Source organism: Lactuca serriola, chromosome 7 (genome assembly GCF_051521515.1).
Source record: "Lactuca serriola cultivar US96UC23 chromosome 7, Lser_US96UC23_V15, whole genome shotgun sequence".
Classification (NCBI taxonomy): domain Eukaryota; kingdom Viridiplantae; phylum Streptophyta; class Magnoliopsida; order Asterales; family Asteraceae; genus Lactuca; species Lactuca serriola.
The window spans coordinates 55,328,297-55,400,385 of record NC_136414.1 but is presented as its reverse complement, the minus strand read 5'-3'; the positions used below and the strand labels follow the sequence as shown (position 1 = coordinate 55,400,385).

At 34.0% G+C, this 72,089-nt stretch overlaps 2 protein-coding genes across 2 annotated transcripts; one reads left to right on the top strand and one right to left on the bottom strand.

Moving 5' to 3' along the window:
* Window positions 1-28,709: 28,709 nt before the first annotated feature.
* LOC145062494 (uncharacterized) lies at window positions 28,710-31,218 on the bottom strand. Its single transcript, XM_079010092.1, has 3 exons — window positions 31,061-31,218; window positions 30,277-30,463; window positions 28,710-29,044 (listed from the first exon to the last, which is right to left on the bottom strand). Exons 2-3 carry the CDS (start codon window positions 30,456-30,458, stop codon window positions 28,858-28,860), a joined length of 369 nt encoding a protein of 122 aa, XP_078866218.1. The 5' UTR covers window positions 30,459-30,463; window positions 31,061-31,218; the 3' UTR covers window positions 28,710-28,857.
* A 5,170-nt stretch (window positions 31,219-36,388) lies between these two features.
* Window positions 36,389-39,280, top strand: LOC145062198 (protein arginine N-methyltransferase 1.1-like). Its single transcript, XM_079009836.1, has 8 exons — window positions 36,389-36,738; window positions 37,033-37,199; window positions 37,294-37,357; window positions 37,443-37,585; window positions 37,689-37,776; window positions 37,878-37,993; window positions 38,080-38,230; window positions 38,892-39,280. The coding sequence occupies exons 1-8, from the start codon at window positions 36,552-36,554 to the stop codon at window positions 39,095-39,097; spliced, it is 1,122 nt and encodes a 373-aa protein (XP_078865962.1). The 5' UTR covers window positions 36,389-36,551; the 3' UTR covers window positions 39,098-39,280.
* The last annotated feature ends 32,809 nt before the right edge of the window (window positions 39,281-72,089 follow it).

Genomic DNA, 72,089 nt, shown 5'->3' with positions numbered 1-72,089 from the left:
TAAGGGTTTTTGATAAAAATCACATGCAGGGTCGTTCCCGAGATTTTGGAGACCCCGTGCGATTTAACAAAAAATAGGCCCTAAAATTTGAGGATCCTAAAATTTGAGCAAAAAATTATAAACTTTAATTTTCCATTGTATATACATAAAACTAAAATTACATTCAAAATTATACACAAAAAAATGGCTCCTAATATTTATTCTTGTGATCTTGGTTCGATATGTTGAGACTCAAGCAATAAAAGGTATGAAAACTGTAAAGAAAACAACAGAAACTTATTAGATAGAAAATCAGAAATTTATCAGCAACATATTAGAAATTTATCGGATAGCAAATCAGAAATAGATAAAAAATAGATCGGAACGAATAAATGGTACATTATGATTTACGACACTTTAAATCAGCAAGAAAGAGTATCAAACTGTTAAAATAAATAAATAAATAAATAAAAACTAGAAATCAAATCAAAACTTGAACAGAAATACAGTAATGAAACAAAAACTGATTTACATCTTAAAACTTAATCAGAAACCAAACACAAACTGGTGTGCTCATTCAAAACTTATCAGAAACTTACTAGAAACGAAAAAAAAATATAACTTGATTTGCTTGTACCTTCAAAACCCAAAATTCGACTTCCTGAATGCCTTTCCCTCTGATTTTCAAAACTGATGTGCTCAATGTTCTTGTTCCTCTGATTTTCAAAACTTAATTTCTGTTCTTTCAGAAATTAGAAATAAAAATATCAAGCAGAATAAAAAGAAAGAGTGCATGAAGAGAGGAGTGAAGAATAAGAAACGAAAGTCCACAAGTTCAGAAATTAGAAATGCCTTAATCCCTATCTTTTGGTCTTCTCCTTCTGATTTTGAAACCACAAGTCCACAACACGAAATCTGATTTTCGAGTAGAAGGAGGTGAAGAATGAGTTTTCTGATTTTTGAGAAAAATTGTAGGATCGTTTGTATTTTGAAACTTTGTTTCAAAAATCAGAATTTCGTGAAGAAGATGAAAGAAGATTGTTCATAGCTTTGCAGAAATTGAAGCGTATTTCTCTTCCCAAGATTTTCTCTTTTTTCCCGCTCCTTCTCGCGTGATTACTAATGCGTAGGTGGTGATAAATTAACCTAATCTTTATTTGTTTTTGGCCCAACTGAACCTAGGTTAACATAAAAGCTATAAAAATTGTGGGCCCTTCGAATTTTTGGGCCCTGTTCTTCAGCACCTTTTGAACTTGGCAAGGGCTGGCCCTGATCACATGCATGGCTCAAAAACTCAACTATACTTCAGATCCAAAACCATAATCATACCAAAAGATCCAAAGATTCATAAAGTTGCAAACTTTATGAGATCTCGCCACTCCAAATAACTAGAATATGAAGATTAAGAGACAAAACTCAAGATCTAGCAACCTATCATGATAAAAATCGAGTCTTGGACACTTACAAAGGCTCAAAAGAGTGCCAGGACAAAGAATGATGACTTGCTTGTTGAATCTTGGTCATTTCCTCTTCCTTCTTCCTTCAAAAGACTTCCAAGAGAACAAAAAGGGCTTCAACAATGGAGGAAGGTGATTAACGTTTTTTTAGAACTTTAGGAGGTTGTTGGAGGCTGAGGGTGAGCAAACCATAGCCTCCTCATTCCTTTAAATAGGGAGCAAAGCCCACAAATGTAGTCAATCTATTCGTGCCCTTCTCTTTGCTACCAGAAAACCTAAAATAGTTTAAACTTAAAACCGTAAGCATAAAACTTAGTGAGTTCCCCCAAGATACCACAAACATCATAGAATATTAGGCCCCGCCCTGAGTATCGGACCATGTACTGAATAATGGGACCCACCCAACAAAGCATATCAACAGGCCCCATGCATGAAGCACATAAGCAGGTCTCTCCCAAAAAGCACATAAACAGGCATCGCCCAACAAGCACATAAACATACTAGCAAGAGTCACAAATACAACAAGCATACATTAACATCTCGTGCCCCACACAACATAATGAGAACACTCACCTCAAGGATAATCGGATATCACCAAAGCTCGTAGGAAATGTGAAGGTTGGTACTACAAACCACCTAAACATTAAATAAAAGGTCAAACCTCACTCTATGACCTAAAACCTTAAAGTTTGACCTGGAGTCAAACTTAGTCAAAAAGTCGAAAAATCAACTTCTTGTCAAACAGGCGCTTCGCACCCACTACCGACAAAGTAGTCTAGATCTCAAGCTAAAACAAAAGCGCCTCTTGAAACCCTAAAAAGTGTGTCGCGCCAAGGAACGTCGTGTCGCATCCAGACCTTTATCACAAGGTGAAATGACTTGATCCATTAACTTAAGGCTCTAACTCCCAGATCTGATCTTTAATAAGGTATTGATGAATAAAGTTTCCATCTTTATCCATTAAGACATCCCCAAGCAATCAAGATTTAAACTTTACACTCTAAAATGATCTAAATCTCTTAAAAAACTTACATGGATTTAAGGGGGAGGAAAAGACCTCAACTTTCTTAGTCCAAGAGGTCCAAGGAGCATCCCAAAGTGCTTAAATGGTGTTGGAGTTATTTTAACTCCAAAGCCGCCAACAAAAGGGACCAAAAACAGCATAACAAGAAACATGACAAGATCTAATGATTCAAAGAGAAAGATTGAAGCTTTATATGTACAAAGGTCTATAAAAAGTGCAACCTTGTTGAATCTACACTTGAGCCTTCCTTTAATGCACACAAGAAAACCTTTGATCTCTAAGCTTCATATCAATCCAGGGAAAATGAGATCACAAATGGAAACCAAGCTCAAAATAAGAGGGAGTAGATTAAAGTTTCTGAAAGATCGCTTAAGGGGTGATGGAGGTTGAGAGTGATCTATCCCTAGGGAAACATGGCCTTTAAATACCCCTAAAACCCTAAAAGAATCATTCAGACCATGAGCCAAGCACGTCATTCAGACCATGAGCCAAGCACGTCATTCCAAAAAGAAACATGTCGCGTCCCCCCGCGATTAAATCCAGATCTCAAATTCCAACGAATGCGATTAATGGTTTCCTGATTTGCCTCATCCTTCTCCTTTATTATGAACTGTAAAACCCCTAATTAAAGAGTGGAAAACATAATTGGAACTCAAAGGTTACATTATGGACTGACACCTTAGCTTCATCTTCTTTAGTGTTTCTCCAAACATGTCTCCTTCATTGTCTCCACCGAAAACCATTATAGCTCATCCCACCACTACTGGACATGCACTATATCGTCGGATTGCTTTTGGATCTACATTCTACACTATGTCATCTTCTTCGGTTTTTCTAATGGATGCGACCTCGGACACACCTTTTTAAATCTGACAAACATGCTTTCTCAGAGATGCATAGTTTCCAGTACATGCGTACAGCTATAGACATGTTTTCTGTGACACAACTATCAAGATGCGCTTTCTAAGCATAAGTCTAACATATACGCTTTTCATGACCAGTTTCAATCATCTTTCTTGGGCAATATTTTCTGATGCGCTTTTTATGATAGCAAGAAACATGCATTCTGACAACGATTATGACACATGGTTTCAGTTAACGTGTTTACACAAGTAGCTACAGGTCGTCAGCTTTTCAAAACAACATGATAACCTATACACATTCAAGACATGTTAGATCATCATCAGACTACACAGTTTGGCTATGGTTTGGCCGTGGTTTTACCATGGTGAACGGTGGGAACACCACCCCCACCATGTGGTCTCCATCATGGTTTGGCCGCACTCGGCGAGATTCTGCTGCACACTCACTCTCTCTTCTTTACTCCACTTTCTCTTCTCCCAAGCTTTGAATAGTGAAAGTTTTAATAAATTATATTTTTCTTGTTTACCTATAAATAAAATCTCACAACCTTTATTTTATCAAACCTAAATCCAATTCTTCTATCTTTATATATTTATATATATATATATATATATATATATATATATATATATATATATATTTCTCTCAAAATTACTAGAAAATGTCTTCATCTTCGTCTTCTGAAGAATTTCAACTTATGCTTGAAGTAGTTGTCGGTGCTGCTCAAATAATGCAGCAAACGCAAAACACTTTATGCAATGACGAAGTTGAAAGTTCGCAATGGAGATCACGAACATATACTACGAGAAACTGTGAATCTGCCCACCAACGCTTGATGCAAGACTACTTTGACGAGCATGCCACTTTTCAAGTGTGACATCCCCAAAATCTCGGCCAGAAAAGACCGATTTTCATTTATGCTTTTAAATAATTTCAGAGTAAATCCTTTTGATTTGAAAGAGTTGCGGAATTTGTTCCCAAAACAAAACATGATAAAATAATATTTATCAAAGCATTTCATCAAGAGATGCATTTCATTATATAATCAAAACTCGGGATGTCATGTTCCGATACAGACCATAAAGCATAAACGATAACATTACAAGTCATTCAACAAATATATACATATACAGACTTGTAAACAAAACAACAAGATGATCCATCCATCTTACGCCCTTGTGCCACTTCCTGTAATACAAATAAAACTGAGTGGGTCAGGCTTGGGAGCCTGGTGAGCATATAGGGTTTTCAACCCACAATAAATAAGTTATATTTAATTTCACCAACCAATCACTATCCTGATTACCCATTCCCGTTATCCTCACTTTACGTCCCTAAAATAACATCTATCTCAATGGACCTAATCTAGGATTTTCATCGGGACAGACATTACTGTTAAGGGGTTTCCTCGACAATAGATATCCTAAAGGCAACCATGAGGGGGATAGAGTACACCGGTGAACACATCGTTCACGACACCTACAGGTTATGAGCCTGCTAGCGTTCCACAGGACTGTCTAGAAAGAGTCTGTGGTCGTTATCCATACTCCGCTGAATAACTAGATCAACAACAACAACAACAACGAGGCCTCTCATCTGTTTATTACACACCAACTATCTACCCATGTTCTACCCAACATATTGGTAGATAAAAATATATATTTTCATACTTAGTTTAAAAACCTGAATAGCATTTTCATTCAATACATATTCCACATAACAGATGAGGCACACACACATAACACGTATTTCATAGAAAACAATTCAGATCTATGAGATAGAATAAAGTGAATATCCATTCACGCATACAATCACAAAATATACACATAACAAGTATATCATATAAAATACTTCATAGTTACTCGTTAGAAGAAAGTAGCTATACCCTCACACCTATAAACCACAATTTACTTAATACACTCAAACCGCACTTGTATTATTATCGTGTTTATGAAAGGTAGTATACACTCACTTGATCAGAAGACGGTCGGACAGCACTATGACTTGCAGAAGTAGTAATCCACAGCAGATCTGGAAGATCTCCTCAAAAATCGAACTTCTCGCGGGCAGAGCTTCGGCTCGGGAACCGCACTTCTCGGGATCTTCGGGATCTCGGGACTTGCCTCAGGGCTAGAGTATGATACCGGGGCTTCGGGGTGGCTTCGGGGGTAAAAATGCAGAGCTTCGGCACAAAGATGAGAAGAAATGAGCAAATAAACCCGGAACCCTCGCATCCTATTTATAGTGAAAATATATGATGGACTCGCCGAGTAGGGGGGACCTACTCGCCGAGTTGGTCCATGTGGTGGCTTTCTGGTGGTGCCACGTGTCAAATTCTGGGTGGTGCCACGTCACCCCTATCGCGTATTAGCCTTCGAACTTAGAAAAATCATAACTCTCGCATACGAGCTCCGTTTTTGACGTTCTTTATATCCACGCGTAGGTAAAATCAAGATCTACAACTTTCGTTTAGACTCCGTTGGCTAAATCTTGACCGATCTCAAATTTAACAGTAGGAGGCGTTTAGACTGTTAAATGACCGCGAAGAATTCGTAACTCCTTCATACGAACTCCGTTTTCGTCCATATTTTTACCGTTGAGTTCCTATTAATGAGACCTTCAACTCTCATTTAGGTCGCGTAAGCCAAAAACCGCTCGAACTAAAATTCGAGTTTCGGGTCGTGTACTGCTAAGCCGAATCTTAGAAAAATCATAACTTCCTCATACGAAGTCAGATTTGGGCGTTCTTTTTATTGACGCTCTTATCTTAACATATTCTACAACTTTTGTTTAGATTGATAAGGCTAAATCTCGCTCTATCGTAAATTCACTATTTACGCTTCCCGGTGCCGTGCCGGTTTTGCCGTAAAACTTCGACAGGTCATAACTTCTTCGTTATGACTCGGATTTCGGCATTCTTTATATCTTCGGAATCCTTGTTTCGACCACTACAACTTTATCCAATGATATCAAGTTTATTTTAAACTTAAATTTCGACGCTTATTTTTATTCTTAATTAATCAAATCACATAATTAAGCAATTGAGCACAAAACACATAATACTCAAATAATACATTATTATTATTTCAAATTGGGTTACAAAGGTTAACCTAGACTATTACATTGCTAAAAATGGCAAGCCCAGAAACACAGGCGTTACATCAAGGCTACAATTTTCGAAGGTGGTTCAAAATGTTCAAACATTTATATGAATGTATAGTCGAAGATTTTACGAGGGAGTATAGTTATTTCCAACAATGTTTTGATGCTAGAGGTACACTCGATTTTACTCCCTTAAAAAAATACACAGTCGCAATTCATCAATTAGCATATGGCATCCCTCCTAATGTGTTAGACGAGAGTTATAGGATGTCCGCTAGGATCGCACAAGATAGTTTACACTATTTTTGTAAACATGTGATTGAGATTTAAGGTCCAACATATTTATGTAAGCCAACATGTAATGACCTTTTGCAATTGCAAGCCCATCATGCTAGCATACATGGCTTTTTTTGGAATGATAGGAAGTCTAGATTGTCTCCATTGGGCATGGGAAAATTGCCCTACCTCACACCATGATCAATTTATGTAATGTGATCATGGTCACCCAACGGTCATGCTTGGAGTGGTGGTATCACGGGATCAGTGGATTTGGCATGCCTTTTTGGTTCTGCCAGTTTGATTAACGACATCAATTTTCTTAAGCGTTCACTGATATTCAACAGCATATATGACGGATCTACAACGTATTCTTTTTATCAAGTGCATGGAACATCATATAAGTATGGTTATTATCTTGTTGATGGGATCTATCCTGAGTATGATGTGTTTGTTAAAACATTTTCATGTCCAAATGATTCTAGATGGAAAAAATTCAAGAGGCCCCAGGAGAGATCCAGGAAGGATGTCGAGAGAGCATTTGGATCCCTTAAGAAACATTGGTACATACTCAAAAAATGGCACTTATCGTAACGCTCAAGTTTTCATACTAGGTACACTCCAAAATATACATTTCATTCTTCATTTTATAAATGATATCAGTGTACACTAGAAGTCTGGTATACAAGAAGCTATCACCAGAAATCGTATTAGCCTAAAGTACAGGATCCGAGCTAGGAACTACAATAATTTGGCCTTTAAAAATAGCCACAAGAAACACTATAATCCATATGTAATAGTGAATTACATCTATAATAAGATAACATGTACATTACGATAGATAATAATCGATTTCTCAATAATAACAAACATTTCAATAATTATATCAAAATCAACTGATTATTGTCTTGTGCCTTCCTTTTTACTTAAAATAATAATATTTCTCCATAGTGATGATTGTCTTGGGCTTCGTAAAGTCTATTCAAACAAGATTATTTCTTCATAATAATGATTTCCTTGAGCTTCATAAGGTCAATCTATAATTTCTTCTCCATAACAATGTACATCCTTGGATATACTATGTCAAGGTAAGTATCCCACGTTTGTCATATACCTCCTATATTAACTATCATATGAACTAACTTCCTTCTACTATATTATATATTTATGTGTATGTTACAGAACATAGTAGTTGTATTATATCTCCATGTGTATGTTACACAGCATAGCAATATCACGATGTATCTCAACTATATAATACACAATTTCACATATTCATAACCGTAGGTGTCAGAGTAGTGTTAATCACCGTAGTTTTTCTAAATAGAACAATCATCTCTTCTCCTTAATTTATCTTTTTGGGTGAATAACTCCTTTTACACCTATTAACATACGTATTTCACAGTTTAGAACACTCATGCCCTTTTAAACACACTAGTTATGTATACCCTTTTTAACACACTAGTTATCTGACCCTTCAAAAGTGGTTTATTTTTCTACTGATGGTGTAATCAAGCATATCTTATGCACAAAACTTCCATCCTCACACTTCTGGTCCATTAGAGGTATTTGGGTTTCTTTCAAACCCTAACCCGATATTTGAACGATTAAATCCAAATCAAGCTCAAGAACACGATTAATTACTTTCGTTATGATTCTATTACTCTCAACACATATATCTTTCCAAATCATAAAATCCCTTTCATAAAATCACTTTAGCTATACAAATAAATGATTAGAAGTATCAAGAAGTTACCGAGTCTTCCAATTGTTTGTTTCCTAGTTATCGCACTATGGAACTTTCGGGTGAATATTCGGGCTTAGAACAACTCTACGGAAGCTCTCTAGAATCACCAGCCACATACAAGGATCCCTTATAGATTAAGACATAAATTAAACACTTAAAAAAGTTAATTCAGTCAAGGGGGCACCCCGTGCTCTTTTGATATTTCTGACTTTTCTAGAATAGCAAGGTACTTTCCGAATGGTCGTAACTTCTTCACACAAACTCCGTTTTTAACGAAATTTATATCCACGGAATCGTTTTTGGAAGAACTACAACTTTCTACACAAATATTTTAGCAATTTCTCATTTTATTTATCTTTCTTATTATAGCACATGTTATACTTCTTAAAATTGTACATGTTACGGAAAATCGGTATTACATTTATGGACAAGGGAAACTTTAAGAAGTCATGTATGCATGTATCATATTGCATAATATGATTATTTAAGATGAAAGAAGAGCGATATGTGTGTATTATGAGTATTAAACCATACTCGAGACACAACCAATAGAGATCAGTGGCGGTGAGTACATGGATAGGAGAGCGGAGATACGTAGCACTAAAACACATCACAATCTTCGCATGGACTTGGTGGAACACATTTACGAGATTCAAAACATTGATCTCAATTTAGATTGCCCAAATGATTCGAAAGACGAGTTCTAAATGAAGACTTCATGTAGTATGTGTTAGTTATTTTTATTTTCTAATGTTTAGGACTTTTTTTAATGTCATGTTATGTTTTTTTAAGTAATGAAATTTTATGTGTTGATTATTTTTAAATAATGAAATCTATGTTTTTTATTAAAATTGAAGTTATTATTTAATTTAAATTGTTAAAACAATATGCCACCACACCTAGTGTGTGTGGAAAACAACAACACTTTTGTGGTACAAGATGACAGAGCGCCTATGTGGCGAAGAAAGTGTGGTAAAAGTGGCACCACAACCTCCAAACTCAATCATTAATGTACCTGTTTTTCTTTTTCTAACAACACGTATCATCTTTTTCAGACATACTAACCGGCATACAAGCTTTTTCAGAGATTTGTCACAATCTCCTTTTCCATTTTTGACGCGCTGTCGGGCATGACTAGAAACAAGAAATCAGATTTTTCTGACAGATCATTACTCCACGCGTTTGAGAGACGTTTTTTGAGAATTTTTTGTTCTGACGTGTTGATTCACATGCACTCAACCTTGCATTTTTTTCTATGTTTGAACTAATGGTGTCATTTACATGAACAAATGTCCTTTTAGAGCACACATGGTGACTCTTATCAACCTTGCATTTTTACTGTGTTTGAACTGGTTCAAACCAAATATATCTATATCTTAGGAATATATGCTTAACCTGTCGGAACATCTGATATAAATATATATATATATATATATATATATATATATATATATATATATATATAAGTTATCCAATACTTCCTAGAAGTCAGGAATAATTATTCCTAATATGATGTCAGAAATATCTACATCATCAAAGTGATGCCTTCACCATGTATCATGTCCACGTCTTCTGCTTAGAGCATGTGAATTAGGAATAGGGTCTTTAAAAATGTTATTAGTTCAGAAAGTGAAAGATGCTTCATGTATATGAGATTGGATTTTGTTTTCATCTATAAAATTTTAACAAAATTCATTTAGTATTTTCAATATTTAAATCTTCAATAATTATTACCCTTAAGTTTCTGTTAGATGCTATTTAATGCATCTTTTAGGGTAGTTTTTATTATCATTTTAGCCTAATATTTTATACATTTTCATGTCAATAATTTAAATAATGTCCAGCTCATGTCTTTCGTTAGAATTCCCGTACTGCTCACGTTTTTATGTCAGTTTCAGATAGTTCAAGTGGAGCAGTGCTTTGGGAGCAGCTGGATGCATGTTTGGAGCTTAAAATGGTGCTTGGGACTTATGAAGGATTATGAGGAATGCTTGGAAGATGCTTTGGTCAATAAACATTCGATTGAATTGATCACACGAAGATAGAATCTGCAATATAAAGTTAAAGGATGTTGCTGACAGCTTTGACCCCCAGTCAGTATTTTGACCATATCTCATGAACCGTAACTCTGATTGATGCGATTCAAAATGATCTGAAAAGTAGACGAAATTTCGTATGCTAGGAAAAACACGAGATCACAACTATGGTCCACGCGATTGCATGGGGCCTTTATGCGATCGCAGGTTTACGTCGCAGCTTGTCTTCGAGGTTTTTTTTGTGCCAAAAATTCATCCGCGAGTGAAAATTCAAAACATGCGATCGCAGGTTGGCCAAAATTTCTCAAAATGGTATTGTAGTTCGTTTAAAAGGCCCGTGAAGTGTTTTCTGTAATACATGCGATCGCAAGTTGTCTACATGTGATCGCATGCGCGTTGTTTTTTTTGCTGTTGGACGTATAAATAGACCCTGATAGCATTCCAATAACCTAAGTTGGCGATTCCAGAGGTACCAGACGACAGAAATACGATTTTGGAGGTATTTCTTCTCCGATTTCAATGATTTCTGAAGATCTAAAGACTTTGGATCATCTCCTTCAAGTAAATTAGTAAGATTAGTTGTTTGGTGTCTCTTTTCATTTGTTTTGATCATATTTTAGCCATGTCTGGCTAACCCCTAGTTTTCAGTTCTGCAAAGACAAGTACTATTCATGTGATTGATCATTAGATCTAGTTTTTGATTTGTGTTTCTATCTAGATTCTTCAGTTTTGTTCTTAATGAATGTTTGATTTTGATTCTTGTTAGTCTGATCACCTAGCTAGGGTTTTATCATTCTAGTTAACCAGTTATAGAATATGTAATTGTTCTAATTAATTGGTAATAAGTAACAAGTAATAAATCGGTTCCGTGTTTGGGATTTGACTTTATTATAAACGGTAAAAATTATACCTTTACGCTTGCGAGCTTGTGAGAAGTAGTGGGTATTGTTGGGAATTTTACATAGATCATAAAACTGCTTTTCTGATTTAATTAAGAGCTTGTTTAAATGAACATTAAAAAGTTGTGGTTAATTTAAGAGCTTGTTTTGGTTAACTAAATAAGGTAAAAGAGAAATTACTAGAGCTTGTTAGTTTTTCTCAGTATCAGCTTAAATAGAACGCATCTCAAATAACCGGATTGGGGTTGATTGCATGATTAGAAAAGTCGCAGCAGAGCTGAAACCACTTTTATTATCGATTTTCGTTAAATTTTAATATCTCTGCATTTTTAGTTTTTAGTTTAATTCAAAATCCCCCTTTTATATTCTGTTTCTTGACTAGATGTGTCTGATGCAAAAAGGCATTGACTTTTAGGTTGTGTCCCTAAGGATTCAACCCTACTTCCCTGTGCTATCTTTTTAGTGCATTCCAAGCAGTGAGAAATTTAATTGTTTAATATGTGCACGACAGCGTATTAACAAATTGGCGCCGTTGTCGGGGACACAGTATTGCTAATTGTTTTGTGTCAAAATCTTTACATACAGGTAATCTAGTCTTCAGGCATGGTCAAGCCAATGACCTTAAACAAGGGAGACTTTCCGGGAGGCATCTCGATGAGTAGTTTTTAGTCCTGATGCTTTCAATAAAGAGATGATCGCAGTTCCAAACAAGCTTGGGGAAATCAGAGGATCTTCAAAGTCGCTAAAATTCAGATTTTTCGCCACATTGTCGTCAAATCAGATTTCTACCAACTTATCTGGTACATTCATTCCTAACTGCATCTTTTTGTTTTTATTTTCTTTATTGAGCTGTTCATTCCTCTCTAAGCATTGAAGACAATGCATCATTTTAAGCTTGGGAAGGGGGTTAGTGTAAAAAATTGCATTTTTTGTTAAAAATTTAAAATTTTTCAGTTTTTCATTTAAAATTTAAAATTTTATTTTTCTTTTTGCATTTTATTTTTTTTGCATTTCATTTGCATATAAAAAATTCAAAAATCCAAAAATATTTTCCTTTTTATTTTTCTACATTCAAAAAAACATACAAAACCCAAAAATATTTTATTTCTAGTTATTTTTATTTTTATTTTCTGCATATAAATTTTTTTTAAAAATCAATAAAAATCGAAAAAAAAATGAAAAAATATACATGAGATGAGGATATCTTTTTACATTCGATAGCTTTGTTAAGATGAAATGTGATAGGTACCGAAAATAACGGTCTCATTACAATCAATTTTAAGAATTATATTTTCAAGTGCTTTAACTGTTTTCAATATGAACCAACATATGAATCAGATAATTTTTACAATGGAAGTGTGGGATGGAAACACGAACAGTTTTTTGAAAATAATTTTCTTGAATGCCTTAAAAAGAACCTAGATTGGATAACCCTTATCATTCCTTGAAGTACTGAACCTTATAGTTTCTACGCCTCTTGAGGTTGGGAGGGAACTCTTGTTATACCCACAATTTATTATCATTTTTGAAGTATTGAAGATATGGTGGGCCTCACAGTAAAATTCGTGCCTAGTCAATATATATTTTAGAAATGGCACATCAAGCAACTTGAAGAAATCTGCAAGTCAAAGTCAAATCCAAGTCAAGTTCAAGTCGAAATCAAGAAGCAAGCAAATTAAATCTGAAGAGTTGATCAAGACGAAGTAGATGTGTGGTATATTGAGATTGATCCCTCGATAGTGGAATCATAGGGGTAAGCTTGGATTTTCTGTCCATAATGGAGCTTATCGTGTTTACTGGACGAGTTCGGAAAAAAAGGAGGGGTTGGTCAGCTATGTTTTTATAAACGAATTTTCGTGAAATTATTTTTAAAAATACACTATTTTCACAAATTTAATTCAACGTAAAAATTATTTGCTCAAGCTTGGTTTAACTTATTAAATATGAAATCTGAATCGTTAATACAAAGTATTGAGACTGTTATCTAGGTAGTGATTTCATTAAAGCTTCCTCGTTGTGAAATCTGATCATGTGAACAAAAAAAGAGTGAAGTACTTTAGTTTAAGTTTTATGTTTATTTTATTTTAAATTCTTATTAGGTCATCTACATCTTTCCATTTGTTTATAATGTTTTATCTTTTTATTACTTGAGGGCAAGTAAGGTTTAAGCTTGGGGAGATTTGTTAGATGTTATTTAATACATCTTATAGGGTATCATTTTAGCATCATATTTTGTACATTTGCATGTCATTTATTTAAATAATGTTCAGCTCATGTCTTTCGTTAGAATTCCCGTACTGCTCACGTTTTTATACCAATTTCAGATAGTTCAAGTGGAGCAGTGCTTTGGGAGTAGCTGGATGCATGTTTGGAGCTTAAAATGGAGCTTGGGACTTATGAAGGATTATGGGGAATGCTTGGAAGATGCTTTGGTCAATAAACATTCGATCGAATTGATCACACAAAGATAGAATCTGCAATCTAAAGTTAAAGGATGTTGCTGACAGCTTTGACCCCCAGTCAGTATTTTGACCATATCTCATGAACTGTAACTCCAATTAATGCGATTCAAAATGATCTGAAAAGTAGACGAAATTTCAGACGTCATAGGAAAAAGACGCAATCGCAAATATGGTCCATGCGATCGCATGGGGACTTTATGCGGTCGCAGGTTTAGGTCGCAGCTTGTCTTCGAGGTTTTTTTGTGCCAAAATTCATCCGCGAGTGAAAATTCAAAACATGCAATCGCAGGTTGGCCAAAATTTCATGAAATGGTATTGTACTTCGTTTAAAAGGCTTGTGAAGTGTTTTCGGTAATACATGCGATCGCAGGTTGTCTACATGTGATCGCATGCACGTTGTTTTTGCTGCTGGACGTATAAATAGACCCTGATAGCATTCCAGTAACCTAAGTTGGCGATTCCAGAGGTACCAGACGACGGAAATACGATTTTGGAGGTGTTTCTTCTCCGCATTCAATGATTTCTGAAGATTTGAATACTGTGGATCATCTCCTTCAAGTAGATTAGTAAGATTAGTTGTTTGATGTCTCTTTTCATTTGTTTTGATCATATTTTAGCCATGTCTCGCTAACCCCTAGTTTTCAGTTCTGCAAAGACAAGTACTTTTCATGTGATTGATCATTAGACCTGGTTTTTGATTTGTGTTTCTATCTAGATTCTTCAGTTTTGTTCTTAATGAATGTTTGATTTTGATTCTTGTTAGTCTGATCACCTAGCTAGGGTTTTATCATTCCAGATAATCAGTTATAGAGTACGTAATTGTTCTAATTAATTGGTAATAAGTAATAAGTAATAAATCGGTTTCGTGTTTGGGATTTGACTTTATTATAAACCGTAAAAATCATACCTCTACGCTTGTGAGAAGTATTGGGTATTGTTGGGAATTTTACACGGATCATAAAGCTGCTTTTCTGATTTAATTAAGAGTTTGTTTATTTGAACAGTAAAAATTTAGGGTTTATTTAAGAGCTTGTTTTGGTTAACTAAATAAGGTAAAAGAGAAAGTACTAGAGCTTGTTAGTTTTTCTCAGTACCAGCTTAGATAGAACGCATCTCAAATAACCGGATCTGGGTTGATTGCATGGTTAAACCGCTTTTATTATCGATTTTCGTTAAATTTTAATATCACCGGATTTTTAGTTTTTAGTTTAATTCAAAATCCCCCTTTTATATTCTATTTCTTGACTAGATGTGTCTGATGCAAAAAGGCATTGAATTTTAGGCTGTGTCCCTAAGGATTCGACCCTGCTTCCCTATGCTATCTTTTTAGTGCATTCCAAGCAGTGATAAATTTATTTGTTTAATACGTGCACGACAGCGTGTTAATAGTTTCCAAAAACATTAACTATCCAAGTCTAGGATCCAAGTTGCAAAACAAATTAATAGTTAGGTATCCTTAATCTCATTCATTGAATTCAAGAAGGTATATATCGAGTATCAATTATATTCTATTATATAATTCCTAGTGTTATAGGATCGTTAATAACAAAGTTTAATAGACATTTTTTATCACATTTATTCCTCGGATCTCTATTTCTTAGGTGACCTTTATCACAACAGATTTCCGATCAAATCATCCAGTTTGAGTAACTTGTGTAATCGGCCTATTACTAGGTTATAGAAATCGTGAATACACCCCGACCATAAAAATATAACACTAGTGATTAGGTATCATTCATCCCACTACTTATATAAGAGACAAGTGAGTGTTATTCAAATAGATTGAATATACTTGAGTTTATAAAGGGTCTTTGATGTTTCTATAATTCTAGTTTAAAAACCATATTATATCATGATTATTGCATGCATCCAATAAGTCATGGTATACTTTTATTTAAAATCACATTTAAACAACGTTCTTCTATAAAAATCCAAATTTTATACACTTGACACGATCAAATTTTAAATTTAATAACTAGTATTATGTTTGGACGTGTGAGCACTAAAGAACATTTATTAACCTTTTAATAAAACTTTGTTTATAAAATAAGGTTTGGAGTTTGATAAGTCTCTAAAATCTCAATTTTAAACTCATGTAATTTTAATCTTCTAAATTTTTCTTTAGCTAGTTTTAAACGATAAAGCTTGTTTTATTTTTAAAATCTTTTTACCATCTTATGTTAAATGGCAAATTTCATTACACCCAAATTCCTTGTGATGTTATTTATGTTCAAAGTTTCATTGCATGTGAAAACTAATTTAAACAAACATAACATAATATCAACATAAATATAAACAACACAAGCATGTAAAACATATGTGTATAAACAAACCATTTCTAGTGATATTTTTTGAGTCATCACAAAGAATGTCATGTCCATTTCTAAGGGACATAAGGGACCAAAATCTTCAATTTTTTGAATGTTCTCCTCACACGTACTTTGATAACTCTAAGTAGCAAAAACTTTGTAGCGCCCCAAAAATCATGATAAAGAAATTTGTTTCTCAAGTACTATTTTCATAAACCACAAGTCATATAACACATTGTTTCCAAACATAATCATAAAATCAATGTATCCAATAACATTTCTCAATCATAAATCCCAAGGATTTCGTGTACAATCATGTCTTCGTCTTGCCCCAATCATCTGATGCACCTGAAACCACAAAACCAACAATTGTAAGCCAAACCTTAGTGAGTTCCCCAAAATACCCCAACACAACCATATATATATATATATATATATATATATATATATATATATATATAACGCATGCACAAAAGGCCTATAGAACAAGGATGGACCCCACCTGAGCCTTCAGCAATATGCTGGACCGCTCCCTTTGGCCTACATTATCAACTGGACCACTCAGGTATCTTGGCCTTCAGCATAAAGCAAGTCCGCCTCACCCTAAACACAATATGTCGACATATGCACATAGTAAATAACCAACTAGCACAAGTAATCATATAGATCTACCAATCTAACTGATCACTAAAGCATTGCAACATCCTATACACGAGGATACATAGCACAATCTAGTGGGTCGGAACTAGTGCCTTCGACCCATGAGTATAGTGAGGAAAACTCACCTCAAAGTCTGAAAGATAGTTGAATTGATTACTGCTCCAAATACTGGCTCTACAGGTCACCTATATAACAATCAGGGACCAAGCCTCAATATACTACTCAAAATACCCTAAATGTCCTAAAGACAAACTTGTCAAAATCAACGGTCAACGATCAAAAATTCAAAAGTAAACAATTAGCCAGGTTACTGATGGGTTTTGAGCAATACATCATTCCTATGGTGTACATGCAAACCCTAATAGCTTTTGGATCTAGTTTGTCTAATGAACATGCAATTGAATATCCAAAGCTATAAACCCTAGATCTAACATATAATAAACTGAATTAGGGTTTAGAGAATTACCTTTGATTGTTATATTGCAATAACAATCAATTCCTTGCTTTGATTGGCCTCAGAAAGCTTAGTGCCTCAAGTGTTGCACCTCTAATGGAGTCACAAACACCATATGCAACTTTGATGAAGAGGAGAAGAAAGGAGACTGCCCAAAACGACTAGAAACCCTAGAGAATCAGTTGTCCACGTTTTTGGGGCATAGGGGCCCTTTATATACATGTAGGCTATTAGGGTTTTCAACTAGGAAACCCTAATCTGACTGCTTAATCCCTAAGCAGCCCATGGACTCCTTTAACATATCCCTTGGACGATTTCTAATGGGCTTCCCATAGAATTCGTCCAACCTATATATTATTAGGTAACCCATAGCCCAATTATAATTATCTTATAATTACAACTTTAGTCCCCTAAGTTTAATTAATCTCTTTTAGCCACAAAATTAATTATCAATTAATTATTTGACTAATATTAATTAAACAATATGATTTCTCCTTTAATATATTATTCTCATAAAATATTAATAAATCATAATTAAACCTTTCTCTCCTTAATTCATCCTACATATTGCTAAGGTGAAGGCAACCCAAAAGGACCATGCTCATAATCGGGTCAAGTACATACCAAAATAGTTATGGACTTAGACACTAATCCAACAGTCTCCCACTTGGATAAGTCTAATAACTATTTTCCATATGACTTCAGAACCTGATCGGCAATCATAGCTTTCAAAATCCACTGTCAACTCTGATCTTATCAGATAGCGTGTCCTTTAGATAAGGGATTATATATTTCTCCATTCTCAAGATATCGTACAAACATAAGACATGAATTTTAATCATTCTCTCTATACTGTTTCCCGACTTCCGATTTACGACGACTGACAACAGACTACAATTGAACACATCAACTTAGTCCTGGCTTGGCCAAGCACTTAGGTGTCATCACTAAATCATCGGGAGGCCCACAGATATCGCTTTTATCCCACTTTGGGTAAAAGGAATGGATAAACTTCGACTCATATGCTTGCTTACATTCACTGATCGAATCACACACAACAATAAGTTTTATAACACCAAGTTACTGGTGTGTTTACTTATCATCAATGTGCAACCGACCAACAAATAACAACTTACACGTCTCGGATTCAAGAATATACAATATTATCATCTCAATAATCACTCGTCACAAAACCATGAAGTGATCCAAGTGAGTGTGGGTTTAATCCAATACTCTAATCTTATCAAAGCACTGATGAACTCTGCAGCAAACTTGTGCTATGTCTAAACCTTTCAGACAATCTACAAACTCTTCATGACAGTCTTCCTTCATACTTACTTCCAACGTATGACCGACTGTGGATGTTTGAATAACCTAGTTATTCTGGAAGTCAAAACATGCAAACTGAAACATAACAATAATACTTAATCCTATATGGTCCCAAACTTGTGAGAGTAAATAAAACACTTCTATTTATCCACCATATTGATTACTCATTATTTATCACTTAATGTTTCGGATAATCAACTCGTTACTTGAATTACAACAACAATTGTCCCATGCTCTAAGCATGCACACTTTGTTTCCTATGGTCCATGCTTTGTGAAATAGATCAATTGAAAACTTTTCCAATGATGCTCATTTCACAATTCCTTAATCCTTACTGTTAGTGTAAGAACACAAGGTTCTTGCCACTACTAGAATATGCTAGATTCTAACATTTTATGTAACGATCCTTTTGCAAAATCATAGCATAAAAGTCACGAAGACTTGGCCAATGAAACTACAAAGTACTCTATCGGAAATTGTTACAAGACAATTCTATAAACGTGATGTCTCTCACTCAAAGTACATTCCTTTGAACATCCTTTTGCATAAAATGTTCTAATCTCGACATAGACTCTCAATATCCAACTCCCAATATGGAAACATTTCCACATTTGCCATATGACAACTCATTCTTAATAGAATCTTATATATTCATAATAATGTCAATATGGTCCATCAAATACCATACTTCCAACTACTCAAAAGCAACCAATCCTCAGCGAACTTTGGATCGTCCTTTGATAGTTGTTTAATTATTTTAGTCAAAACCGATTCTAGTCCTTTTTCCCTCTTAATGTGCTAGACATTTGAAAAATTTAAGAATGGTCAAATGTTATAGCATTTGTAATCGATCCTATACCTGAAGCGTATTGGACACGATGCATAATGTCTTACATAAAGATATGATACTTTATCAATCTTCTGCCATAATATTTTATGTGTCACGTTCTTACAATTCGAACTATGAAGAGGGATGCCATAATCATAATCGAAATTTGAGAACACACTATGTATCCTTTGACTAAATTTATTAAAATTTCTTAATCTAATCTTTAGATTTTGAAATGAAGTATAATATTCTCTCCCTTAATTATAGCAAAACAACTTTTCAACCCATGCAACTTTGCAAATTGAATCTTTGTTTTTCTATAATTAATATTGGTAACTTGCAACACTCGCCATAATAATCATACAAGCATAACACTTATGCTCCCACTATCATGATGATTATTATCATATAAGCATAACACTTATGCTCCCACTAGCTTTGACATGTATTCAGAAAACAAATGAACTTCCAGAAAACAATGCCTATTGAATTTCTAAAATTCATATTTCTAATACCAGATGCTTCGATAAGCCTTTATCTAAGCTTCTTAAACTTATACACCTTTGCCTTAGATAGCTCATATGTGTGTTTAAATAATTCAGAACTTATATCAATAAGTCCCAAATGTTAGACTAATTGCCATATCTCACAATTCGAACTATGGAAAGGGATGTCGTAACCATAATCGAATTTGAGAATACAATTTTCACAATTGCTATCTTCTTAAAATCTCTCTTAGTGAAAGCATTTTCTCACAATCATTTTCATGAAGGAGGGAATCTTATGACACTTAGATTTTATGGTGTATGAGTTCCTATCCATGTGAATTTGCCAAAACCAAAGTTTGCGACAAATCCAAACTCATATGGACTGAACTTTCTTAATCTTGATTTCTTGCCTTATGGTGACACGAGTGCCCACCATGTCTTCCAAGTGGTTTAGAAACTTATCCTTACATATCAATGTACTTTCCATCGATCAAGGAACTTTGTCTTTATGCATTCAAATGAGAACCCGTAGAACTCACATGCATAATTAACTCAATTGGAATGGCACAGAAACAAAATAATGTCAACACGATAGGTTGTAAACCTCAAGTCGTGTGCTAGTGATGATCGATAAGGTTTATTCTTGATTTGTTCTTGAAACCTTTCAAGACCATTAAGACTCCCACTGACTCCTTGACATATAAGATTCTCCTGTCAAGAAACATTTCTTGACAAAGCAAATATTCAAGAGTTAGTGTAGTTCTTATCAAGACAAAACACTTCACATAATTGGTCCTAGTTGATCTTTGTCTTATCCAAGACAGCACAACTTACCAATTTCAAATGTGCAATAATAAGAAAACTTTTCCAAATTCCACATTTGATGAGTGTTATAAACCTACTTAAGACTTTTCACTCAATATCACAATCTTGGAGTATGACTCTAAGACTTGATATTGGAACGAAGTATGATTGACTCTTTGATTTAACCATTTCTACAATTCTCGATTCCTCTTCTTAGACATGCAAATGCACTAAGACTCACTTAGAGGAACAATTGAGATATGGTTCTTAATCATTAAGACTTCATCGTAAAACACAATAAAAGGTACTCTCCCTTCTTCTTAGAATGGAGAAACTTTTATCTTTCTGCCTTCTTGATTCTTCTTTTTCGTTCTGCTATTGATTGAAACTCTTTCAGTTAACTCATAATTATACTCAATCTTATAAGTATAACCATATTTACTAAACTTTAGTAAATCATGACGAATATCTTTGTCACTCTTGTGGTAGACTTGATCAACGTACGACCTAGTGTACTTGATCTCCTAGTCCTTCAATTGACACTTTATCAAAGAATTAGTCTAAGTTTCCCAAATGTGAAAGTTTTTCATTCATCATACAATACACGTTGCATGATTCCAAGTTTCTGTCCAATTGAAACTTGGGCGATGAGAAACTCTCCCTATTTGGTAAACTTTTGACATTTCCACAAATAACATAATTAAGAATCAAATCCATTATTACTAATAATAAAAACATTCAAACATCAATTTTTCATACATGCCATCGCAAGGATAAATAAATAAGATAAAATCAAAATTCATTTTATTGCGGAAAAAATTTATCCTTACAATGCAATTCAATTGAAAAACTATGTTATTACATATTTCTTAACAATCTATTCTAACTCCAAGTAGTAGCTCAAGAATCCAATCTTCAAGTAATGCAATCAAAATCCATTTCTTCACGATTAGATTCAGCTCACTTCTTCCCTTAAGCTTCCTCTCTTTTATTCGATCCTACAAAACATCAAAATGTAATCTTGTCACATCATGTATTAAGAATCTAGAATAGGAACTTAAAAGAGTTAGATAATGGATTTTACCTGAAGTAGAGCCATACGTCTTGACTCTCCCATCTCTTAGATCTCTCAGGTAAATAGCGCAGCTTCGTCTCCAATGCCCCTTCTCTTGGAAATAAAAGCAAATGGACTCCTTTGGCACAGCACATCGGACAATCATAGACTTAGTTCTTTTTGGACTTCCAATGTTGCCAGTGTCCATTGAAGTTTGGGAGTTTGATTCACCAGACAAATTTGCTTGACCAGCATGCCAAATCATTGCTGATTCAGCAGCTATAAGCAAATAGGTGAGATCAATGAGGGTCACGTCGTGATCCATCATATAGTACTCTCTCACTATATGATCCAGTAAGTAATTGAAGAACCCAGTCAACAGCCAACTCACTTGAAATCTCGACACCCAACATGCTTAACCTATCAATGTGTGACTTCATCTCTAAGACGTGCACACACACAGGTTTCCCATCCTCGTGTTTACTTGCCAAAAGGGCTTGAGTGAGCTTGAACTTTTCAAGCCTTTGAACTTGTGGGTCAAGGAGAAAAATTGGAGGAGGTGGAGGAAGCGAAGCATGACTCTCATTTCCTTGATCGTATCTCGGAACGTCATCTTCATTTGGAAAGTTTGTTCCAAAGGATTTGGGAAGACCATTGTAAGATGCAGACATCTACAAAATGGGAGAAAATTCAAGTTAAGTTGATTAAGTCCTTAATAAAACACCCAAATGAGTTATTAAGGCTAGGATCCAACACAATATTCTACAACCTAGAAGAGGGATGTCGTAATCTAGTTGCAGAATATTTGAAGGTAGGGAAATGACGATTTACCAATTTCCACCATGAAAAACGAAAAAGAAGTTTAAGTTTTAAATTAATTGAAACTCCTAGATCTTTTGAGATTCATTGAAGTTTTCAATGGCATGTTTAATCTCGATTATGCACTATTATTTGTGACTGGGATGCCGAGGATCACAAACAAGGTTTGAATAACCATACGAATCACGTGGTGCACCCAATGCTACTCTCACCTAATCAATGTGTCAGTTAGCCACACACGCGCCATTGATCTATGATACACATCGAGCCACCCTTCGCCACCAATGTCATCCCCAAATTAGTGTGCCGGTTAACCACACACGCTCCACTAATGTTTGACAAGGGTACGAAGTGTAATTCCATGGGTTAGCATACAATTTCACATTTTGCCTAAAGTAACTATGATTTGGGAATTTGTATAAGCATTTAGTTACTTTGTACTTCATTATACTTATAATGGAAGGTTTCTGTCCTATCCTACCCGTTCGGCTAACGACCCTCTACTAGTCAAGAGTGCGGTGGGTAAGAGTGGATACCCATTCAATCGCCATTTTATAGGCAATTTCCTTAAACACCCCTTATAGACCAGCTTCATGAATGAGTCCTACTAACGGTAAGACTGATGGTTTACTCATACATACATATAATATTAGACTTTTAATGTTATATATAGTATAGGGTGTATTTTACACTTTTAAAATACTAGGTGGTTTAACTTAGTAAATTATACTTTTAATTTAATTAAATGTAAACCAAAACTTTATGGGTTTATTAAATCACTTTTAATTATACACTTTAATTAATTAATAAAACCATAAGGGTGTGATTTGAACTTTTCAAATTACTAGGGTTTTAGAATTTAACATTTCAAAATTAAACTTTTAATCAACTTTTAAATTCCAAAACTTGAGGGCAAGTTTTGAAACATTTCAAAAACATTAGGGTTTAGAATTTAAATATTTAAAAATTAAACTTTTAATCAAAAGATTTAAATTCCAAAACTTGAGGGCAAGTTTTGAAACTTTTTCAAGACATAAGGGTTTAACTATTAAATTTCAAAACCAAAACTTTTAAGTTCAAATTTTAACTATTAAACCTAAAGGATGTAAATTGAAACTTTTTCAAACTTACTAGGTCAAATATTTATCTAATAATAATCATATATTATCCATATTTAACCAAATCCATCAATTTTCATAAGGATAAACATTCCAAACATAAAAAATCGATTTTAGGCAATAAAAACGAGTTATGGTAATTATCCTCATCAAAATCTGGCCAGAAATTCAAAATCCCGGCAACAGAACAGGTAACTCGTCGAGTCCTCTTTGGAACTCGGCGAGTTCATCAACCAGTCAGCCGAAAATTCGATTTTTCAGATCAAACAAGCATCAAATTCACTAACAAACAGCCCTAGGCTCTGATACCACTGATGGGTTTTGAGCAATACATCATTCCTATGGTGTACATGCAAACCCTAATAGCTTTTGGATCTAGTTTGTCTAATGAACATGCAATTGAATATCCAAAGCTATAAACCCTAGATCTAACATATAATAAACTGAATTAGGGTTTAGAGAATTACCTTTGATTGTTATATTGCAATAACAATCAATTCCTTGCTTTGATTGGCCTCAGAAAGCTTAGTGCCTCAAGTGTTGCACCTCTAATGGAGTCACAAACACCATATGCAACTTGGATGAAGAGGAGAAGAAAGGAGACTGCCCAAAACGACTAGAAACCCTAGAGAATCAGTTGTCCACGTTTTTGGGGCATAGGGGCCCTTTATATACATGTAGGCTATTCGGGTTTTCAACTAGGAAACCCTAATCTGACTGCTTAATCCCTAAGCAGCCCATGGACTCCTTTAACATATCCCTTGGACGATTTCTAATGGGCTTCCCATAGAATTCGTCCAACCTATATATTATTAGGTAACCCATAGCCCAATTATAATTATCTTATAATTACAACTTCAGTCCCCTAAATTTAATTAATCTCTTTTAGCCACAAAATTTATTATCAATTAATTATTTGACTAATATTAATTAAACAATATGATTTCTCCTTTAATATATTACTCTCATAAAATATTAATAAATCATAATTAAACCTTTCTCTCCTTAATTCATCCTACATATTGCTAAGGTAAAGGCAACCCAAAAGGACCATGCTCATAATCGGGTCAATTACATACCAAAATAGTTATGGACTTAGATACTAATCCAACAGTTACGCCATGTGTAACTGCTCTACGCCCTTTTTAGAGCCTAAGGCAGCAAAAACGGGCAATTATCGGGCTATGTGTTACGTAGCCTAAGTTACGCCCTACGTAACTATGTTGGTGCTAAAACTTCCCATTAAGTGCTTAATACAGAAAGAGACCACGTCCAACTCTTAGATCTTTTCTAAATAAATTTCCTAAGTAATAAAGTTCCAAACTTTATACATTTGCATGGCTTACCAAGTCTCAAGGACAAACCCTAATCTCATGACAACTTCTAAAGGCCAAAAACTCATGCATGGATGGCTGGAAATGGACAAGATCCCATTTTTATGACTTAATACCCTCAAATACATATGGAAATGCAATCTACGAGATCTAGAGCAGCTTACACTCAAATGGACCAACTAATGGGACAAAAAGGACATAAACTTCAACATCGAAGCTAGGTCTAACAAAGGAAGCATAAAGGTACAAACTTTATACCTTATGGAGATGAATGATAGAAAGGGGCTTCTAGATCCAAGGCCGATCTATGCTTCCAAGCAACTTTACCACCTTCTTCCTTCTTCAAAATGAACACAACTCACACACAAGGCTCAAAATCACACCAAATAGAAATAGGGTTTAAAAGGGGAACATTTAAGGAATGGAGGTTGATGATGGAAAGGCTTCAAGGGTGTTAGAGTCCTTAAATAGGGCTCAAACCCCTGAAATTAGGGATTTGGTTTTGGGCTGCTACGTGTTGCATAACCTGATCTACGTAGGGCATAGCTCATAAAGTCCCTGCATCAAGTTTATCTCCTACGCGTTGCGTAGGAGGTTGCATTACGCCCTGCGTAATAATCGAAACTTCAAGATTACACTTTTAAATAAGGAAAGAAGTTTACCTGAAGGACCGGATGTTACAAACTTCATAATTTTATAAAATTTTACAAGAAATTTATAAAATCATGGGGTAACACTTGATCTTTCAAAATGGTCTTCATCTTCATCTTGTTACATTTTTATCAAACAAACTATTTCTAAAACTAATCTATTACTTACAAAAAAAAATAAACAAAATGAAAACTATCTATTTAATTATTACATATCATACGAATAAATAAATGTTACTACCATTTTAAAAAATCAAATAATACAACATAAGAGGTTCATGGCTAGTTTATGCACATCATACATACACACACACACTCAAAAATATATAAAACAACACTTTGTTTTTCTAAAACAACTTTTGGTGAAAGAAAATACATATAAACTTTTATCACTAAAAAATAACAATTATAAAGTTGTCATAGAGAATATGTATGGACTTTGAGTCATGTTTGTTTTCCAAAAACAAATATTATACCTAATAATCTAACCAAACTTGCAAAAATGGTTGTGATACCAATTTTTGGGTTTTATTCAAAATTAGTTTTCTAAAAACAATAAAAACGGCAACGAAAGTTTTAAAATTAATTAACTTAAATCTTTTCTTAACCCACCAAAGATCATTTTGTAAAGCATTGAAAGATTAACACAAACATAAAAGGAAAAAGTGTTACAATCTTTGAACACTTTCATCATCATGGAAGGTCAGAAGTTGATGAAGATGTCAAACTACTCAAAGAAAAGTTTCTCTAGAAATATCTACCAAACAAAAATCAACTACTAAAACATATTAGTCTTCACTTGTATTAACTTGTTCTTAAGCCTTAAAGTTTATATCAAATAAACCTGAAAGAGAAACAACTTATATACACTTAAGGTGTTGTTTGTTTTTCTGAAGCCACAATGTTTGCAGTCTACGGACCACATCTGCAAGCCTCTGCGGCAGAAGAGGTGGACAAAATGTCTACAGTCTGCAATAAGAAGACTGTTTGTTTTTAACGTCTGCGGTTTCTGAAACAAATTGATTTTTCAAACTTAATTTCATGTCTTAAGCATTAAAAATGCATTTTCAACAAAAAAAAAAAAAAAAAAAAAAAAAAAAAAAAAACTACACATTGGCCCATGTTTTTTTTGTTTAGTTTCAAATGAGGTGTGAATACCTTTGAAGACAGTGACCCATGTCTGCGCCAGGAAGACTTCACGCAGACGTTTTTTGATCTGCGCACTTCCAAAAAACAAACACTCTACGAGAGCATATGTCTACATGTTGTCTACGCGGCGCAGACAAAAGTGGTTGTGCAGATCTACAAAAAAAAATAAAAATAAAATAACAAACAGCCCCTTAGTTCATACACTAAATTGCAAGAAAGAAGAGAGAAAAAGAGGCCTTCATAACCACGAAATTGACAGCTCTTTAGAAAGGAGATATGAGTTCAAAAACTAGCTAGTTTTTGTCTCTTATTCTCGTTTAAATACTTCCACACTTGTAAGAAAGGATCATCCCTTATTAAGTGCAAATATGGTTAGTGTAAGAATGCATGGGAATGTAAGATGCAAGTCAAACAAGCAACTCTTACCCCCACCATGCATACCTACAGCCATAAGGGATAAGTATGGTTCAAGAGTGTTTTGCACTCAACCATACCAACTAGCTATATATATATATATATATATATATATATATATATATATATATATATATATATATATATATATATATATATATATATATATATGAATTAAATGGTTACTCAAAGTGCTTATTTAATTTGTACACAACATATATATTTGTACCTTATGAATATAACTAATTTTTGTTCTCTTTTGTTACTATTTCCTAGAAATAACAATTTTCAATATGTTGGTAAAATATTATTTTCATAAAATAATAATTCTCCAATTAAATATAAGTGTTGATATTTGTTAATAATCAAAACTACTCTAATAAATAATTAATTGTTAGTTTCTTGTTATAAGGTGTGACTTTATAGAATTATATATCATTACAAATAAAATTTTATAATGACTTTTGGACATAAAGATCTTTGATTGTCCAAATTAAGCCAATTTAAGGCATTGAAGTCTTATGCGTGTGGGCTCAAGTCCATAAGTAATTAGGTCAAATCAATGTTAAACATATATTCATTAATGTATGTAATTAGGTCAAATCAATGTTAAATATATCTTCATTAATGTATTCTCGTGCACAAGAAAACGATTATAGATAAAAATATGTAGTTGCGTGTCCTCCAACTGAATTAATAAAATCTCTCTTTGGTTCGTTGTGTATATAGCTTAATCATGTTAATTAAGTGTAGCACCGTAAATCATGTGTTATTGACTTATTGCCTCGGCATTATTCCTAGTCAAGTGTTATTGTTTTCGTTTTTGTGTTTGTCATAATTGCATTCCTATTCCTAGAAATTATAATTATTTTAGTGTTAATAATCTATTTCTTTTACCAAAATATATACTTAATTGGGTATTAGATTAATTATTGTTTCTAAAGCCTACTTTTAATTAAATTAACCATTTTTTCAATTACATTTACCCATAATCCAATTACAGCTTTTCATGCTAATAAAATATTCAAAAAATTATTCAAGTGTGTCAAAAAGTGCACATATAGTCTTTATTTTTTAAAAATAACTTCAGTCGTCTCTATAACTTTTTGTTTACTCGAACCAACCTAACACATTTAATCTGCTTTTATTTTTCTAAATTATTAAATAATAAACAAATCAAAAGAAGTAAATTAAAAAAAAAAAAAAAAAAAAAAAAAAAAAAAAAAAACCCAACAACAACAACAATAATTTTAGGTCTACAAAAAACCAAACTTGCTACTTTTAGACTTATACACGGGACAAGGGACGCTCTAAGTTAAATTTTCAAAATAGAAACTAAACATACAATTCATCACTTGGACCAAAGACGAATCGTATAATTTTCTCCAAAATATTTCTTAAACTAAACTCTCATAGCTTATCTTTCTACAAAACCCAAAAGATGAGATTAAATTAGCAAAACAAAAAAGCAATCAAATCTTATAAGTCATTACACATATTATCATGAATTCCAAATATGCAAATTATTAATTGATGCAAATTGCAACTGCATTTTTCATGCATCCTATCTCACCCTCAAAAATTTCCCAACAAATAAAACTTAGACATAGTAACCGGTGAATGTGAACCCCCTTCCAACAATCTCACCAGCACAAAACCATGCAAAGCATTCCAGCCCAAACAAAGCTGCAATTCCCGCTTGTTCCACATGCAATTCTTGTTTGTTTTTCCATAAACTCTTCACATGCTCAAGTTCCTTCCAGAATGCTTCGTTACGTGTCGGAAGACTGCAAAACCATGGATGAAAAAGATGTTTGAGGGTTTTCGAGGGTAGTTTGGTAATTTGGCACACTTGGAACAAAAACTATGATGAATTGAAAGAGTGTATTCTATTTCTACCTGCATTACTAGTTTAAATAAAGAAAATGTGTATTCCATTTCATTTCCATGTCTATGTATTGAAGTTGAAATAGATATTTTTCGAGGGTAGTTTGGTAATTTGTCACACTTGGAAGTTGGAACCAAAACTTTGAATTGAAAGAGTCAAGAGTGTATTCTATTTCTACCTGAATTACTAATTTAAATAAAGAAAATGTGTATTCCACTCCATGTCTATGTATTGAAGTTCAAATAGATATTTGAGGGTTTTCGAGGGTAGTTTGGTAATTTGGCACACTTGGAAGCAAAACTTTGAATTGAAAGAGTGTATTTTTATTTCTACCTGAATTACATATTTAAATAAAGAAAATGTTTACCCCATTCCATGTCTATGTATTGAAGTTGAAATAGATATGTGAGGGCTTTGGAGGGTAGTTTGGTAATTTGTCACACTTGGAAGTTGGAACCAAAACTTTGAATTGCAAGTGCGTATAGTGTTCTACATACATTAGTAATTTAAACAAAGAAAACATGTATTCCATTCCAAGTCTTGTATGTATTGAAGTTGGAACTATTGTGATTTAAACAAAGAAAATGTATATTTCTACACACATTTACAATTTTATGTTCTTTTATAAATTAAAAAACTTCATGCTTTTATAGATTAAAGTTTACTATATGAATTGTTTTTTTAATAAAAGAAATAGTATGTTTAATATCATTATATAACTACAATAAAATTTCACAATGTAGTCCAAATATCATAACAATGGAACACTTATGAAACTTAGTTACACTAGTAAGTGATATATGAATTATCCCTTTAGTGCTTCAACATTTTCCAATGTGAACAAAACTGAAAAGTAGTTGTTCTTTATTGAGATTGTTTCAACAAATCTGACATGTCATGGGTCCATGTCAGCAACAAGGCAATAAGTCATCACCACATCATCAAGAGTCAAGACATCACTAAAACTCAAAACTCCTTTTGTAAAAAAAATGGAACAAAAAGATACAAGAATTGAACAAAAATTGAAAGTTAAGTGATGGTTTCGGAGGGTAGTTTGGTAATTTGGCACACTTGGAAACATAGAGAAGAAACAGGACTAATAAGAAACACCAGAAGGTCAAGAAAGTTAACCTGGCAAGACGAGTGTAGAGCAACTGTTTGGACAGTTCATTGCATTTCTCAACAGTTGCAGGCTCCTGAATATATTGTTTGTTCTGCTCCAACATTTGCTTGTAGTAAGTGGTTCCATGTTTAGACAAGAACTGTGAAGCTTGACATGCTTTTGATTGCAATTGCTTCAGTTTTGATGCCATTCTATCTGTAATCTCACACATTTATCAGTGAATTGAGGATCCATACATGAATAACAATCATACTAATCATCTGATGAATACAATTTAACTTTCTAATGCACCAAGAAATAAGTAATACATAGATGAAATATGAGATCACAGATTATTAATCTGTCAAAATTGAATTTTTTTTTCATTACAGATTCAACCAAACCCTACATAGAAGCAAATTATACATATCAGATGCATAATTTATATAGTAAGGTTTGTTGTAAGCTAAAATCTATGTTTAGTTGAATCCATTACGTAGTAGGTTGTACATTCTGTTCATATCGTTCAATCTAGCAAAAAATACAAATTGAGTTTGAGAAGTCGCGATTAAATTTGACTACGACTAAAACCCTAATTCGGAAGCAATAAGCCGCCAACAAAATCAGCTGAGAAAACGAACAAGATATGGATGAAGTGCATACATTTAAGAATCGTAATAGTAAGTAGAATGAAAATCTAACATGTCGAAAAAGATCGAAGCAATTTGAATCGAAAACTCCGCAAAAGACGCAAATACGAAAGGGGTTAAGGGTAAGCGTGATAACATGTGAGATGACGAACAAGAAAATTACCTTAACACTCTGAATTGGTGGGAGTGAAGCCGATCAGGGGCTTTTGCTTCTCTCGCCGATCGGAATTTTTTGCTCCAACAAGATAGAAGCTTTTGGACTAGGGTGAGATGTGTGTGTGAGCTGTGGAGGTGATTTTAAGCTCGTTTTCACATCAAAAATGGTTTTTCAATTTTGTTTATGATATGTAAAAATTAAAAAATTAAAAAATTAAAAAATTAAAAAAATTAAAGTTAGGGTTAATGACCTGGAAAGTTAACAAACTTTGGTATTTGTCTGTATTTAGCTAACAATGTTTTTTTCGTTTACATTTGATCATTGAACTTATTTGACATGTTCAAAATAGGATAATATGACTGGTAATTACGGTAATATTACCCTATTATGAACATAAACAGGTCACACAAAAAAAATACATGATTACCTAAATATAGACAAAAACCAAAGTTTCTTACCCATTTTGGTAATATTGGACAAGAACCGTCTCAGGGACTGTGTCCTGTGATCAGGCCCCGACAGTCAATGAACAATTAGGTTAGGCTTAGTCTAACCCAGTTCAGTCCCGACTAGTCATGGGCTAAGATGTGTTGCTAGGTCTTTAAAGCACATACAGTCTAGCCCCTTAAGCGTATACAACCTAACCCATAACTAGTTGGGCCTAAACTGGGTTGGCCCAAAAATTGACCATTTCCTCATACATAAAGACCGAACAACCCAATTTCATGTCACATCAATGGATCTTATGACTACATGTAATTTACATAAAGAACCTAATATTACCAAAATGGGTAAGGAACTTTGGTTTTTGATTTATTATTTAGGTAACCATATTTTTTTTCCGTACACATTTAACCAGTAAACTTATTTGACATGTTCATAATAGGGTAATATAACCGCTAATTACCAGACACGTTTCCTTATTTTGAACAGGTCAAACAAGTTCAATGGTCAAATGTATACGAAAAAAACATGGTTACATTAATGTGAACAAAGACCAAAGTTCGTTACCTTTTGAGTTCATTAACCCTAAAAGTTAATGTTTTTTTTCAAAAGCTATGCATATAGCATAAGCTATAACTTGTATTTATATTATATAAAAATAGTTTTTATTTTTTGTGGTGTAAAATTATATAAAATCAAAGGTTAAAACATTATAAGTTATTTGATTTTTTTTGGATTAGTTTGGTCATCCGAGGGCAGATTGTTCATTGCTTGCAAAGGATACAGATTAATAATCCATGGAGCATTAGTCCACTATACAAGCATAAGTGATTTACACAATCAACCCATATATTTAATTAGTCTTCTTTTGATCAATTAATTAATTCCAAATTAATTCTTGATCAATACTAATTAAATAATATTATAAATATATTAGAACTTATAATATATTAATAAACCTTAAGTGTTATTTCTCTTATTTTAGTTTATCCAAATGCATGATGCCATGCAACCCAAATAGACCATGCTAATCGGGTCAAGTACATTCTATAAATAATTATGAACTTAGACACCTAATCCAACAGTATATTCGTTGACTCGACCAAATTCTCCAAGTTTTGCCATGTTCTTGATGAGAGCTCTGATTTATATAGGAGTTTTATCCACTATTGATCCACCACTTGATGCACTGAGTAATCTTCTATCCCAAGACGACATCCCTTTACAAAAACATTACAACAATTGGTACTCTGAATTCCATGCTTTAGGCATCTTCACAACTTCTTGAACTGCTCCCAATAAGTGTGCAAAGCTTCTCTTTCCTGTTGTTTGATACCAATAATTTCACTGCCTAAGGCTGAAGCTTTCATTTATGGAAAATACTTGTCCAAAAACATCTTTGCTAACTCATTCCATGTTGTGACTGACCCCGGTGGCAAGTCATATAACCACTCCTTGGCTGAATCTTGTAAAGCAAAAAGGAATGCCATTAGCTTGATTTGATCATCAATGACCTCATGTGGTTTCAATCCCACACAAACAACATGATATTCCTTAAGGAATTTGTGTGGGTCAAGACCGCGAAATGAAGGAAACAAATGGATAAGTCCATATTTGAGCTTAAAGTTTATTTATGCAGGATAATTGATGCACAATGGTTGTTGGGTAACATCTTGGATGGCCTATCATCCAAAGGTTTTGTTCGGGAAGTGGATTCGGAGGATCATGATCGCCTCCATGGTTGTCTCCTATGGTAGGAGTAGGGATGGAAGCTTCACGTTCAGTGGAAGGTGAAGATGGTGTGGAATTCTTGGATGTTGGAAAAGATGTGGTTGAAAGATTTGATGAAGAAACTCCGGATTGTTGTTGTTTCTTTAGAAGTCCAGCTTGTTTCCGTCTTTGTTTCACAAATTTCTCTATCTCCAAACCAAGTGGTATTGGTGTACATGTGTGAAAAGATATTGACATAAACAATTAGTACTAGCGTATCCCCATCAATGACACCAATTTGTTTGGTGTGTCAAACCAACAAATAAAGGGATATAAGTAATAACAATTTAACACAAGTCACTGTTACCAAATACTAAAGATAGTATAGAGTAAGCATGATCGGTCCACAGGGATACACGACTTAATGTTTGACCATGTTCTCACACAAATTCATTACCAATTTATAAAGTAAGGGGTGGGGGGGGGGGGTGGGGGGGTGTTAACATGAAATTAAACTTTATAAATAAGAAAAATATAGATTAAAATTTAGGAATTAAAAGACATTTTCGGTTTCAAATCCTATTCAAACACTATGTTGAAAGATATAATGTGACTTACATTTATGTTTAATCTAAGTTAGTAATTAAGATATTAATAAGTTCTAATATCTTCAAATTGACAATAGTGTTTTACTCAAAATATGCTCTTTAAATAAAACTTCACTTAGTTGATAAAATCTAAACAAACTCTTAGATTAAATCACTAAAAGACTTTAAGTTCATGCAATTATTGCCAATAATGTTCAATATTCCTCATATGCTCGGGAGTATGAACAATTAATCTTTGATTACACTAATTTTGATTCCATTGAAACCAATTAAGTGTTTGTTACCAACATCAATTCATAAAACATATACCAATTTCGCAATTTGACTAACAAAAATGCTATGAACCCTAGATTCATTGATCAAGTGAATAGAATGCAAATCAAACATATAATGAAGACCAAATCAAAGATTACTAGATAGAAAAATGAAACTAAGTTCACATTATAATCTAACAACAAGTATTTAAGGGTCTAGAATCGGAAATGAAAGGAAAAGTTAACCACACTTGATTAAATCAAAACACAAATTCAACAAGTTTAATCTTTAAACGAACTTACAAATTCGAGATCTAAAAGTTTTCAAAGTGCTAAATGACGGTAAAATATGTGAAAATCGCCCCTTGCTTGCTATTGGTCGAAGTTGTGTTTCAAATGACTAGAAAACTTCTTTAAAATGGAAGTTGGAAAATTACATAAAATTGTCGGCAACGATTATACACCCTTGAAATGATTCCAACGCCCTCGGAATGACAAAATAGTGAAATAATGAAATCTCCATTCCACAGCCGTGGAATGGTATAGGCGTGGCATTCCACGACCGTGGAATCCCATGAATAAGCCTTATTTTTCATTTTTCTTGTTTTCTTCAATCTTGCCCCGATTCTTCTGAAATTTTGCATAATGCTTCCCTCGAACATCCTAAGCATGCCCAAATCATCAAATGCCCCTGAAACATCCACAAAAATGGTGAAAAGTAGATAAATCCTCGAAAATGTTTCGAAAATACAAAATACATGCAAAGTTATACCATAATGCAATGTAATGTTATGAATATGCTATGAATAAACATGATGTAGACCTACAAGAAGGTGCAATTTATGCACTTAACAGTGCCCATTCCATTGATATTTGACTTATGGTCAATCTTGATGAATTTAAGTTGTAGCCCAAGGTTTGACCTTTGTTTGTTATCCAAGTGGTTCATGAGATTGATTCTTGCATGTTCGAGCATGTAGTTGTGTCTCGTTAGTTTTTAGTTTAGGTGAGATCTCGTTAGTTTTCAATTTAGGTGGGATCTTACTATACTATACATTACAATATATATCATATGTATGTTAAGGTGTAGAGGTATTATATTGTGCTGATTAAGCAAGTAGGCTAATATAGTCTTTTGCATGTTGATTGTGTGATTGGTTTTGACTACTTGATTGTATGATATGTTAAAATATTATATTAAGTGGTTGATGGTAGATTAACTATGAAGTTGAGAGTTGAAGCTGAGAGTCTAGATAGATACTCATGGTTGATGGTATATTGATATGGGAACCGAGAGCTGTTGATCGGGTGGGTTGACATTGGAGTCAAGGGCCTTGTTTGTATTTGTTGTTTGTATATTGTGGTATGTGGTATTTTGGGGAACTTACTAAGCTTTATGCTTATAGTTGTTGATTTAATGTTTTTCATGTAGTTCCTCTGATCGATGGAAAACTCTAGCTTGACTGTAGGTCACACATCACTAGTTATTTATTATAGACATTCACTGTTATGTTATGATGCTCTGATATAATTTGGTACCACGACATGATGATGTTTTGAAACAATTTATCACCTAATGTTGGTATGAAATCACTTCGGAAATGTTTACTTATATCTTTAAATGAAAAAAATGGCTTAAATTTATGGAATATTACAATTTAGGACCAAGAAATAGAAACCAACTAATTGATTATACATGTATGTGTAACAATGTACATGTATGGGTACTACATGTATGCATATACCTCACTTCAAAAAACACACATTCTATATTTTTTTATAACTCTTATAGTTGAAGTAATTCACATATTAACTGTTAACTGATCGAAAAATCTACCAAGCAGTCAGTTGTAATAAAACCAAAAACCGAAACTATCTACTACAACTGCGTATAGCCAATTGAAAGAAGGAAGATGGAAAGGAGTTGTGAAGGAAGAGTGAAATTGCATATTATTGCTGCTTATAGACATCGATTGATCATGTTCCTATTACTATTACTCGTTGATTTCAAGTCAAAGGGTGTGTGATATACATCCAACTATGATGTTTACATGTATTTTTCCCAATGATAATGATTTTAAAGAGAAGTATGATATTTTAAAATAAGGCGAACAAATACAATATTTTGACTATGAATGTATAAGATTTTTATTTATTTGGCTTTTTAAAAGAAAACTTAGTAATGGTCCCTTACTTTTAAAACGTATAATCCCAAACAAGTAAACACCCCCTACATCGCACACCAAAGTCATGTCGATGCAAGTCCCCGAACAATTATCTTTTAGTCATTATCTTTTAATTTTAAAACCCATAAATCGACACAAGTGGATGAATTGCACACAAAAACAGCGAGCTCCATAAACCCTAAAACCGAGTTCTCTTTCCCTCAGCCCCTCTTTACCCTAAAACCCTAAAAAAAGAGCTCCGAAGAGCTATCAATCCAGAGCGGAACGCAGACAGCCAGACACTCGAAACTCAACTATGACCGAAGCCATTCCATCAAAGGTCATGTTTCCGTACGAAGACGCAGATGAAACCTTAGAAGAAGCAGCCACCGCCAGCTCCAACTTGGAGGAGGACTCCGCCATGTGCGAGCCCGAGGATGCTTCGGTGGCTGGTGGCGATAAGACCAGTGCTGATTATTACTTCGATTCCTACTCCCATTTCGGTAAATAACTGATAGTTATTTCTTTTACTTCTGTATTTGTTTTTGTCTATGATTTTACATATAACAGCGAAAGGAAAACGTATAATTTGGTTAGTTTTTTAGACTTTGTTTTAGCGTATTCAATGGTATGCCGATTAATTAGTTCTAAACTTGGGATAAGAAACATATCATGCTCTAGCTCTGTTTAGGTTGATGACCTCATGATATAACAAAGAACTGAGTATTTTTAACCTTTTATATGTTTGATTCCATAACATTTTATGACAAATCTCTTTCTTTGCTTTGTGGTTGAAGGTATTCATGAGGAAATGCTGAAGGATGTGGTGAGAACCAAGACTTACCAGAATGTTATTTACAAGAACAAGTTTTTATTCAAGGACAAGATTGTTCTTGATGTTGGAGCTGGAACAGGAATACTATCCCTCTTCTGTGCAAAAGCTGGAGCAAAACATGTTTATGCTGTAAGTATTTTGTTTTCTGTCATATAATCCAAATTAACATTCAAATATTATTTATTTTTTCTTCTAATATATCAGTCACACCACTTGTTTCCAGATTGAGTGCTCACAAATGGCTGACATGGCAAAAGAGATTGTTAAAGCAAATGGTTTTTCAGATGGTAAATATGTCAAGATCTTACATTTTTTAAAATGTTGGGTTGACTAGTCAAACTGATTCATCTTCTTTCTGTTTTAATATCACAGTTATAACTGTATTGAAGGGAAAAGTTGAGGAAATTGACCTTCCTGTCCCTCAAGTGGATATTATAATTTCAGAATGGATGGGGTACTTTTTGTTATATGAGAACATGTTAAATACAGTTTTGTATGCTCGTGATAAATGGCTGGTAAGTTGCATCTTCCTGTTGGATTTTGTAGAATCATGTAATCACACTCGCATGTGAAATTCCTTTTTTACCCTTCTTAAAGTTTTCTGTTTGTCCTTGACAGGTTAAGAATGGAATTGTGCTACCTGATAATGCATCTCTCCATCTCACAGCAATTGAGGATGCAGAGTACAAAGAAGACAAGATTGAATGTAAGATAGTAAGATACTATCATTTTTATACAAAAGGGTAAAATGGTCATTTACCATCATTCAGTCCAAACTAAAACTAAATTTGTTTTTGATGGCAACAGTTTGGAACAATGTATATGGATTCGACATGAGTTGTATCAGGAAGCAGTCAATGATGGAGCCTCTTGTTGACACAGTTGACCAAAATCAAATTGTCACAAATTCTCAGTTACTTAAGGTATGACATAAATACCCTTTACACTTCCACTTCTGTCAATTTTTTTTTTTTGTTTTCTGACAAGTTATATAAATTTATTTATACAGACAATGAACATTTCCAAAATGACATCAGGGGATGCATCATTTACAGCTCCTTTCAAGCTTGTGGCTGAACGTGATGATTACATTCATGCCCTTGTGGCGTACTTTGATGTCTCCTTTAGTGTTTGTCACAAAATGACAGGCTTCTCAACAGGTCAGTGGTTGATATTAGTCACATGCCTAAATTACCCCTACTAGGTTTTTTCCACAAACAAGCTTTCTATGGATCTTTTTGAGAATGAGAATGACAAGGGCATTCTCGTCTTTTTCCCAAACAGAAACTTTTGTCACATTCACTTCATAACCCAAAAAAACTTGGTTTAATTTATTCATACACCAACCTTTTTGCCCTTTGTAAAATTTGTTTTTTCGAATGTAAGGGTAAAATGGTCATTTAACAGACTTTATGTATGCAACACTTTTTATCCACACACCAACCTTTTATTACCTATTTGCCCTTTTTTTCCTCCCAACTAATGTTAAAATTGATGAATGTTGTGAAAATTTGTTTTTTTGAATGCAAGGGTAAAATGGTCATTTAACATACTTTATGTATACAACACTTTTTATCCATTCACCAACCTTTTACCTATTTGCCCTTTTTTTCCTCCCAACTAATGTTAAAATTGATGAATGTTGTGTGAAAATTTGTTTTTTGGAATGTAAGGGTAAAATGGTCATTTAGCTGACTTTATGCATACAACAAACGTCATTACTCATTTAGCCACTTTATCCATACATGAGTTGATGGAAAAAAGAAACATCTAATTTTTAATTTTTAATTATTGTTGGCATTGTTTTAATGTAAAAATTAGGGCCAAGGTCAAGAAACACACATTGGAAACAAACGGTTTTATATCTTGAAGATGTGTTGACTATTTGTCAAGGAGAGTTTGTTGTTGGGACAATGACAGTCACACAAAACAAGAAAAACCCGAGAGATGTCGACATCACTCTCAAGTACACGTTAAATGGACGTCGTTGCAATGTCTCAAAAACCCAACAATATAAAATGCGTTGAATGGACACAAGGGTATTTTGGTCATTTCTTTGGGTGTTTTTGAAACTTGTTTAAGAATCCCGATTCATGTGTCACGGTTATTGTAACATCTCAAATTGGTTTTTTTCATTAATGATTTCTTGGCATTCTAAATTCTAATGGTGTGTTACCTCTTGATGTTTTTTATATATAACATTTTTTGCTTGTTGGTGTATTGTTACTTATGTCCATCTTTGAGTGCACATGATAGCTTAATTTGACTGATTATGCTCGAAGACATGATCTATGAAATCTAAAATTATGCAAACAAATTTTTAAATAAGAAATAAATAGTGGAGTAAAGTAATCTGAAATTTGAAGTAAAAAATTTAGACACAAGTAATATGTACGATATTAAATATGATACTAATACCTGAGGACAAGTAAATGAAATCTGAAATCAATACTTGACTGATATAATAAGTTAATGCATACATTCATCCATTTTACAACAAACATGAAATCATACATAAATTTTACAGTATATACATACATAAAAAAACAAAGTTTTCTTTCAAGTTCAGAGGCATCAATAGCAAACTATTGAACCTCAAAATTATATTGACAATGGTTCCTACTAAGTTTTCATATTAACGAATCTCTAGATTATAGCGAGACAAAACTACAAATATAGTCAAATTCTTTAGTGACTTAGCAAAAAGTAACAAAAAAAATAACGGTTTTTCAAAACAACCACCCAAATCGAAGACCATTAGCATCACCTGTGATTTGGCGTTGTTGGGATGAGATTAGGCTCAATTCTAGAAATAACATTCTCTAATGGCTCAAAAGCATCATTATCTTGAAAACTTTGTCAGCTGTATACTCATTTCATGTTTCAATAGTGTTACATTAGGTTTTATACATTAGGATAGGTTTATATATGATTTTTGACAAAGAAACGAAATGTTAAAATTCTTAGAGAAATTCTCAAACCGGCTAGGAGGAAATCTTAGCCCATGGTGCCAACCACATTTCATACTTTTTAGATGAGGATGTACAACTCACTGATGCATAAGTCTTGCATTAGTGACTTGTATATTCACATGTAATTTTTTACCATATGTGAATGTACATGTCATTAATGTAGAACTTATGCATCAACAATTTGTACCTACGGTTTATTATGTACCATGTGAGTCATTGCTACATAAGTCATGTTTTAGTGCCTTGGAAGCCATTAAGGTGCAATATTGAATGTGACAATGAGTCTATTTGGGTTGGGTTCGAGTTCAACCCATTTATTAATTGGGTTGAAGATTTCAACTCAACCCAACCTGATTAGTTAAATGGGTTAATATTTTCAACCCAACTTAACCTGTCAAATAAATAGGTTGTCACTAAGTTGACCATTTTATATAGTTTCCAATCCAATCTATAAATAAGTGGGTTAAACCTAATCACCATTTAAAATAAAAAAAGCAAACAAATTAACTAAATTTACATTGCTGAAATTAGTTCTAAACTTAAATATAATTTCAAAGTACGACAAAAGCACAAACCCAATGCACAAATACAAAGAAATTGTTCAAATAATTTTAAAGATAAGTAATTTCAAAGTGACTTTGAACAGTGGTTAGTGTTGTCGACGCCAAGAAAAAAGATAGGAATTATGATTGCATTTTCTTTAAAACATAAATAATAATACAAAATTGTAATTTATAAATTAGTACTTAGATTAATACATAAAAACATTTAAGTAACTATTAAATTAAATATATATTAACGTTAAATGGTTGGTGGGTTGAAAAGGAAGTTGATAATTTTGACTCAATTAAATAGGCTAGGCGGGTTGACCTATTTAACTTAAATGAGTTGAAAATCTCAACCCACTTACTACTTTTGGGTTGGGTTCGTGTTATGTTGATGAGTTGGGTCGATTTTTGACAGCTCTATGGAATACCGAATGCGAAGCGACAAGGCCGACTTTATACATAAAGGCGCTTGGAATATTTTCAAAGATGTCCCGTATTTCTAACTTATATTTTTTTTGTTAGTTGTCGAATCATTATCATTATATACTTATAAAGGAAACATTTTTCCTTGCACCACATTCATTTGAAACTCCCATCTATTTTTCCTTTCACCATATTCATTTGAAACTCCCATGACTTTTCAATTTCTTTCTAATAATAATTATAATTTGGTTAATTAGGTTAAATAAATATCAAACCTAAAATGTAATCATATATAAACTAAATTTCAATATTAAAATAAGATATTTACTTCTACTAATAAAGTTATGTTTTTTAACTTATAACATATATATTTAGTTTATTAGTTTTAATATATATTGTTGAATGTAAACCATTATCATTTTAAAGATACAATTTTAAAATAATTTGTATAAAATATTTAGATTATTAATTTAAATATAACATTACAGGATCAACGTAAATATAAAATTTAGTTTTAACTTAAACAATCCAAAGAATATTTTGTAAATAGTTAAAAGTGATAAATTGTAGTGTCTTTCTAATAATTATTATAAATTGGTTAATAAGGTTAAATAAATACCAAACCTAAAGTGTAATCATAAATAAACTAAATTTCAATTTTAAATTAATATCTTTACTTTTACATATAAAGTTATGTCTTTAACTTTTAACATATTATAGTACTTAATTTATTACATTTATTATGATCTTAAATGTAAACCATTATCAATTTAAAGCTACAACTTTTGAACAATTTGGACAAAATACTTAAATTGTGAACATAAATATAACATTACAATGTCAACTTAAATATAAATTTCAGTTCCACTTAAAAAACTAAAGAATATTTTGTAAATAGTTAAAAGTGATAAATTATAGTGATAAATGCAAAAACTAAATTGTAATCTCAATTTAACTAAAATGTATCCTAATGATATTTTTATAATCGTTAAAAGTTTTCATATAAGTGGCTTAAAATAACTTACAATAACAATACTTAAAAAAAACTCTATATAAATGATTATATTGTTACCTTTAAAATAAAAAAAATAATGTTTGATGTTTTAAATAGTTATAATGATAGAAATTAAAACATTAAGCAAATAAATTTAAAAAAATTATTTAACAATAACAGCAACTATAAATAGTATTAAACCTTAAATTATATTTAATTTTATTCATATGTAACTCGCAGGTGGAAGTCATTCAAACAATTGAGATTATAAAGTTATAATAGATGTGTATATTATTATATAATTCAAAATAATCAATATATTAAATTAATTTAGTATACGAATTATTATATCAAATTTAACAACAACGTTATTGTTATATTTAAAAAAAACATATATTTGTAAAGACTTCAACGATATAGTTGTTTCTGCGCATTACAATGTCAACTTAAATATAAATTTCAGTTCCACTAAGAAAACTAAAAAATAGTTTGTAAAAAGTTAAAAGTGAAAAATTATAGTGATAAAAAAAAACTAAATTGTAACCTCAATTTAACTAAAATATTTTCTAAATGTATTTTTATAATCGTTACAAGTTTTCAAATAAGTAGCTTAAAATAAATTACAATAACTATAGTTAAAAATAACTCTATATAAATGATTATATTGTTACATTTAAAATCAAAAAATAATGTTTGATGTTTTAAATAATTATAATGATAGAAATTAAAACATTAAGAAAAAAAAAATTAAAATTAATTAACAATAACAACAACTATAAACAACATTAAACCATATATTATATTTAATTTTATTCATGTGTAACTCGTGGGTAGAAGTCATTCACACGATTGAAATCATGAAGTTATAATAGATGTATATATTTTCATATAATTCAAAATAATCAATATATTATATGAATTTAGTATAAAAATTATTATATCAAATTTAACAACGTTATTGTTATATTTAAGAAGAAAACATATAATTGTAAAGACTTCAACTATATAGGTGTTTCTGCGCAACGCGCAGACATTCACCTAGTGTAATAATAAGTAATGATAATAATTGTCTATTTATCTAATTATGTCTGTCGGTTTTTAGTAATAGTTTTTGTAACGTCCCAAAATTTCAAATAAATTTTCCTTTTTAAAATAAGATTAAACATCCAAAACCATCATTTGAATAAACAACATAACAACCATTTGTTTCAAAACCATAATTCATAATGTTAAAGAGTCAAATCATAAAAACCAACAAAAGTCTCAAAATAATGTCATAACATTGATGTGAGTGTATAGTGTCACGTCAAACCATCCTTTTTTCACCTGAACAACCTGAAAAACATTTAACTTTAAAACATAAACACAAAACTTATTGATTTCCCCATTATACCACACATTCCATCACATATACAATGCATACAACCATAGACTTACCGTTAACACCTCAGTAGGTCATCATCCCACTGACCTGTAGACTCCCAACCATCCTTATACTGGGCCGAAGGCTCTTGGCCAACCACATACCATAGAAAAAGACTAATATAGTATAATCAAACATCCATACACTAACAATACACATACGTCCTACCACAGAAGAGATATATAATGTCACACTTAGTACAGTAAGAAAAGTCACCTAGAAGTAGCAACCGCTATCTTAACAATAGTCTCAAAAGACAAAACCGCGGACATGAACCACCTAATGCCAAACACCAAACATAGGCCAAACCTTAGCTTATTACTTAAATCCATCAAAGTTTGAGTAAAAGTCAAATTAGCTAAAAGTTTACGGTCAACGGTCAAAATTAAAGGTTAAATGTTAACGCTTTGTAACCTATCTTCTGGTCGTGGCACAAACACTAAACGACAAAATATTGTGGCTAATTCAAACTTTACATCACGACCCCTCCTTAGTCATGTTGCGCTTTTCTAGATAGATTCCACTCTTTGTAAAGCAATTAATCCTTTTAGACAAAAGCTTAGACCTTCTAGAAAATGTTCCAAGGATGTTTTTTTAATCAATAAAGTTTCTAACTTTACCTACATGCAAGCCTCTAACATGATAAACTCTAACCGTAGATCCAAAATGAGTCCAAAATGCTACAAACTTTATGCATGGTTCGAATTGGAGGTTAGCATACAATTATTTTGCATCACAATGGTCTAGAAAACCATCTCAAATTACCTTTGGATGTGGAGTTTTCCCAAAATCCATATAATTATCATAAAATAGACAAAATAAGATCAAAATCTTAGATCCAGCAACCAAAGATCGTAATAACAGGAACTTGATGGCTTATAGAGCACAAGGAAATGTCTAGAAGGTAAGAATTTCTTGATCATGCTTCCCTTGGCACCAAAATAAATTACTTCTTTTTCAAGCTTCACTCACAAGGTAACAAATCTCAAAAATGGAAGGAATGAGGCTATGGGTTCATGCAGAGGAGAATCTAGAAGTTGAAGGCTGGTAAAAAAGGAAACCATATATGTTAATGTCTTTAAATAAGGCCTAACACCGGAGATTAGGGTTTTGGGCTGATTGAGGCCATGCAACATAACTCATACTTGGTTACGTCATGACTATGACATGGCAGATGTGACACCCTTTCATTAAACGTGTCGTAATCTAGGGTTTTTCCCAAAAACATCTTTCTCATTTTCCTTGAAATTACCAATTAAACACATCCGAAAAACATGTGCTACTGTTTTTTTAATTATGTATATCCATATTCGTATTGGTGTTTAATTCAAGTTTCTTTGTATTTTTATTAGTGTTTGAAATGTTTTATATTAGTGGTCTTTTATGTATATTCGTTATATTATTCTTGAACAAAAATATATAACTACAAAAATATTTAGTAAAACTTATACTATATTTGTAAAAAATATAATTGGAAGAAATATCAAATTAACATTGTTATCCATTATATCTGCATTTTATATATAAACTAGTAAAAATGTAAAAAAAAATATAAAAGAACTCCAAAATAGCAAGTCAAGCCTAAAGAGATCGCAGTCGGCTCTTAGCCACGGACAATATTAGGGGTGTTCAAAACCGGATATCCGAAAATTCGGATATCCGAAAATTCGGATATCCGAAAATTCGGATAGTTGATTTTTGATATCCGAATCCGTATCCGAAAATTCGGATATCCGAAATTTCGGATACAGATTCGGATATTAAACCGGATATCTGAATTTCATTAGTTTTAAACCACATCCGAACATCCGATCCGCAAAATCACCGCAACTCTTAAAATTAATAATAGCAACTATGTTAAACCTTGAGACATAGATGGATATCGATAGCAACAAATAAATATATGTAGCATTTACTAAATAGTTTTTGATTATAAGCCAACGAACCTGGATTATAACAAACAAATATATAACGATTGTAAAAGGAAAGGTTTGCAATAAAAGTTTGGAAAGAATGGTCACGAAAAAGTTAAAAATGGTGGGGAACATTAGTCCATTAAGCATGTCAATGTTTCTAATTTCTCATTTTAAAATATTAAAAGATAAAGAAAAAATATTTTTTTCGGATATCGGATATCCGAAATATCCGAAACTTTATAAATTCACTATCCGTATCCGAATCCGAAAAACCGGATATCCGAAAATCTGGATATCCGAAAATCCGGATATCCGAAATTTCGGATAATTTCGGATCGGATTGTCGGATTTTCGGATCGGATATTTCGGATGCGGATATTTTTGAACACCTTTAGACAATATCTTGAAAAAAGTTGTTCCTTTTTATACCTACATGGGCCGGATGTGGGCCTACAATGGGATTCATAGCTCAAGTTGTGAAATCGCGAATGGTGGGGGTGATGTCATATAGATGGCCAAACCATTTGTGAAATCACTTGGTTATTTTTGTAAAACCTGATTTTTTTTTGGCTATTTTTTTGTTAAGTGGTTAAAGATTTTGACTTTATTTATAATTTTCTATGATATTTGAATTTCGTACGTGCCTATTCTCTTTGAAACAGGATTACACTTAGTAACCATAACAGAAAATCCATGAAAAACAAAGTTTATGAATTGATATCGATTTAATATAGAAGGCGTGAAATATTTTATCTATGATTTCTATATTGCAACTTTAAACTCTTCTATTAAAATTCAAATTACCATTTAGTGCACTCTATATTGCAACTTTAAACTCTTCTATTAAAATTCAAGCTACCATTTAGGGCATTCATTAATTACCATTATTAAATATGTCATTTAAAATATATAAATTATCACAATTTTGACGGAAATCACTTTTTTACTTATATTTTATGTAAGAGAGTAAACTATAGGAATCGTCCCTATGGTTTGCAGTAGTTTACATGTTTGATCCCTAATGTTTTTCCCTATTCGTTTGACCCTCAAACATTAATTTGTTATGTGAGTATTTCTATAATTCTTTCGGGTTTGGGGGCGGGTTTTACCCCCGTTTAGTTTTCGGGAGCAGGGGTGGGCGTGAAGATTTCCGCCCCGAATACCCCACGGTGCCCCCGAAATACTTATCTTATATTTAACTATTTTCTTTATAAAAATATATATTAAACTTAGAATAGTCATTGTGTAATATATGTTTTGTATTTGAATAATTAGTGTAATATGTAAAATTAAACGAAATAAACGGGTAAAAAATACGGTAAATAAGGTTAAACCGGGGATTTCAGGTCAAACAGTGGCGGGATCTGGGCGATCTTCAGATTTGGGGACGGGATCGACCGTGTGGAAATGGGGGAATTCGGGGTCGGGGAAACATACGATTTCAGGGGCGGGGCAACTATTTTCGCTCCCATTTGGTGTTGTTGACATCCTTAGGTACACACTAATCTTACATCCACACCTTTCTTGTTTCTTGTTCCAAGATCCATGAACATTACAATTATCATATTTTACCTCCTACAACCACCATCAATCACCACAATTCACTGTCGTGAACCAACACAATCACCATCTCAAAATCATATTAAAAACTGAAATCATACCTTAAACTTCAAACCTGTAATCAAAATCATAATTGAAAACAAAACCACATGAAATCAAACATCAAAAGCATATCTAAAATCATACATTCACTAGACATAAACTTAACTATATATGTTACTATTAATAAGAGGATTTAGCTTCATTGAACTATATTCTTGGGTTGTCATATGATTCCGATTATATACTAACTTTATTTAAACAATCTTATTATCATAAATTTTGTACAATTATTAGCTACTTTAAATATTTTCTTTTATTTAAATTAACTATTTTACTGTTACTTTTGTGAAATGTTTTATAGATCTTGATATAATTTGTTATATTTTAAGCATATGAAATATTTTTAAAAGCATACTAGCTAATAATAACATTAAATTAAGTAAATATAGAAATAAATATGTTGATTCATTTGTTAGAATAAAAAATAAATAAAGTTGTAATGTATATAGTTAAGAAAAATAAAAAATATTATATAAATGTTTCAATGTAATAATTGATACTGGAGATTAAAAAATAAATTAACTAATAAAAAAAATACAAAAGCTTTGATAAATTTACATAAATGTTCTTCATGATTTTAAAAAAATACCATGAATATTTTTTACGAAATATTTTTTACATAGTTAATTCTGCATTATTATAAAGTTGCATAATAGGTTTTTATAACTAAAAATGACAAAAAACAAAGGTCAAGTACTTATGAAATAACAAAAATTTATTAATTTGTCAATTTATTATATATGTTTCTTTTTCAGGGTTACATAAAACTTTCATCATCTTCTCCGAACACCTTGAAAACCCCTACAAGAAAGATTTAAGCATAGTTCAATTATGGATCGATTCAAGTAGGTTTTTGAAACCCTTATGATGATGGTTACGATTTCGAAAGGGAGATTAGTTTAAGAAAAAAACATCGGTTCAAGGTCTTGGCAGAAATTATAGCAGGAGCCGGTTGAGAGTTTATTTTAAGAGCCACATTCTTTTAGTGGTGTTATCAAATCTTCCACCGAAGAACTTGTTACATAAATTCACACAAAAAAATGAGAGAAGATAAATATATATATATATATATATATATATATATATATATATATATATATATATATATATATATATATATACATACTAGGTTATAACCCCTGGAAACCACGGTGTATATATTTAAAATTATTATATAGAAAAAAACTTATGTAAATCCGATAATAACTTCAAATATAAAGGATATAAAATAGGTAAATGCAAAGACCAACCTATCACCAAAAAAATTGGACATACTTGTAAATATACATAACGTATTAAATGCATCACCAAAACCAACACCAAGTGTAATAAATTTAACAAAAAGGAACTTGTAAAAAAAGGAAAGCAAATTGCTATTTCTAACTCTAGTATATAAACATTTCAGAAAACTGTCAAAAAAGAGCATAAAGGACAATTGAGTTGCAATGCCAAGCAATATTAGAATTATATAATATCACCAAAATAAAAGATGTTAAAATGAGTAGTAGCAACATCAAAGTGGATAATAGAGGATCTAGTTTGATAGGGATTATCCGTATATGGGAAAAAGTTATAATATTGTTCAATCCAAAACCTCATAACAGTAGCAACCAAAGTGACTTGGAAACTTAGAATCTAGAGCAAAATGCTTCATTAAACAACACCTGAAACAAAAATGAAGTAAAGAGATCGAACAAGTAAAAATAAGTAAATTATCTGGTATAAACAATAATAACCAAAACAACAACAAAATACCATCAGAGTGATTGAAATTGGGTAGATTCTTCAAAGCAAGATGGCTTAATATGAAAAAATAGATTCAAGAAGCAGTAATATATACCAATGAAATTAAAATGCTAAAATAGGCAACTAAATGGAAGTATGTTGATATATGTTGCATTTAATCCTTTGTTTTTAGTTATTTTTTAATGGTCAAGGTAGGGACAAAGGCTTTAAAATATACATCACTTGAATTTAAACCATCTTTATGCAATAAATAACAACATACTATACATATTATATAACAGGCTAAATGAAAGACATAAAGCATCTTTGAAATTCATGATTCCAAAGAGAATAAAGAACCATATATAAAATCATTAAAGCCACAATCTTTAAAATTTGTATATATAATTTGTTTAAAACATATGAGTGTTACACTTTGAACAAAAAGTACTCATATAAAATCATTAAAGTCGCAATCTTTGAAATTTGTATCCTCTTTATCAACAAAAAAGTTAAAAGGTAAATAATAATAAAATTTATTCGGTTTGAAAAGAAAAAATATTAAAAAATACACCTTAAATATAGTTCTTGTAACCGAATTAATGAATAAAATGAAGGGTAATCAACTAAACAACATGCATTACCTCTTAAATCTAAAATCTAGAGATTGGAAGCAGCTTCAAACCCAGAAGGAGAATGTGATTACATATGAAAAATGTCCAATATACCCTTCAATGAAGGTATCATCTTGAATTAAAAAAAAAGGTCCAGCTTACCAGGCTAAGTAGATAACTTTCATCCTTCAAACACATTAATTTGTGAAGCAACTTCAAGATTCCACCAACACATTTGAACTTTCAAGCATAATTGCTTGATCTTGTACCAGATTGAAAATGTAAATGATCTTGTACCAGATTGAAAATGTATGTTTCAAGGGAATGAGAAGCTCCATGTCCCCATATTTCCCATTACCCCATTCCTACATATATTCATTTATTCATATAATTATAAACAATCACTAACTTTTATTATATCATAAATATAGAAGCGATATAAAGACATTACTAAAGATAAATAATTTAATTTTAAATACAACTATTTTTGGATTAAAGTATAGAGAAGGTGACACGTCTTAATAAAATGTCTTACATCAAAATACATCTCATGTTGAAACGAATGTGAGTAATTTCCCAATATGTTAAACCAAACATTTAATCAAACGGTTGGTATGCATTTTGATATCTAGTTTCATACAACTTTAAACACATTGTTGCAACAAAACCCATAAAAAAAAATCAGAAAAACAGTTCAAAAAATCAGAAAAACAGTTAATTTCCCAATATGCCAACCAACCCTGTATGACCGACATAAATCAAAAAGGTTTCCAACCTCTTCCTATCCATTGTAAACACATAAACCTAGATAAAGTAATAATATAGACAGCAAAAATGAAAAACAATCAATTAACTGAAAATAAAAGTAAATAAGCAAGATTTGGTTTCCTCCTCTCCTCTATGTTGACATTATGGAAATCGAAAAGGAAGATAATTGAGTACCAATTATAAAGTAATAAAGTTGTTTATAAACTTGACTAAAAGCCAATCAAACTCTCTAGCAAGCAAAAACCTCCCAATTCCATCCAAAAACTTCAACAATGCCAACCCTGCAAAACCATAAATCCTGAAAAGTTAATCGCTGTGTAGAAAACAAAATACGATATCAACACCTTGCTATTAATGAGTAGTTAAACAATTGACAACCCCAAGGGTGGAGCACCAGTGAATGGTGGAAGAGATTCAAATATTGTCATAAGGGTGTGTGACTGAACTATGAAGATGCAATAGTGGTGGTCGGATGGTTTTGTGTAGCAGAGTAGGTGATGGTGGAGACCTGGTGGCAGAAGAAATCGTCAAAGTTGGGAGGAAGGAGTGAGAGCAGGTGTAAAATTGAAGAAGAAGAAGAGTTGATTTTATTTTAGGATTGAAAAGAGATAAATCAATTGCTGATTTTATGGGATTTGAATCAAAAAATCAAGAAACTAATAAATAATAATCCGATAGAAAAGCAAAGTTTGAGGCTTTTGTTTACATATATAAAACTAATTAACTTAATTTTAGGAGATGATTATCGACAATTGAAGAATTCCAAGAGCGGGAAAATCAGTGGAAGAGTTTCTCCAGGATTGACATGTGGCATAGAGTAGGTGTAGAAGGGTGCCATGTGGCGGTGTAGAGAGTCTTTTATTAGGAGTATATATATATATATATATATATATATATATATATATATATATATATATATATATATATATATATATATATATATATAAGGACCATGAAAAAGAAGATCGAGAATAACAATGGTAATAATGGTCGTGAACACCTAAATCCCTTTCATTTTGTTTTAAATCTCATTTTTGGGATTATGTTTGTAAGGACTCGATGGAGGGGGGGGGGGGAGGGGTAGTTGAGGTGATGTGTGATTGGCTATAACGCCCGGATCTCGAGGAACTTTATTTGTAATTAAAATTATCATTTTGAGGGTTGCCATGACGTGGTGGAGGCACCACCACGGTGTGGCGAGGCGAGAAGGATTAATGTGTTTCATTTAAGCTTCCATAGTGACTCAACTTCACAACCCGAACAAAAAAACCTATCCAGCCTGAACGAATTTACAGATACCCGAAAACATATACCCCCAAACACCTTCCAGATCCCTAATAAAAGACACCATTACTACCCAACTCAAAACCAGGAATTCAATACCTCATCTGAAAAGAACCCAAACACATAAATCACGAATTTCTCCTAATACCAAGTCCGTACGATGCACCAAAATCCTTTAATTAATCTGTGACTCCCTGAGACGTCACTCCAACCAATGCTCCTATGAGCAAAGATGAGAATTCTAGGAATCTCCAATCCTTAACAATTCAAATGTACCCCCATCAATCAAAACACCCGATATCTTAACAAAGAACTTTGATGTGAGACTTCATAACTGATTCCTAACATTGATAATCAACCTCTCATAACAACTTGTGAGCAAACAGGATTATAATGCAAACATTCCAAGAGACTTTCTGATACACGGCCGATACTCCCAACAACCCTTAATTGTTCCCTATATCCAAACCAGTTGATTGTAAGACTCCCGACTTCTGTCAATGCACCAATAATGAAAGCACCATAATCATAAGAAATCCATTCATCAATCAATCAATCACTGATCCCACAACCTATACATGGAGTTAGTGACTCACACCACGGCCAAAAGGGCTCTCAACTCTTTCCACTTCCTTGTAGGGACCTAAACAATGCCCCTCTCAACACTAACCACACAACAAGGCCACGTCCAATACCTTTCACAGAACTAGCTGCAACCAATGCAAAGCACGACGAAATCATGGTTGCCCACGACCTGAGAACAGGATAACGGTTGCACCCTTGATCCAAGTCAAAGGTTACCACCCAAATGAACCATGCGCATAATTCAAACCAAGCCCCAAATCTATATTGTCTAGCCCACATACACACATTGAATTACCACAATGCACATCCTCAGGGAACCCATAACCTCATCCAAAAGAGCAGAAATACCAAAGTTCTATCGAATGATGAACCTCAAAAATTAAAAGAAGGCATCCTCATGATCGATCGAAACAAGATTCCATACTTGATTGAGACTGAACAGGTTTCACCAATACGCAACCAACTCGAGAAGACTTCTAAAGTGATCATGAATGCCACCCAACCTAAGCCTGCTATGAATCAAAATTCCAATGACTCCATATCTATTCATTAGCACCCCCAAAAGGGATCAATAGCTGTAACGAGCTCCTAGATTACCCACCTCTATTTACCTTTTCCTTGGCCAAACCCTGAATCGAGATCCCACACACTCGCACTGCAGAACCCAAAAAGACATTCTTCAATACCATGAATCCGAACAGATCGATGATCCACCAAGAAGAATACCCATTTCTCCCCCACTTAGGGTTCGAACTACCACCCCACGGGTGTTGAAACCAAACCATAACTCAAACCGGTTCAACCAAGCACCACCATCCCTGACCTCGGGAATGAATAATACACACATGATAATCTTCTAGATAAGGACCAAAAATATCCAAAGAGAATCTGGAATTTCAGCTGAAAACCTCTGAAATTCCTAATCATGACCACTGAACATTGAGGTTCCCTTACAAGAGCACAACCCATTATGGAATTATGATCCATAACATACATTCCTTGCCTGCAATTCCAACAACCAAACTGGTACCTGGCCTGCCTATCACCTAAGAGCATAGACCCTTGATCACGTCACAACATCCATATCACATCAACCCATATGCGCACTACCGTACTGACAACCTACCTCCAAACACCGCGACCAACCGTCCCCATACTAGGTTATATCCGAACATTGCAATTCACAAGCCTGATTACTTCTCCTCTGATCCCGAAAGACTGATTGGGCAAAATTGCTGCTATTTATAGAGACATACCAAACCATCAATCAACCATTCCACTTCCACTGTAATCCCTAAACCGATCATAATGGTCGACCCATCCTTGAGTCCCACGACTCGAATGCACGGTCTTGAGCAAAACCCTCGAGACCCTAAAACCAACAAGCTCATCTAGGTCTGTACCAAACAATCCAAACCAAAATCGCAGCTGGGACCGAACCATTACCATATCCAACCTGATGCTCGAGCAACCATAACCAAGATCGACAGATACGAAGCTACTGCTACAAACCATGGTATCCAACCATGCTATTTTATCTCGAACAATCCTTAGAATCCCCGAAATTTCCTCGATTCAAGTATGAATCATGTGCTTTTAGTAGTATGGGCCCAATACTACCTTCCACACCTATCAATACTTTCCTCAAGGATCATTTTGGTTCCTCTAAGACCTACTCATAATAATACTCCCAATACCTTCTCAACAGCGAACAACCACACAAATACTACCTAGGCTCTCCTAGGATCCCCCCACCTCCCCTTCCATCAGTTGCTGAAGAAGTCCTCATAATGTCAATTAGCTACTTCGTGAACACAATCACATGTAATAAAGCTTAGATAATCCTTGAAATAAAAGACTCGTCCTTACAATGGATGGACTCAGACAAGATCTGTGCAATAGGGTCAAACCCATCACTATGAGATTATTCAATCTCAATTACATGTGACGTAACATATTCACTTAACAACTAACTCACATCACTTCAGAGTCCCACAAAGCACAAATCAAGCAACATTCGAGCAGTGGAGTCGACTGACACTGAGACATAATATAATCAGACAGATTCTTATATGAAATTTCGATCCCTATCTCTCAGCATGTCGGATATGATGGGTTTTAGTCATAAGATATCCTATGTGCTCATACAAACCCTAATGCTTGGATCTAGGTTTCTGTATTGTACATGCTTTGAATCCAAGACTATAAACCATAATTCTAACATATGGAAATCAATATTAACATATAATTAGGTTTATGATATTACCTTGATTGTTATGTAGCAATAACAATCCCAATTCCTCCTTGAATTGACTTTGGAAGGCTTAGAGTCACAAGTGTCACTCCTCTAATGGTTTACAAACACCATAAGCAAGAGGATGAAGAGGAGAGAGGATGGAGGCTGCCAAAACCGTGTGAAAACCCTAGCAAGATGCTTGTCCACGTTTTTGGTCCTTAAGGGATCTATATATAGTGAGGCAATTAGGGTTATCTAACAAGGAAACCCTAATTTGGATGCTTAAGCCCTAAGCAACCCATGGAGCCCTTTCCATAAGGCCTTGGACGATTTCATATGAGCTTCCCCCATAGAATTCGTCCACCTTATAATAAAAGGCAATCCATGGCCCAAATTGCAATTATCTTATAATTACAATTCCAGTCCCTTAAGTTTAATTAATCTCTTTTAGTCACAAAACTAATTACCAATTAATTATTGACTAATATTAATTAAACAATATGATTTCTCCTTTAATATATCATTCCCATAATATATTAATAAATCATATTTAATCCTTTCTCTCCATAATTCATCCTATCTAGTTGCTTTGGTGAAGGCAACCCAAAAGGACCATGCACCATCGGGTCAAGTACATACCAAAATACTTATGGACTTAGACACTTATCCAACAGTCTCCCACTTGGATAAGTCTAATAACTATTATGCGTATGACTTCAGATCCTGATCTGCAATCGTAGCTTTCCAAAGCCACTGTCAACTCTGATCCTATCAGATACGCGTGTCCTTAGAAGGGATCATATATTCCTGCATTCTAGATATCATATGAGATATGATTTCAAATCATTCTCTTTGTACTATATCTCGATTCCCGATTTATGACGACTGATTAATTGAACAAATCAAATTAGCCCTAGCCCGGCTGAGCATTTACGTTTGTCATCACTAAACCATCAAGGGGCCCAAAGATATCGCTTTTATCCTACTTTGGATAAAAGGAATGGATAAACTTTGATACAATGCTTGCTTGCACTTACTAACCAAATCACACACAACAATATGTTTTATAACACCAAGTTACTAGTGCGTTTACATATTATCAATGTGCAACCAATTTGCAAGATACAACTCACACATCTTGGTTTCAAGAATATAAGATGTTATCGTCTCACCAATCACTGGTGATACAATTTATGGAGTGATCCAAGTGAGCGTGGGTTTAATCCAATGCTCAAATCACATTCATAAGCACTCATGAACGTTGCAGCAAACATTTGCTTATGTCTAATGCTCTTTAGACAATCCACACACCAATTCACGACAGTCTTCATTCATATCTACTTCCAACATATGAATGACTGTGGCCCGTTCGAATAATTCGATTATTCTTAATAAACTCAATTATTCTGGAATTCAAAACATACAAATGTGAAACACAAGAATAATACTAATCCCATATGGCCTCAAACCTTTGAGTATAAATAAAACGCCTTTTATTTATCACCATATTGATTACTCATTATTTGTCGTTTCGGGTAATCAACTTCTTACTTGAATTACAACACTTGTCTCATGCTCCTAGCATGCACACAATGTTTACCTATGGTTCTTACTTTGTGAAATAGATCACATTGAACACATTTCCAATCATTCTCATTTCACAACTCCAAATCCTTTTCATAAGTGAAAGAATATCAAATTCTTGCTACTTATAGAATATGCTAGATTCTAACATTCTATGCAACTTATCCTTTCGTAATGTCACTGCACCAAAGTCACAAAGACTATTACCAATGATATTACAAAGTCTTCTATCGGAGATTGTTACAAGACAATTCCTTAGATATGATGTCTCTCACTCAAAGTACATTCCTTTGAACATCCTTTTGCATAAAAGTTTCTAATCTAGTCATAGATTTTTAATATTCAATTCCCAATATGGATACATTTCCATATTTTCCATATGACAACTCATTCTTAATAGAATCTCATCTATTCGTAATGATGTCGATATGGTCCATCCAATATGGACACATTTCCATATTTTCCATATGACAACTCATTCTTAATAGAATCTTTTCTATTCATAATAATGTCGATATGGTCCATCCAATACCATGCTTCCAACTACTCACAAGCGACCAATCCTCGTCGAACTTTGGATTGTCTTTTGATAGTTGTTTAATTATTTTAGTCAAAACCAATTCTAGTCCCTTTTCCCTCTAAATGCGCTCGACATTTGGAAAATTTTAGAATGGTCAAACATTAAAGCATTTGCAATCGATCCTATACCCGAAGCGTATGGGACACGACGCATAATGTTTTATTTTCTATGTTCTCAAAATTCAAATTGTGAAGAGGAATGCCGTAATCATAATCGAAATATTAAGAACACACTATGTTCCCTTGACTAAATTTATTAACATTTCTCAACCTAATCCTTTAGATTTGAAATGAAGCATAATATTCTCTCCCTTAATTATAGCAAAACAACTTTACAACCCTTACTACTTTGCAAGGTATGACTCTTGTTTTCTATAATTAATATTGCCAACTTGCAATACGTGCCTTAATAATCATACAATCATAACATTTATGCTCCCACTATCATGATGATTATTATAAAACATAACACTTATGCTCCCACTAGCTTCGACATGTATTTATAAACATCTTAACTTTCAGAAAAACAATGCTTATTGAATTTCTTAAGTTCATGTTTCTAATACTTAGTGCTTTGATAATCTTTTATCAAGGCTTCTTGGACTTATACACCTTTGCCTTCGATAGTTCATATGTGTGTCTAAACACTTAAGACTAATTGCCAAACCTCACAATTCAAATTATGGAAAGGGATACCGTAACCATAATCGAATTCGAGAATGCAATTTTACAATCACTATCTTCTTAAAATCTCTCTTAGTGAAAGCATTTCCTCACAATCATTTTCATGAAGGAGGAAATCTTATGACACTTAGATTTAAACGGTGTATGTGTTCCTATCCATGTGAATTTGTTAAAACTAAAGTTTACGACAAATTCAAACTCATATGGACCGAACTTTCTTAATCTTGATTTCTTGCCTTATGGTAGCACAACTGCCCACCATGTCTTCCAAGTAGTTAAGCAGCTCACCCTTTCCTATCAATGTACCTTTCATTGATTAAGGTGCTTTGCCTTTTATGCGTTCAAAATGAGAACTCATAGAACTCACATGCATAATTAACTCGATTGGATTGGCACATAAACAAAATGATGTCAACACGATAGGTTGTAAACCTCAACTCGTGTGCTAGTGATGATCGATAAGGTTTATTTGATTTGTTCTTGAAACCTTTCAAGACCATTAAGACTCCCACTGACTCCTTGACATATAAGATTCTCTTGTCAAAACATTTCTTGACAAATAAATATTCAAGAGTAAGTGTATCAAGACAAAACACTTCATAACTTTGGTCCTAGTTGGTCTTTGTCTTATCCAAGACATCACAACTTTCCACAATTGATGAATGTTATAAACCTTCTTAATACTTGTCACTCATTGTCACAATCTTAACTCTAAGACTTGTTTTTGGAGCGAAGTATGATTGACTTTTTGATTTAACCATTTCTTTAATTCTTGATTCCTCTTCTTAAACATACAATTGTACTAAGATTCACTTAGAGGATCAATTGAGATATGGTTCTTAATCATTAAGACCCATCATAAAGCATAAAAGGTACTCTCCCTTCTTCTTAGAATGGAGAAACTTTTATCTTTCTGCCTACTTGATTCTTCTTATTCGTTCTACTATGGATTTAAACCTTTTCAATCAATTCAGAATTACACTTAATCTTATAAGTATAATCATATTTACTAAACCTTTAGTAAATCATGACGAATATCATTGTTACTTTTATGGTGGAATTGATTAGCACACAAATTTGTGTGCTTGATCTCCTAGTCCTTCACTTGACACTTTGTCAATGAATTAGTCTTATTTACAAATATGAAATTTCTCATTCATCGTGCAACCAAGTTGCATGATTCCAAGTTTCCGTCCAATTGAAACTTGGGCGATGAGAAAATCTCCCTATTTGGTAAATTCTCGACATTTCCATAAACAACATAATTAAGAATCAACTCCATTATTGCTAATAGAAACATTCAAACATCAATTTTTCATATACGCCATTACAAGGATAAATAAATAATATAAAAACCAAAATTTATTTTATTGCAGAAAAATTGTCCTTACAAAGCAATTCATTGAAAAACTATGCTAATACATCTTTCTTGGCAATCTAATTCTAACTCTAAGTAGTAGCTCAAGAATCTAATCTTCGAGAAATGCGATCAAAATCCATTCTTTCACGGTTAGATTTTGCTCACTTCTTCCCTTAAGCTTCCTTTCTTTTCTTCGATCCTACAAAACATCAATTGTAATCTTATCACATTATGTATTAAGAATCTAGAATAGAAGCTTAAAAGAGTTAGTCAATGGATTTTACCTAAAGCAAAGCCATACGTTTTGACTCTCCCATCTCTTAGATCTCTTAGGTAAATAGGGCAGCTTCGTCTCCAATGCCCTTTCTCTTGGCAATAAAAGCAAATTGACTCTTTTGGAACATGACATGGAACTACTTCAAACATTGCCTTTCTCTTTTGATCAAACTTTTCGATCATAGCATGTCTTTCGTTGCCATTGTCTATATCCATAGAGGTCTCGAAGGCAGATTCACCAATCAACTTTGCTTTTCTATTGCGCCAAATCATTGCTGATTCAGCAACAATAAGCATATAGGTGAGATCTATAAGGGTCATGTCGTAGTTCATCATATAGTACTCTCTTACGAACTCACTATATGAGTTAGGAAGTGACTGAAGAACCCAATCAACAACCATTTCCTCACAGACAACGGATCCCAACATTCTTAACCTATCAATGTGTGACTTCATCCCTAGGACGTGTGCATACACCGACTTTCCTTCTTTATGTTTACTTGCCAAAAGGGCTTGAGTGATCTTGAACTTTTCAAGCCTTTGAACTTGTGGGTTAGGGAGAATAATTGGAGGATGAGGAGGAAGTGAAGCATGATCTCTTGTTCCTCGATCGAATCGTGGAATATCATCTTCATGTGGAATGCTTGTTCCACGGGATTTGAGAAGACCATAGTTGTCAAACTTTGACATCTACAAAACGGGAGAAAACGAATTCTAGTTAGTTGATTGATTGAGTCCTTAGTAAATCACCCAAATGAGATACTAAGGCTAGGACCCAACACAATATTCTACAACTCGGGAGAGGGATACCGTAACCCTAATTGCAGAATATTTGAAGGTAAGTGAATGACGATTCACTAAATTCCACCATGAAAAACGAAAAGAAATTTAAGTTTTAAATCTATGAAAACCCCTAGATCCTTTGAGATACATTGAACTTTCAATGGCATGTTTAAATCTCGATATGCCCCTCTTGTTTGTGACTGGGATGCCGAGGATCACAAAGCGGGTGTGAATAACCATGCAAACTAGATGGTGCCCTCACATGTTACAGTCACCTATTCGATGTGCCGGTAAACCACACACGCTCCACCGAACTATGACAAACATTGAGTCGCCCTTTGCTACCTTTGCTTAGAACTATTTAGTGTGCCGGTAAACCACACACGCTCCACTAACGTCTTCGCAAGGGCACAAAGTGTAATTTCATGGAATTGCATCAATTCACTTTTGCCTAAGTAACTAAGATTGGGAATTTTATGAAAATATTTAGTTACTTTTATACTTCATTATACTTATAATGGAAGGTTTCTTCCTATCCTACCCGTTCGGCTAACGACCCTCCACTAGTCAAGAGTGCGGTGGGTAAGAGTGGATACCCATTCATTCGCCATTTTATAGGCAATTTCCTTAAACACCCCTTATAGACCAGCTTCGTGAATGAGGCTTACTAACGGTAAGACTGACTTTTACTCATACATACATATATATAATGTTAGACTTTTAATGTTATATATAGTATAGAGTGTATTTTATACTTTTAAAATATTAGGTGGTCTAATTTAACAATTATACTTTTAATTCAATTAAATTTTAAACCAAAACTTTTATGGATTTATTAAACCTCTTTTAATTATACACCTTAATTAATTAATAAAACCATAAGGGTGTGATTTGAACTTTTTCAAAACAATACTAGAGTTTTAGATTTTAACATTCCTAATTAAACTTTTAATCAACTTTTAAATTCCAAAACTTGAGGGCAAGTTTTGAAACATTTCAACACATTAGGGTTTAGAATTTAAACATACATCAAAATTAAACCATTTAATCAAAATTTAAATTCCAAAACTTGAGGGCAAGTTTTGAAACATTTCAAAACATTAGGGTTTTAACTATTTAAATTTCAAAACAACAAAACTTTTGGGTTCAATTTAAACTATAAAACCTAAAGGGGAAAATATGAAACATTTCATAACAACAAGGATCAAATAACAAATAATCTAAATTAACAATTAATCACATAATTATCCATATTTGATTTATTTAATGATTTCTTGCAAAATAATTTGTCAATTTAGTCAAAATAATTAAACAATTATCACATAAGGAAACAATTATCTTATTAATTGATAAATATCTTCAATTAGATCAAAAATATAGTCATATATATCAAAAAATCGGATTTATATTGATCTAATATGATAAGGTAACTATCCATAACCAAAAACAGCAAGAAATCGCGAAGATATCCCCATCTGACGAGTTGACTCGTCGAGTCAAGCTTGGACTCGTCGAGTCTGCATGGACTCGGCAAGTTCAGCTACAGACTCGGCGAGTCCAGCCTCCAGAATACCAAAAATCGAATTTGTTGAACATGTAATGCATCAATACAGTTGAGACCAGTCTAGGCTCTGATACCACTGATGGGTTTTGGTCATAAGACATCCTATGTGCTCATACAAACCCTAATGCTTGGATCTAGGTTTCTCTATTGTACATGCTTTGAATCCAAGACTATAAACCCTAATTCTAGCATATGGAAATCGATATTAACATATAATTAGGTTTATGATATTACCTTGATTGTTATGTAGCAATAACAATCCCAATTCCTCCTTGAATTGACTTTGGAAGGCTTAGAGTCACAAGTGTCACTCCTCTAATGGTTCACAAACACCATAAGCAAGAGGATGAAGAGGAGAGAGGATGGAGGCTGCCAAAACCGTGTGAAAACCCTAGCAAGATGCTTGTCCACGTTTTTTGGTCCTTAAGGGATCTATATATAGTGAGGCAATTAGGGTTATCTAACAAGGAAACCCTAATTTGGATGCTTAAGCCCTAAGCAACCCATGGAGCCCTTTCCATAAGGCCTTGGACGATTTCATATGAGCTTCCCCCATAGAATTCGTCCACCTTATAATAAAAGGCAATCCATGGCCCAAATTGCAATTATCTTATAATTACAATTCCAGTCCCTTAAGTTTAATTAATCTCTTTTAGTCACAAAACTAATTACCAATTAATTATTGACTAATATTAATTAAACAATATGATTTCTCCTTTAATATATCATTCCCATAATATATTAATAAATCATATTTAATCCTTTCTCTCCATAATTCATCCTATCTAGTTGCTTTGGTGAAGGCAACCCAAAAGGACCATGCACCATCGGGTCAACTACATACCAAAATAGTTATGGACTTAGACACTAATCCAACAGGATACACATTAGCATACTCATTTACTCTATCCTCATTCATTAGAGGAAGGCTAAACATATCGTGACTGGCCGGCTGACCCCACATAACTCATCCTACCACCAACTGCCCCACGACCCTCCATTGGTGCCTAATAAGTCTCACATGAATATTATCACATACTGCACAACCTAAAGAATCTTAGGCTAAAAGATTCAATCTTACAATGGTTGGACTCATACAAGAGTTGTGTAGCAGGATCAAATCCCTTTACCTAAGGGCATTTAACTCATGCAGTATGTGACTTAGCGCATTCATTGAATAGTTAGTTCACATACGAAAGAGTCATACAACAATCAATAAGGCTTTCTACAAGAGATAAGGCATCATATAATTAGGCAATTCTATCATGCAAATTTGTAACACCGTAAAAATTAAAACAATTTTTCACTTTTGAAAACACATTTTTAAATAAAACCATTCATTCACAAAATGTCATAACATCATGTTTTCAATTCACAAATGTCTCCCAAGATCAAAATACATCCAATCCCATATGTGTGTACGAATCAAGCCGGCGCCTTTCCACGGTCATCACTGGTACCTGAAACACATAACACTGAACACTGTAAGCATAAGCTTAGTGAGTTCCCCAAAATACCACACTAATCACATAATAGCCACTCGAGGCTGTAACTCTATTGACCCTCTGGTCAATGTGTCTCAATGGGGCCCTCCAGCCCCAACTCTCTATGGGCCCTCTGGCCCTAACTCTAGGGACCCGAAAGTCCCAACTCTGTAACTCTGAATCATGCATATCACATATCACAATCACAACACATAATAGCATGCAATCACACTGGCATATAACTCTATAATACTCTGTCTCTGAACTCTATTACCACACTAAGTAAAGTATAGTGAGAAGACTCACCTTGGGTATCTCGGTAAATCTCTGACTCGGTAAACACTGGCCTAGCCTCTGCCTAATCATATGAAAATAATACTCTATTTAATATAACTCTCAAAGGCTAGACTATGTTCTCTTATGACACTCTCAGAAGGGTAAAAGACCATTTTACCCCTCCCATAGCTCCAAGGCCCCACAATAGACCAAACCCTAAAAGTCAACCAAAAGTCAACTCTCCGGGTTACGCTGCGCGTACCAGATGTGTACGCTGGGCGTACCCGGCGGCACCACAAAATCGGGGAGCGCCACCCAGTACGCGGTGCGTACGGGGGATTACGCCCGGCGTACTCCCCTGCTTCAGCCCTTTTGCTCTTGAGGTCTTAAATAGTTAAGACCTACGTCCATATTTTAGATCTGACCCCTTCTAAGTCCCTTAATCCATAAAGTTGATGACTTTAAGCCTTTGCATGGCTGAGCAAGTCTCTAACTCCCAAAATGATCCAACCTTCAACTCTAGATGGCTTAAAACACATGCATGACTCCAAAGTAACATCCAAGATGGGAACTTTATGGCTCTACATCACTAATAACACTGAAATGGGACAGATCTCGGACCATGGAGCACTTTACACTCATAAAGTCTCCACCTTTGGGGTTTTTAGCCCTAAAAAGGACACATACAACATCAACAAAAAGAAGAGGAAAGTTTTGAACTTTATACCTCCAAGAGTAGCTCTTTCCTCTGTAGATCCCAGATCCAAAATGGCACCTCAAGCTCTAGCCTCCAAGATCTCCTTTCCTCCTTCTTCTCCAAGCCACTAAAGCACCAACAAGCTCAAATCAACACTCTCTCACTCTAAGAACGATGGGGCTCTCTTTTAGGGTTTCACTCACTGATATGGAGGCTAAGAAATGAGCCATAACATCCTTTAAATAGTGCACAAGGAGGATTAGGGTTTTTGCACCTGGGCCGGGTACGCCCGACGTAACTCTAGGTACGCCCAGCGTACCTTGGCGATTCCGCGTCCAATTTAAGCGTGTGAGTACGCGCAGTGTACCCCTCTGGTACGCCCAGCGTACTCACTTGCTACACATCCTCCACACAAGGACTAAATATGACAATTCAATAAAGAGCAAGGATGAAAGAAATGCACCTAAATCTCGGGGTGTTACAAAATTCCTGAAGATCCCTAGCCTATCACTAACATGTAGTTCTAACATATCACAACATAATCTCAAATAACTATGTGGTACTTTAGGGTCTACTTACTGGCTCTGACTGATCGTACACATGATATCCTCATTTTTTATTTTTGAAAACCGTTTTTTAAAATCCTTTTCCTTAGTTTGAGACTGGATTCACATGAATGTTCCTCTAATTCATTCAAACCAAGGCTCTGATACTAACTTGGAACATCCCAAAAATTCAAATAACTTAAAACTTTTTCAAAACAAACCTTTTGTCTAATAGTAGTGTTACAAAACCATTGTTTTAAAACATTATTTAAAATCAGAGTCTCCCAAGATCCAATTAGTTGTAAAACCAAGGATGTGTACGGTCACGCCTTTGCCTTGCCACAGTTCACTAAAGTACCTGAAACAATAAACCAAAAATGAAAGCACAAAGCTTAGTGAGTTCCCCCAAAATACCACCACACGAATATATAACATATACTAACAACCAAGATGCATACAAGGCCTTCAGTTTGACTGGAACGCCCCACCGGCCTACAGTCTATCTGGTATGCCCACAGAGTCTTCAGTCTGACTGGAACGCTGTTGGGTATTAGATGTTGCGTCGTTGTGGATTTATTGTTTAGTCCATTAGTGTATAGTGGGTTGGGTCTGTCCACTCGTCATTAATTATTAGGGTTTTACTATTTAAGGTGCATGCATGCACTATATCTTGTAATCGTCGATTTTATCTATCTTGTAAACCTTACACAACCTTTACAGTAGCAGTTCTTAATCTAGCTCTTCTAAGGTTGTGCTTATTAATCATTCAACGTACTTTGATCAACTCTTTGTGTTCTTGATTCTTTTACCTGCTTGAATCTATTCGATCATTCAAGTTTTAATACTTAAAGTACTCCATGGAGTATGACAATGGCCCCCTTGATGAAGCGTAGGTTAAAAGTTCAAGACTTGTCTTATTCCCGATAATTATTCATGTATTATTCATAACTAGGGTTAAGAGTGAGACAAAATGTAGCCGCCAAACATTGTGAGGTTTCTTATGTAGAGTCAGATTCTTACTCTATTATGAAAGTGTAATTTATTCCTCATGTTCATGAATAAATCGATTGATCATTCAACATATCTTCATAATTGTGTTTGTTCTTATTTTCCGTATCTTATTCATCAAATCATTATTAGGGTTTTAATACTAACAATTGGTATCAGAGCGGGTCTTTGAAGATCTATTGATTTTTGAAGTATCGGTTCTTGATTTGATGATTTCCTGCACAAGTTATTGAAGATTTTTGGTGTTTTGACGTTTTGGAATCAAAATTTTGTTCAAGCTACTGTTCATGAAAATTTATGATATTCTTCTACTGTTCATCGTTGTATTTTTTTCCTCTGTTCTTTGGATTTGATTGATTTGTTTTGACAACAATTTTTCTATAGATCCTGTTTGAGGAAATATAATCGAGTCTTAATTTCGTTTTATCACTATTGATTCTGATCCAATTTTGTTTATGTGTACTTTGGCGAGTTACTGTTTTCATGCACTGTTCACTGGTGGTTAGCCCATATATCCCGTTCTTGAATTTGCTTACTGCAATCGACTAATATTGATTTTGTGATTTTCGTTCCTTCAAATCCATTTTTCTTCTGTTCTTGAGTCAATTTTCATAATCAATCCCTTTATCAAGATCGATTTTGAATTTATCTGATTTTGTGTCGAACTAAGTCGGTACATTCATTCATCGAATATCAATTTTGCTTCCTGATTATGTCGTTCTTTAAAGATTAAAGATGATATGGAGTATCGTTGATTAAGGGTTGTTGTGTGTAACAACTTCTGTTGTAGTCAAGAACTGTTGAAGGGTTTCGCAATCTTAGTGAAAACTAAGTCGAAATGGTTGTCAATTGAGACTGTTTTGTATAAGTCAAACCAAAAAAGTCAAAATTGAAATATTGCGAACCCACTCACCTGCAAACTGTTAAAATATAAAGATATAATTAAATTGTTATTCTCACGTGTAGTTTACATAGTCAAGTTTCTGTTGTAGAGATCCTATTTTATCTCCTTAGTTAGCTGCTAATTGTATTATATGTACCAATTGTACCTTCAATGTATTTTATCAATATAATACAGATCTTTCGATCCCTTTATTCTTCTGCTTCTTTACATGGTATCAGAGCAAGGCTCTCAACCAAGCACTCCGATAACCTCACCACAAAATTCTCCTCCTCCTTCACCTAAACAATCAAACATGGCTGGCAGTAGCGATTCCTCACTCATCTCAAACGTCTTTGCCAAAGACAACATCACTGTCGTCAATTTTCCTTCAACTCTCAAGCTCACATCCACGAATTACTTAGGATGGAAGACACAGATTGAAGCCTTGCTGCAGGGACTTAAGCTCTATCGTTTCATAGACGGAACCCATCTCGCTCCAGAACCCATAGTTGCCACCGATGGAACATCTACACCACATGCTGATCATTCAAAGTGGTTTAGGCAGGATCGACTGCTTTTCGGTGCCTTGGTGGGAACCCTATCTCCACCAATCGTACCCCTCATCACAAATGCAACGTCCTCCTATGAAGCCTAGAAAACCCTAGCCGCCACATACGCCTCTCCCTCACGTGGCCACATAAAACAACTTCAATTTTGTCTCAAGAAGATTACCAAAACCTCAGATCAGACAATCACAGAGTACATGCAGACAATCAAAACGGTGATCGATGAGCTTGCAATTCTTGGCAAGAAACTCGATCAAGAAGACATCATTGACATTGTTCTCAATGGACTCGATCACAACACCTACAAACCAATTCTGGATGCCATCCTTGCGAGAGACTCTACCATTACCTTTAATGAGTTGCACGAGAAACTCATTAATCAGGAGCCAACTCTCGCACAACAAGCACCTACTGCCAAAATTCACCAGCATGTTATTGCTTTTTATGCTAATAATCAACAAGCTAAGAAACCATGGCCTCCTCGTCAGAACAATTTCAACACTGGCCTTCTACCTACACCACAATAGGCTCATCAATCGACTGGATCTCGACAGTTCCTTGGCAAATGTCAATGGTGCCATCAGAGGGGACACTCACTCAGCAACTGCTCCACATTTAAAAAGTTTTTCACAACTATTTCTGTGCCTATCCCTAACCGTAATGTGCAGGTCAACAATGCTCAAGCGTATCTCATGAATCCTCAACCTCAACAGCCATCTTCCACAGCAAGCTGGTTATTCGACAGTGGAGCCAGTTTTCATGCTACAAATGACCTCAATAACCTTTCAATTCATGCACCATACGATGGCACAGAAGAACTAGTAATTGGAGACGGTTCGTGTTTACAAATCTCTCATATTGGCTCAACAATCATTCACACACCACACACAAAACTCATTCTCAAAAACGTTCTCTATGTTCCCTTATTATCTCGCAATATTATTTCCATCTCCAAACTATGCCTTGATAATTCGTTTCTAATAGAATTCTTTTCATTTGTGTTTGTCATAAAGGACCTAGCAACCAAGGCTCCTCTGTTCAAGTGCACCGCAACCAAGGGGATGTATGAACTACGCCCCTCTCTTCATCCTCAAATCTTCCTAGCCTATCGAGCACCTACATCTACTTGGCACCACCGACTTGGCCATCCCCAAAATAAAGTGCTCAAGCAACTAGCTTCTTTTCTTTCGTTTAATTCTAGTCATATTGACAATTGTAATTCTTGTCAAATTAATAAAAGCCATTGTCTTCCTTTTCATGAAACATCTTTAACTTCTCATGCTCCATTACATATCATATTTTCTGATGTATGGTGCTCACCTGTTGAATCCATCGATCACTTCAAATATTACATTATTTTCGTTGATCACTATACAAAATATAACTGGCTATATCCTATGAAAAGAAAATTAGATTATCTTGGCATTTTCACTCGATTCAAATCACTGGTTAAAAACTATTTTAAAACCAAAATCTGCCAACTCTTCTCTGACAATGGTGGCGAGTATTTAAAATTACGCCCTCTCTTATCTGCCTGTGGTATCACTCACCTCACTTCACCACCCCATACTCCTCAACATAACGGTTATGCTGAACCCAGACACCGACATATAGTCGAAACGGGTCTCGCATTACTCTCTCATGCAAATATTCCTGCTACTTTCTGGCCATTTGCATTCACTACAGCCATCTACCTCATTAATCGATTACCAACTTCTACCCTACATAATCTTTCCCCATATTACTGTCTCTTCCAAAAACATCCCAACTACTCTAAATTACGAAGCTTTGGGTGCCTTTGCTACCCTTGGCTAAGACCCTACACTAACCATAAACTCGACCCTAGATCCACCCCTTGTGTTTTTGTCGAGTATTCCTCCACTTAAAGTGCATATTATGCGTATGATCCCTCCATATCTACACTATACACCTCCAGACATGTCCAATTTGTTGAAACTGAATTTCCATTCTCAAAACTAAACACCACTTCCCTTCCTACAACCGACATAAACATTGACCATTGGCTCCCTCTCTCAATCTCCCTCACCGAAAACACTACCTCACCATCTGATCCTATCCCAAATACAACTCCACCAAATTCTGCACTTCATACTCCTACAAATTCCGTACCCACCACTCCCATAAATTCTCCCTTATCCTCTACAAACTTCCCTCCCCCCTCTCCTGTCCACTCTTCTTCCTCATCTAATACTACTGATGTTCCCACTCCACCTATCACTAAAATGGCTACCCAATCCCACCCTAAGCCAAACACAAAATACTATAACTCTCAATTCCATTTATACACAACAACTCCCTCCTACCCCACTGAACCTACAACCATCTCTCAAGCATTAAAACACCCATCTTGGCGACATGCAATGCAACAAGAATTTGATGCATTAGAAAGAAACTCCACTTGGACCCTAGTACCCTCCTCTGAAGCTCAAAATTTAATCGGATGTAAATGGGTTTATCGAACTAAGTATAAACCCGATGGATCTATCGCTCGTCTTAAAGCCCGTTTAGTCGCTAAAGGTTTTCACCAACGACCCGTAATTGACTATCGTGAAACATCCAGTCCAATTCTCAAACCTGCAACTCTTCGTTTTGTTCTCTCTCTTGCCATTTCCCAAAACTGGTCTATTCGCCAACTTGACGTAAACAACGCCTTTTTACAAGGCCACCTCCATCAAAACGTCTTTATGTCTCAGCCCCCGGGCTTTGCAAATCCTGAATTCCCTACACACGTATGTAAACTCAATAAAGCCATTTACGGCCTCCGTCAAGCCTCCCGTGCATGGTATGACGAATTAAAATCGTACCTCATATCTCTCAAGTTTAAACCCACCATTTCTGATTCTTCACTCTTTCTTCTAAAAGCATCCTCCTCCATCATTCTTGTTCTTGTTTACGTTGACGATATCATCATCACTGGTTCCTCTCCCGCACATATATCCACCTTTATCTCCCATCTTTCTACAAAGTTCTCCTTAAAAGATCTTGGTCAACTTTCTTACTTCCTAGGAATCGAAGTTATCCCTCATACTTGCAGTGTTCTTCTTTCCCAGCGTAAATATATTCTTGATATCCTAACCCGAGCTAAAATGAGTGATTGTAAACCCATATCTACTCCAATTACTACCTCTGCTCCTCTTACTCTTATAGGTGGTACTATGCATCCTACACCTACTGAATATCGCACTCTTGTTGGAGCATTACAGTACCTATCTCTTACTAGACCGGATGTGGCTTTCACGGTAAACCGTTTATCCCAGTTCATGCAAGCTCCGACTTCATTACATTGGCAGGCTCTCAAGCGTTTATTACGTTATTTACATGGCACAATACATCATGGTATCATCATCCGTCGTGATTCACCACTTACTCTTCATGCATTCACCGATGCCGACTGGGCTGGAGACAAAGACAATTACAGAAGTACCACCGGTTACATAGCTTATCTTGGCTGCAATCCTATTTCCTGGAGTTCTAAACACCAAAGTACCCTTGCTAGAAGCTCTACAGAAGCTGAATTTCGAGCAATTGCAGCAACAACTACAGAAGTACAGTGGTTAACATCACTACTGAGCGAAATTGGATATTCATCTGTTACCACTCCTACAATATATTGTGACAATTTAAGTGCTACTTCCTACTCTGCAAATCCAATTTTTCACTCTAGAATGAAGCATCTTGCCTTAGATTTTCATTTTGTACGTGAAAAGGTTCAACAAGGCACTCTACGAGTTCAACACATAGCAGGAGATGACCAGCTAGCTGATGCTTTAACCAAACCCCTACTCAAGCCACAATTTCACTATCTTCTATCCAAGATTGGTCTCTTCTCCGGATCGTCCATCTTGCGGGGGCATGTTAAAATATAAACATATAATTAAATTGTTATTTTCACGTGTAGTTTACATAGTCAAGTTTCTGATGTAGAGATCCTATTTTATCTCCTTAGTTAGCTGCTAATTGTATTATATATACCAATTGTACCGTCAATGTATTTTATCAATATAATACAGATCTTTCGATCCCTTTATTCTTCCGCTTTTTTACACAAACGGTCTCTCAATCGGAATTAATTGGGACTCGGATCCAGAACAGGAATTGGAATTGTTTTGCTGAACTCGGATGTGGAATATGCCTTAGAATCAGTACTGTGATTAATCGATTCGGAACGAAGGGGATCGTTGTTGGAAATTTGACTGGTCTCGCACTCAATTTTACTATGAACATCAATGGTAAGATCGGATTCGGAACTGATTATTCGCTGTTGGGATGATTCGGGTTTTGGAATTGATTGGAATCTGGATTCGGAGGTGCTATCAGAAGTACGATTGTTTGATTCGGAGTAAAACGAATCGCAATGGAAACTGCGAATGGACTCGGAATCGGAGTCCCTGTCGGCTCGGATTCGCAACTCACAATTTGAATGGGTCTCATAGTTACTGGGTTTCGCAATCGGTTCAGTCGTAGCTTCTATTCATTTCACTATAAACAATTGGGGAAAATGACATAAATTTACACTTTTGGTCCCTGTATCTTCATCAACATGGCAGTTTTCATTTAATTTTCAGAACTATTACACATAAAGGGGAATATGATGCAGAATTACTATTTAGTCCCCTGTCTTTCAGCAAAGTGACAGTTTTAACCCTATATTTCGAAAAGCTTACAAATTTTAGGGCTGATGAACAATTTTGGATTTTTAATGCACATACTTTTTCGTGAACAGAAAATTATGGATTCCAACAAGTCTTGGTGGTTCGGAAAATTGTTTTTCACGATAACGTCAATTATTTTTCGACTTTTTCGGATTTTAAACTTAAATGTTTATTTCATTTTGTCGCGGGGAGCATAGTATTTGTTTATCCATTCATGATCATTCTCATGACCATTTGAATGTTTTATAATCACATTTTTTTTATTATAAATAGGGGTGGAATTTGATATGGCCACTCAAAATTGGATTTGTGACTTTTCAAATTTGAAGATTTTTGATGAAGCTTGTGGTAGTGATATGAAGGTAGCTTTTATAGTAGTAGTTCTTAATCGAGCTCTTCTAAAGCTTTTACATAGAAGTAGCTTTTATAGTCGTAGTTCTTCATCGAGCTCTTCTAAGGCCTTGATATATCTCCGACTTCTAGTATTTTCTCGATCAAGTGGCGTTACTAATCTTTAATTTCGGTTGTTACATGATATTTTTTAGTGGCTTATATCATTAGCTTATTTGAAGACCATTGTGACTTGGAGGGGGAGTTCTTCAAAGACAAGATGTGATTTTGTTTCTTAATTCTGAAATGGGTTTTTATGGCAGGTTTAGCTTTCTTGAAGATCTTTGGGATTACATTAGAAAATGAAGTTTAAAAAATTACTTCAGTGCTTGGTTTATATATATCCTTAAACTCGTTTTTGAAGATTATTGAAGAATCTAGATTCATGGATCGCTTTTGATATTCCTCGTCGCGGGATCTTTTCTTATTTGCTAGATGCTTGTTTTAGAAGTTGAAGCCTTGTCATCCATTCCGTAATTTGAGGGGGAGAATATAGGGTTCAAAGTACTACATGGAT

Excerpts from the sequence above, each read along its gene's own strand:
- LOC145062198 (XM_079009836.1), top strand. The coding sequence starts at position 36,552 with ATGACCGAAGCCATTCCATCAAAGGTCATGTTTCCGTACGAAGACGCA. Across the intron at positions 37,358-37,442 it reads AGCAAATGGTTTTTCAGATG|TTATAACTGTATTGAAGGGA; the intron begins GTAAATATGTCA and ends TTAATATCACAG. Across the intron at positions 37,586-37,688 it reads ATGCTCGTGATAAATGGCTG|GTTAAGAATGGAATTGTGCT; the intron begins GTAAGTTGCATC and ends TGTCCTTGACAG.
- LOC145062494 (XM_079010092.1), bottom strand. The coding sequence starts at position 30,458 with ATGGCATCAAAACTGAAGCAATTGCAATCAAAAGCATGTCAAGCTTCA. Across the intron at positions 29,045-30,276 it reads CTCTACACTCGTCTTGCCAG|TCTTCCGACACGTAACGAAG; the intron begins GTTAACTTTCTT and ends ATGGTTTTGCAG.